The sequence below is a fragment of the Acomys russatus genome, chromosome 28 (assembly GCF_903995435.1).
Source record: "Acomys russatus chromosome 28, mAcoRus1.1, whole genome shotgun sequence".
Classification (NCBI taxonomy): Eukaryota; Metazoa; Chordata; class Mammalia; order Rodentia; family Muridae; genus Acomys; species Acomys russatus.
Window position 1 is genome coordinate 17,662,905 of NC_067164.1, and position 60,948 is coordinate 17,723,852.

A 60,948-nucleotide genomic window follows, 5' to 3' on the forward strand; every position below is an offset into this window, starting at 1 on the left:
TTTAAAAATAATACTTCTGACATGAAATATATGCGTTTTTTCCCTCACACCAACCAACTCTCTCATCCTCTTTGTATGGCACCTGGGAGACCTTACAATATGATTCAGTTTTGAGAACTATTACTAGGAGTTAGCACTGAACTCACAGTTTGAAAGGTTCATCCTGTACTTCCTTTACTTGAGACACTGGGAACAAGTATTGGGCCCCAGGATATTCACACTAGTGTCCAGCCTGGATTCAAATTTGAAGTTTTGGTAGGTGTGGGAGGAAATGCCAGCACTCTGGAGGCTGAAGAAGGAAAGTCATAAATGTGTGGCCAGGCTGGGAGCTAGGGAAATCCTGTCTCAAAAAAAGAAAGACAGAAAAGGAAGGAAAGAGAGAAGAGAAGAGAAGAGAAGAGAAGAGAAGAGAAGAGAAGAGAAGAGAAGAGAAGAGAAGAGAAGAGAAGAAGCCAGGCACAGTAGCACACGCCACCTGTAATCGCAGCACTCAGGAGGCAGAGGCAGGTGGATCTGTGAGTTCGAGGCCAGCCTGGTCTACAAAGTGAGTCCAGGCCAACCAAGGCTGCACAGAGAAACCCTGTCTTGAAAACAGAAAGGAAGGAAGGAGAGAGGGAGGTCGGGAAGAAGGGGAGAGAAGGAGGGAAGAAGGAAGGAGGGAAAGAAGGAAAGAAGAATAAAAACTGGGAGTTCCTACACCCACTTCCCTGCTGTCTCACCCTCTACCACCACCACCACCTGCGGGTCCCACAGCCCCAGAAGGTTCAGTACTCTGTAGCACAGCTCCCAGAGAAAAACAGTGCTTACTTACATCTGTTTATTTGTTGTAAAGGCCACAGGAAAGTGTAGTGGATATAAACATGTTTTTGTTTTGTTCTCAAATGTGGGATAAGTATTGGATGTAAACATGTTTTTGTTTTGATCCCAAGTATAGGATGGGGAACAGACTTGTGAGAGAGCAGGTGATGTTTATCCACTTAGAAGTCTAGCCACTTCATGGGGGGAGATTGGTTTCTGCCAGATGAAAACATCCTAGTACAGACTCTGAGAGCCCAAAACAGGAGGCTGGGCTTTTCGGGTCATGGTATTGTTTGGCTGTTTGTTGCTCCACTTCGAGATGCTCCTAGAGAGAACCATTCCAGCAAAGGCTTCGAGGCTCCGGGCTTTGGCTGCTGTTCCAGGTTCCAACAGCAACTTTGGTGGATTTGCTCATCTGCTAAAATCCTGCTGAGTACGCCACAGGAATCGCTCCCAGGGACTGAATCCAACAAGGTCCTCTTCCCCTGTTCCCATAAACCTCCTTTCTCTCCTATCTAGGGTAGGTGGTTGGAAGGGAGGTATAAGCATTTAAAGAACCACAAATAAAGTAGGTTTGGAAAAGGCGAATCCTACAGGAGAGAGCACCCTATGGGAGATGCACTACACAGACTGTGGAGAGACAAGGTAGCAGCGCGTCTGTGCACCCTCCAGCGCGTCACAAGCCCTCCGGACAGCTTGACATTCACCATCCAGCATGCCTTCCAAGCCTGCCACTTGGAGGCCTTTATGGAAACGTCATGATTTAACTACACTTGATCAGATCATCAGCACTGGTTATTAATTTGATATCCAACCCATCTTCTCTCACAATTATATATAACCTTCAGTAAGCAGAAGAGATAAGTAGGTATGGATAGATACATAGTAAATAGAAAATAAATAATAGATACATATATAGATGACAAATATATAGAATAAATGATTTATACATATGACAGATGATAGATACATACAAATAGATGATAGATAGATAGATAGATAGATAGATAGATAGATAGAGATGATCGAAGATAGATATGTAGCACTCTTTTTTTTAAACTCTACTTTATTTAGGGTGTTTAGGCCTCAACCTCCCTCCAACACCCCAACTCTATATAGAAGAAAGGTTAGTGAAGAGAGGGGGCCCCTTTACTTCTCCTGGCTGTTTAGGGTCAATTGGGTGCCTTCAGGCTATGCCTGTCTAAGTCGACAGCAGACATAGGCAACAATCTCCTCCAAGTCCCTGTGCCCTGAAGTGTTCCTCTCTATCTGTCTGCTCCAGTCTGTGACACCATAAGTATCTGGTCTCTTCAAATTGCTACATGCCACAAGCCAACACCTCACGCCACACACACAAACACTCCGCCCCCCCCCACCTCCCCTCGTTTATATCCTCAGAGGCATAGACTACATTCCTCTCCATGCTGTGCAAGGAAGGCGCTTACCAGCTGGCGAAAGCCACGCCCCTCAGGAGACAATTAACAGGTGTAGACAAGCTAAAGCCCAAACTGAAATCCCACACTTGGGATTAAAACACACACACATTTCCATAAGACAACTGAGTTTACATAGAAACCAACATTTCCATTACATACATATATACATACATAGATAATAAATAGATAGATGATAGATAATAAGTTGAACTTTTACACAGAATATGCCTTTCCACTCCCAATATACATATTGACAACAGACCAGCTCTGTCTGGGTTATCCAAGCTGTGCCTAACCTTACATTATCTCATTTTATAAAGCAACAGTTTTGACTTGAATTATTCCATTTTGAGTGTAAGTGACAAGAAAGAATGACTTGTTACCTACCCCCTGTCAGCACCCCAGGAGACACAAACTCATGATTTATGTATAACTACAATTAGTGACACCTGTGAATACATCAAATCATTAAAAAAAACACATCAGACATAGAGCGTATCAATCACGAAGATACAACCCCTTCACCGGGGAGATGTGGCAAACACACTGACCTGTCACCTTGTGTGGGAACATTGCCAGTGAGGGACCTCTGTCTCTATCCTGAGCGTCAGACCAACCACAAGTCCTCCTGCCCTGATACTTAGCCAGCTTCAAACTGCCACCTGCACTGCAGTTAGCAACTTTGTGCATGGGCAATGCTGCGTCCTGTGTAGTCTTTCTCATCTGTCCTGGTGCCACAATTCTATAATACATATACACATGTATACAACGTGTGGTCTGAGAGTTACCATTAGTACTCAGAGTTCAAACAAAACCCATGCCACTGGCCAAGTGCGTCAGGCAGGAATGGGAGTACTTGATGAGTAGCTACCAAGTAAACAGATTTACCTTGTTCATTTACTGTGCTGTCCAATAGATTCCAACACTGTGGAAGTACGCAAGCATGTCCATCTATGTTTCTGACATAGCCTGCATACAACACGTGTGACAGAAACCCTTACTGTAACCACTATCTTGGCATGCACATGTAATCATGGCAGCATTGTTTGGAATAGCAAAAAATCTTGACATTTAGGATAGGATGATGTCTTCAGATTGCAGAAGAGTTTGTAGCCGTGAAAATAAATGACTTGTGGTTACTATGGCATGGATGGATCTGTCAAATGGCAAGTAATAAAAATCCATTCTAGCAGCTTATGTATACTCTTTTTAAAGTTTAAAAACAGATAATATTGTATTCTTCTGCTATATATGTACACAAATATGTATATATGTTTACATATATACAGCACCCATATTTACCATATATATATATATACATATCATAAAATATATACATGTATTTGACAAAATTATTTTTAAAGCAAGACAATGACAGACATGGAATTTAGGCAAAAATTTTCCCAAGTGGAGTAGCAGGTAATAAGGGGAGCGCACAGGTAAATACAATTATCGCTGTCTTAGTTCTTAAGCTGAGTCGTGGGCTAAAACTTAAAAGAAAAGCTATGGCAGATGAGTTGGAGAAAAAGATAAACTTGCTAGAAATGAATCGGAAATTAAATCTATCTAATTTGATATTCAGGTTTCTAAAGGAGTGTGTAAGTTGTTAAAATATCATGTGGCAGCCAGGCATGGTGGCCCACATCTTAAATCTCAGTGCTCCGGAGGCAGAGGCAGGCGGATCTCTGTGAGTTCGAGGCCAGCCTGGTCTACAAAGTGAGTCCAGGACAGCCAAGGCTACACAGAGAAACCCTGTCTTGGAAAAAAAATCATGTGGCATGAACAAATGATCATGAGCCAATATGCATTTAATAATGTGGGCCGTAAAGCATAGGAGCAACTGACAGAAGAATGGAAGGAAATTTTCTAACTCATATTTTTGTCCTTGTCTATTCATGGTGCACCAAACACCATGAGTCTTGTGAGCAATGAAACTTTAGCTTTCAGTTCTGGAGCCCAGGAAATCCGAGATCAAGGTGGTGGCACGTGTGGGGTCTGGTGAGGCTCCTCAGCTCCTCACTAGCTGCACTTGTCTCAGTATGACCTCATTTCTTAGAAGGGCCTCTGTTATAAGAACACTAATCCCGCCGGGCATGGTGGTGCACGCCTTTAATCCCAGCACTTGGGAGGCAGAAACAGGGGGATCGCTGTTGAATTCAAGGCCAGCCTGATCTACAAAGCGAGTCCAGGAACAGCCAAGGCTACACAGAGAACCCCTGTCTTGAAAAACTAAAAAACAAAACAAAACAAAACAAACAAACAAAAAAACCACTAATGCCATTGGCGGTCCCCTCACCCCCCACACACCATGACTTAATCATCCTGCAAAATCCCCACATCTTATTACTGCCCTGTTGGGAATTAGATTTCAACATACAAATTGGGAAGAGGGAGACATATCATACCAACTGATAGACTGAGGAAGATGGGGGAGGAAACAGGATAATCTCACCTCCAACTAATAGGTGCATAAACTCAAACCAATAACACATACACAAGAAAGTCCATACTGTAGCCCCCTAAGGGAAGAGAAAGGAAAAGAGGAGGGAGGGAGGGATAGGGAGGAGAGTGGAGGGAGTGAGAGAGAGTCAGAGAGGGAGGGAGGGATCCTTAACACCATATGGTATTGCCAATTCTCCAAGGTACTGTAAAGTCAGAAACCAAGACTCACACTGTTGATTAAACATAGAGCTGGAAATTACACAACTCACCCCAAACTCTGAGTCCGGGCCTTTCTCACAGATGTGTTTTACCATCTAGCCTTGGAAAACAAGAGGTGCTCACAGCTCTGGAGAAGAGACTTGCCGATATAAGAAGCAAAACACATGACACTTGAAACTGTCAGAACAGCACAGCTTCTCTGTGGGGTCGACTGGCCTGACAGGATTCATGTAGGAAAGATTTGTAAGACACCTAGACTCCAGAGAAGGTTTTTACATCCTGGGGTATTTATAAGCTAAGAAGCTTCTAGTTCTGAATGGCCTCCATTAATGTGTGACCCGGGTAATGTTCTAAATGCACCTTAAAGATACAAATGCTGGTCATCTTTCTTTGCTATATCAGAAAAAAAAAAATGTTGGCACTTAACAGGACTGACAAAAATCAAGTCAAATCACATTGGACTAAAAGTCTTATTTAAATAAATGAATAACACCTGGGTTAAGTAGACAATCACGACAAAAACAATAGTCTCCTTGGAACTGAACAACAAATATCCCCGGTATGTTAAAATTAGTGAGATTCACTTGAATAGCACTGAGAAGGAAATGTCCATATTTAAATATATTGAAGAAAAAAAGGAAGAAAAAAAGAAAAAGAAAAAGAAACTATTGCTCCTCATCATCACCTTCTCATTCTTTGTTCCTCCTTCCCTTCCAAAGCAAGTCAGCCCTTACTGTACTGGATAAACTGCACCGGCTGGCCATCGTCACCACAGGAGGGGTGTGTTCTGACCATTCAGGGCTGATGCAGAGTCTCCATGCAGGAGAGGAGCCCAGCTTGACCAGGCAGAAGGAAGGGGGAGCCAGCCCCACCATCATGGAGTAGAGAATCAGGCAGGAGCTGGGGAGGAAGGCAGCCTAGCAAGGAGGTCAGAGTGAAGGTACCAGGAGGGTGACCATCACTGGGAGGGCTTGGCCACCAGGGATGAGAAATCAGCTTTACATAGGGAACTACACAAAGAGCATCCTGAAAAAGTCTTAACTTTCTACAAATTCATAAAAATAGCTTAAATGTTTATGGACTCATTTGTTTGTGTATTTATACATTTATTTATTTTGTGGTGCCAGGAAGCAAACTCAGGGCCCTGCGCATGTTCAGACTTCTCATTTACAAATACTGTCTTTCTTGCCATTTATTCTGATTATCTTTTCCGTTGCATGATAAGATTTTATAATTCTCTTCATATAATTCCTGTGCTTTTCTTTCATAACATATTTCTAAGTATTGTGTGGCTATAAATGCTCTGTATCTTAACTCATTATTTATCACTCATCTTTAAAAGTTATTTTTAGGTATGAACTTACAGTACTTACAGCCTTGAATTTATGGTAGATCCCCTGCCTCGGCATCCTGAGTCCTAGGATTTATATATGTATCAGCTCCCTAACAAATCCTCTCCTTAATTTTTATGTTTCTATTTACTAGTGGCTTGTGCTTCCTAAATATAAAATCATATCATTAGCCTTGTGTTGCTTTCTTGCTTTTCCACCACTGGTGCTAATTATCCCTGCTTTAAGATTTATTTTCCTTTAAATTATGTGTGTGTGGTACGCACACTTGAGCGCAGGTGCTCACAGAGGCAGAGGTGTCAGGGTCTCTTGCAGCTAGAACTATGGCTGGTTGTGAGCTCCGGGACATGAGTGCTGAGAACTTAGTTCAGGTCCTCAAGCAGAGCAGGAAACGCTCTTAACCACTAAGCTGTCTCTCCATCCCCCATTTACTGCTTTTATGATCTCTGGCCTGAAATTTCCAATAAATGGTAAATTAAAAGGATGATACATCTTTGATTGGGTCTCCATTTTAATAGAAAAAAATATTTCACAGTTTGATTTTTAGGGTAACATTTGCCGTCATATGTTGGTGAAGGGTTTGGGTGTGCTTTAATTCTGTAATGGAATGTGAAATTGCACATTGTATGTGCTAACAACAATGTAGGGTTGCAGGGAAGTGTCAGCCATCAGGCCCTGAATGAATGAATTTCCCCTTCAGTTGGACAATACAGACTCTCCTGTCAGCTAAGCAATGAGAGCTTATATATTTCCTGTCATGGGAGCTAGGGATATCTTAGGAACACTTTGTATTACAGAGGAATTCACTTGTTATAAAAGAAAACTTTGCCTGGGTGGGTAGTTTGCTCTTCAAACTATTTAGAACTTTTAGATACTTATAGTCATTGTACAGATAAGAGTTGTAGTCATTGTACCTGTGGGTACCATGAAACAGGTAACCTACATTGCACACAACTTAGGATGGTTAGAAGTCCATCAGGGCGCTGGCATTTGACCTAGTAAGGATCCACTTCCTGGTTCACAGACAACCTAAAATTTTGCTGTCTTCTCAGCTCTTTGGGATCTCTTTGGGGTTCTTCTACAAGGGTACTTACACTGTTCACAAGGACATAGTCACCCTCAAAGCCACTACTCCCTAATACCATCACCTTGGCCATTAAGAGTCCAATATGGATTTAGTAGAATATACATATTCAATCTGTCACAATAAAAAAATGAAAATTATGGTCAAGAAAAACAAAAAATTCTGTCCCATTCATATTTTATTTATGTTTGAATTGGGAACCAGTGTTAACTTTCATCAGATACTCTTCTATACCTATTAAAATTATATGATCTGCTAATGTGATCGAGTATATTTATGGATTTCTGTGTCTAAAACATGATTCAATCCAATGTGATTTTACTTGATTTTGCCAGTCATGTTAAGTGATATTTTTTCTGATATAACAAAGAAATACAACCAGGTTTATATCTTTAAGATGGTGGGGAGTGCTCCTTCTCTGAGGAGTGGGGAAAGGGGAACAGGGGAAACAGAGAGGGAGGATGGGACCAGGAGGAGAGAAGGGAGGGAGCTGTGACTGAGATATAAAGTGAATAATTAATTTTAAAGAGAATTTAGTAATACTTCATTTTTTTCTCCTATATTGACAAATAAGGCTTGCCTAAATACTGTGTCTTCCTCAATATCTGGGTAACAACAGAGGTGACATTGCAGGCATGGATAAATCAAGTCCAGGACATCCTAGAATCTATAGGGTGTTCTATCGATCCCAGGGAGTCCCCTGCTTAGTAATGTCTCCCTCTTCCTTGCATCTTCTTTGTTACCTACTGGAGGAAGCTGTTGGCTGTTTTCACTGTGCCGACACTGCTGCAAATGCCATCACACCTGTACCATGATGCTAGGAAGCATTTCTGTGAGTCGCCAGCCCAGAAGTGGAACTGCCGCACACAGGTGTGTTCTTTCCAAGGATGTCACTCTTGGGTCCTCTGGGGACCCTACCCTTCCTCCCCCATGACTCTCATTGTGATGTGTTCTGTCTATTTTGCTTTGTTTATGATAGAGTTTCACTATTTAGCCCAAGCTAGCCTGGAACCCCTGAGCATTCTGCTTTATCCTGCTGAGTGCTGTGATTACAAGCCTGTGTCAATAGCATTGTGAGACCTTTCTTTAAAGATTTATTTTTATTTTATGGCTATGAGGTTTTTGCCTGTGTGTATTTATGTGTACCACATGTTCACGGTGCTCACAGGGGTCAGAAGAGGCCATTACATCCCCTAGAACTGGAGGTACAGGTGGTTGTGCATGGCCATGTGGGAGGTAGGACCTCTGCAAGAGCAGCCAGTACCTGTGAGCCATCTCTCCAGCCACAGAGAGATAAATATGATTCTAAACCCATTCATTATACCTTTCAGCTTTACTATCCTTTTAGTATTATTGTTGGGTTTTTTTTCTTAAAATGAGTTTTGAGTTCTTCTGGCAACCTGTCTTCCTCCATGCTAATAAAAGTACTTAAAGTTATACATCTTTCTTTGGGCATGAATAGCTTTTGCAAAGTACATTGGTTTGGGGGCATGAAATATTCTTTTATTGCTTCCTAGGGATCATCCCGGCATATAGCATGTATTATAAAGTAGGGCGTTCCTACCATTCTATTCTTAATAAATTTTAATCCTGCCCAATTTCTGTTGTCTATAGCCTAAGGTTTTCTTTGAGAGAGGACATCAAGTTTTCTAAATTATCCAAATTTAAATGAAAAAGAATACTTTTCTATTCAAAGTGTGTACATTTCTATAAATGCCAATTACGCCAACAGTATTTAAAGTTGCCTTCAGCTCTCCTGGCGCTCTCTTAATTTGCTTGCTAAAGCTCTTTAGTTGAAGCAGACACTGAAGCCTCCTGCTGCTATGTATCTTGATCGAGTTTCCCTTAGTTGGAGGAGGAATTACACTTCTCAACAGTGGCTGGAGATGAATAATCAGGACCTGATGAGAAGTCAATTATGCAGATATCTGGCAAAGAACATGCATGTTGAGGGACTACGTTCTTTCTAGAATGTTCTAGAAACCAGAAAGGGGCCAAGGAAGATATGGGAATAAGAGAAATGGCCTATCTGAGAAATCACATATCTGAGAAATGTGACCGAAGCATATAGGGCCAGATAGTGAGACGGTGAGAATTTTGGCATTAACTCTTAGCCGTGACCCATCTGCCCAGTCAGAATCCCTGAGTCCTCTTGGGGAGGTGTCTTAGAGCCCGTCCCTTTTGACTTGAGACAAGGAAATAAATGTCCTTGGCACTCCCTGTCGGGTGAAGTTCGGACTTAAAATACAGCTCTCTCCTCAAAATGTCTCCTCTCTGAACCCTTTCAATCCTAAATGTAAATGAGTTTGCAAACCACTGAACCTCTAATCCTGATCGACCTGCACAGGGTTTAGCACCTATACTGCCTCATCCCAAACTTCCATTATTAAAAAAACAAAAATACCTGTAATGGTTAACTTTGATTGCCATACTTAAACTTGGAGATGCCTCCAAGATTCCACCAACCACATGTGTATGCTTGTGGGGCCATTTCAAATGACAACTAGCATGTAGAAACCTGAGGGGGAAAGAGCCACCCTAAAAATGGTCAAGTACATGGACAGTTCTTACTGGTTCATAGCCGCGGCACCCAGAAGGAATGAATACAGAAGAGGAAGTATGTTGCACAGCCTGTATCTTGGATACCATAAGGTGGGCAGCGGTCTTGTGCCATGCCCTTCCACTGGGATGTTTCTGCCTTGCCAATGAAGCCAGCTGTCTAAGGGCAGAAATCTGTTTGTCAAAATAAATCTTTCCTCCTTTTAAATTGTTCCTTTGGGGTGTGTGTTACAGAAGTGGAGAAGCAGCATAAAGACCTATTAAAAAAAACGAAGTCTCAGACGTGAAAAACGGAACCAAATACAAGCTTCCTTGCAGTGCATCAATCCATGTTTGTGTAGATTTAATGATGCCTTCGAATTAATAAGTGCTTGCTATGAACCTTGTAATCGATTAGTATTAACTATCATGCCCGATAATTGGTATAAATTTGGAGGAGAAACAGAATACAAGGTTGTTATAGTTGCCACTTTATTCATGAGGACAAGTCTTTCCTGGCAAGTCCCAGTTGGTGTCAAAGGCATATTTTGAACCTTGCATCCTCCAAATTAGGTTTCCCCCATTACTATTTTTTAAATAAGAATACATTACCACTAGGTAAGATGACAAGTCATCATGGCTCTGTTTATAGATGGGCAGCTTTGTTATAAATGTAATTAATTACCTTCCCAATTTCTCGTAGGGTAAAGTGTTGCTGGTCTGATAAAACTAAAAAGAGTGACCCTGGGTGGAAGTAAGGAGAGAAAAGAGGGAGGGAGAAAAGGAGGAAGAGAGAAAGAGAGGGAGGAAGAAAGGCAGGGAGGAAGGGACCAAGGAAAGGATAGAAGAAGGGAGGACAGACAAAGGAGGAAGGCTGGCTAAGGTAAGGAAGGTGAAACTTTTTTTTTTTTTTTCCTGGAGAGAGGCTTACAGTCAGCCACCAACCACATCATGGCTGTTCTCTCTTCTGTCCTCATGTCTAATGACTCTCACCAAGGCTCTGATGGTCTCCCATGACTCTCAGGAGCATTACAGAACTCTCAGCAACATCTATTACTTTGACTCTGTGTCTTCTGTTACACGGAGTGTTTCCCAGTGCCTGCAGCGAGACACAGAGCCCTCCAAACCTCAGCGGCTCCATCTCACGTGGAGACGCAGCTCTCCCAGATCAGCCCACTTCCCGCGCATCACTGCTGTGCACTGGTCATGAATGGTGAAACAAAGCGAATTTTTGTCTACTACCTACTGGCAGGGTGACCCTCTGCTTCGCCACTACAGTCACTCTAGTCTCTCACCCTGGACCATAGCACCCTCTTCCTTTGTAGATTGCTTCTCTGCAGTCTACCTTCCAGACAATCGAGAGCAGAAATGAGATGAACTCCCTTGCTTTAAATTTTCCAATGTTTCCCACTTGAACAAAAAAAATATCCTCACCTCTTAACACAACATCCAAAGACCACGTGAACTGAACACCCTATAAACTCTGCAAAGCACATCTTGACTACTGGTACCCAGGCCCAGGCTCCCACATTCTTCTGCCTCTCCTTTTGGCCCTCACGGTGCCAAATTTGTCTCAGGCCCTACATTTGCTGGTGAGCTGGAATCCTCTGCCTCATCGGGTCTACCCACTTCTCTCACTTTCCAGCCCTCACTCCAGTGCAGTGTCTCAGAAAGGCCCTGTGCACCCAGCGCAGCAGGAGCAGCCAGCTCACCACAGACACTTCCTCACAAGATGTTAGCATCCTCAGTAATACTTTCTGTTACCTCATGCCCGGCTTGATGGCCATTCTTTTCCCCTAGAATATAAGCTGTTTGTGGGTAAGGCTCCCTCCCATCAGTGTGTCCTTGTCTGCTGTCTTCTGAGTGCTGCCCACAGGAAGCATCCAATGAGTATGTAACCGTCATTACCTTCTGGACGAGATCTGACGTTCTCATGCAATCAAGTGCAGGGGCATCTGGTGTTGGCAGTGCCTTTGGGTTCATCTCCTGCCTCTTAACCTCTCCCAGGATGCAACTGGGAAGCCATGTGAGATGATGCTGGCCAGACAGGCCTCAAAAGAATCAAAACCTAAATAAAAAAACAAACAAACAAAACAAACAAAAAAAAAACAGTGGCTTATACCAAACACAATCCAAGCACCAAGGAGGAAGCTAAGAGAAAAGGGAACAAAGCAGAGGGCAGGAAGGAAGAAATGGCCTCAGAGGTGCCCGGCATGTGTCAGGTGGGTAATGAGCATCAAAACCAAGAGTGTATTTCTCATGGTGGGGAATTCTACTTAGAGAAGAAAATGAGACTTTTTACTGCACGTGTGAAACTACAATGCAAGGAAGGTATCATGTGTTATAAGAAAAAAAAGTATTATGAAAACCTGAAGTTTTTGAATAGCTGGCCTCCAAGTCTGCCTGGCTTCCTTCTCCTCACTGCTTTTTTTTTTTTTTTTTTTTTTTAAACTCCCCCGAACCTAAACCTTAAGTATAACATTCTTTAGATAACAGGAAGCCAATAAGTGCCTATTGGGAACATGTGTGGATGATCTCAGAGTGAGAGATGGGTAGTGAAAGGCCAGGTAATAATGAAATCAGAAATGTCTCATTGGAGGTGGTCAGAGGAGCCAGCTTTGCCAGAGCAGGATCAGAATCAACAACCAGGCCCTCACAACAGAGTAAAAGACCTGGAAAATCAGTCCTGCCAGAAGGGCACAGCAGCATATACATGCCTTCGTGCACAGAGGGAGACCTTGCCTGGCTCACTGCTGCCTGCTTTCAGGGCAGGGATCATTGTCAAGCCCCGGAGCAGAAAACAATGTGATGACCAGGCAAGAAGCACAGTTCCTTCTTCTGACCTCCATCTCAACCACAGGCAGAGCTGGCTGCTGGGGTGGGCTGTTGGGGGGGGGGGAGGCGAAAATGAAGAGGGGCCAGAGGGAAAGTCTGTTCAGATGGTGCTAAATGCCTGGGTACCACAGCCTCATCAGGGCCGCCTGCCTAGCCAGTTCTTGCTCTGCTGCAGTGTCTAAGCAACACTTGCCTCTGGGCACATCAACAGGTTGCAGGGTAGATGAGCAGCAAGTACAGCGCAACAGCGGATTCTCAGCTTAAAGGAAAGAAGACAAGATGCAAATCCGTGAAAACACGGTGAGTCTTTATAACATCTCTATAACTGAACACTCTGCATTTTATGAATGAGGAAACCGAAGCATAAAGAAATAAATGGCCGGGCGTGGTGGCACATGCCTTTAATCCCAGCACTCAGGAGGCAGAGGCAGGTGGATCGCTGTGAGTTCAAGGCCAGCCTGGTCTAAAAAGTGAGTTCAGGACAGCCAAGGATACACAGAGAAACCCTGTCTCAAAAAATCAAAAAAAAAAAAAAAAAAAAAAAAAAGAAAAAAAGAAAAAGAAAAAAAAGAAAAGAAAGAAAGAAAAATTAAATAGCATGCTAGGGCCACACTGTAAAGCCAGGATTCAAAATATGAGACCTGTCACTAGAGCCGAGGCTATTAACCATTCCAGTTCACAGTGGGGAACTGCTGGTTACGGCCTAGGGTCAATCTCTGAATGAGTTTTTAATGCACTGTTAATGTCCGCTATAGAAAACTAGATAAAATAGTATAACAGACCATCTTATGCCCAGATCTCAGCTTCACAGTCGGTCTTATTTTTTACAGAATCCAGATCTGAAAAAAAAAAAAAGAAAATTATGTTCACCCAAACCCTCAGGCATCATGTCATTTTGGAATCATTTAAGATTTCTTTTTCTTATATAGTGCTTGCCTGTTTGTGTTTATATGCACTGCGTGCACACCTAGTTGCCACAGAGGCCAGAGAGAGTATCAAAGTCGGAACTAGAGTTACAGATGGCTGTGAACTGCCATGTGCATGCTGACAACCAAACCCAGACCCTCTGCAAGAACAACCAGTGAGATTAACTGCTGAGCATCCGCTCTAGGCCCTGGAATCATTTAACTGTAAGACAGCAAACATTTAAAAATAAATAATAATAACAACAGCTTTACTGAGATATGACATGCCATAAGATTCACCCATTTTGAGTATACAAGTTCGATGGAATATTTGTGTATTAGTCACATAACCATCATCACACTCGGTTTTAGAACATTAACTACTAACAGGCATTATTGCCCTCCATAACCAGCCCCCGGGCCCTTCGCAACCACTATTTTACTTTTGTTTCTATGGTTTGCTTGCACTGAACACCTCGACTAAACGTCATCATACAATGGGCGGCCCTGTGTGCGCCCGGCTTCTTTCATTTGGCACGCTTTCACGATGCATTCGTTTGAAGCACACAACCGGTAGCTCGTTTCTTTCTGTTGTTGAATTTTTTTTTTTATGTGTCTGGGTGTTTTGTCGTAGGTCCGTACACCACATACACACTTGGTTCCCTCGGGGGACTGAATCTCCTGGGGCTGAAGTTTACCAAGGGCTTTGAGCTGCTACACGGGTGCTGGGAGTCAAACCTGGGTCCTCTGGAGGAGCAGTCGGTGCACTTAACGACCGAGCCATCTCTCTGGCCCCGTCAGAACCTCTCTCTCTCTCTCTTTTTTCTTTTTTATTTTTTTTAAATTACAGCTGAGTAGTATTCCGCCTTGTTCATTATGTTTCCCACGTGGACTCTAAAATGGAAGCTCCATGGGAGAAAACCCATCACACCTGCTTCCCGCTGTAGCCCTGGTGCCAGAAGAGGCATCTGGTAATTGAGTGATCAGTTCTCACACTGGAGATTCCCTGCTCGACTTCGTGAACCGTGAACCGGGTTGAAGCGGCTGAAACCCAGGCCCCGCCTTGTGGACGTCACTCCCCGCTTCTGCGTCCGTACTTAGAATTGAAAAGCATGAGTAAGTATGAGATGCTTAAACCACACCCACAGAGAGACTGGAATATGCTTGCTCTATCATATGAAAATGAAGGAAACAACATGGGTTACATTACACTCACAAACCTGGTGGGCTTTGTTGGTGGTGTTCTTGTTGTTCTTAATACTTAGAAAAGAGATTGTAGTGAAAAGAATCAAAATGCTCTCAGGGTCGTTTTTGAGTGGTCCAAGTGAAGGGCATCCCCACATATTCTAATTTTCTTTAACAAACATGTGTAACTCTTTTTTTTTTTCTTTTTTTTTTTTTTGGGGGGGGGGTGCAGGGGAGGCAGAAAGTTGGGTTTTGGGTTTGGGGTTTTGGGTTTTCGAGACAGGGTTTCTCTGTGTAGTCTTGGCTGTCCTGGACTCGCTTTGTAGACCAGGCTGGCCTCGAACTCACAGAGATCCACTTGTCCCTGCCTCCCGAGTGCTGGGATTACAGGCGTGCTCTACAATGCCTGGCTTTTATGTAACTCTTAGTGGGGGGGTGGAGGGGAGGGGAATTCCAGTGTTCCATCAGAAGATAGGCCTATCTGCCATATTTTACAACCGCCTTGATGATAGGCACACTTGGTTACCTGGCTCCAACCAGTTCACAATACCTGTAAGGCGAGCAGTGTATATTCAGCTTGGTCCCTCAGCTTAGATTCCCCACAGCACCGGATTCACATCAGACCAGCATTCTGTGCGGGAATTCCTGTCAGTTCAGTACTAATCCAACCCCATCCTCCTTTCCAACTCCAAAATGCATATCGGTGAGCTGACAGTAGCGGTTTTGTCAGTTGCATATTCCTGTTTGTTTTAGTTTGGGCTTTTGTTGTCTGTTTGGTTGGGTGTTTTGTTTTGTTGTTTCGTCATTGTTGTTGTTTTGCTTTGTTTTGTTTGCATGTTTGTTTTTTGAGAAAGACTCTCACAGTAAAGCCCGGGGCTATCTTCAAATTCGAAATGGTCTTTCCAAGGGCTGGGGTCCCAGACACTGCAGCAATTTGAATAAGAATGACCCCAGAGCCTTGTGTGCTTGAGTATTTGGGTCCCAGTTGGTGGACCATTTAAGAATCAAAAGGAGTTGTGAGTGGTGGTGGTGAAGGCTTCAAAAGCCCACGCCATCTCAGACCTTCTCTGCTTGCGCTCAACTACGCCCCCCACCCCCACCCCGTGCTCTCCACTATCGTGTCCCTGGACTAGCCCTCTGAAACCATGAGCAAGCCTCCAAGTAAATGCCCCCTTTTATAAGTTGTCACAACACAGCAATAGAAAAGTAACCACAAGTGTGCATGTGACACCACACTTGGCTTAGCCACATACTCTTCAAATTAGTCTACCTTCACAAACCTGACCCAAGAAATACAGAGAAACAAGAAACACAGCGGTAACAGCCAGGCCTAATTAAACTTTAAAGCCACTCAGTGACTGTGCATTCCTGGTGTTGGTTCATGTCACTATTACATAATAGACTGTAAAAGGCCCTCAATGCCGGTCTCCCAGCCAGAAGACTCTTAGTTTTAAATCCCAGATTTAAAAAAAAGAAAAGGAAAGTAATCTTGTATAGATTTCTGCCGTGAGAAACATTATGGCACCCTCTGCTGTCAGGAAGCAATATCTGAGGTCCCCTTGGGGCTTCTTTATTTTTTATTTTTTTTTTCCCTTACAGTTCCTCCAGCGCCCCTACCAGAGGCTGGCAGTCATCTTCCCAAATATAAAAGTATAATCCAGATGGAGAAGAAAAGGCTTCGAGCCGAGAAGGGTACAACTGCAAAAGCAAACACTGGAAGTCCAGTTGGTGTGTGTAGTAAGAAAGGAAAAGGGAGCTGCACTGAGAATCTCGGGCCAGCAGGTCCTACAACATGCTGTCTACGCCCCCCACGTGAACTAACACTGCACAAACAGCCCATGGAACACAGAAGGGTGAGGTGTGATGTCCAAGGTTGCACAGCAGAGCCAGAGCCACTTTAGTGGCAGGGGGCAAACATCCCAGACACACTGATATCTATTGCCATTTTTTTTTTTTTTTTTACCCTCATCCAAAAGAAAACTGGCTGCTGGGAAATTTCTTCCTTCATCCTAAGGAAAGAAATTAAAAAAATAATTTCAGTCCCTTGGCCACAGTTTAGTGTGTCTGAAGCTGGGAAGTTGGGTTTTGTTGTTGTTGTTGTTGTTTGTTTGTTTTGTTTTGTTTTCTCTTCTAAATTTAAGGACAAATTTATTCATAAGGGTACGTTTATTGGGAAATCAAAATTTATTACAGTTATCCCCAAAACAGTGCCCCTCTTCACAACTTCACTGAAGCTGGCACTGATTTACAGGGCTGAACACTCAGAACATCCCACACTCAGAGACTAGTGCACCTGATGAATAACACCTGTGACAGAAGGCTAGCCCTGGGTACGCAGGGTAAGGCACTTTCTTTGTAAGGGACACAACAGCCAGTCCCTCCTCCTCCTCAGCGGGAAGGCCTTGATCAGGGCAAATGAGAGCTGAAAAAGTCTAGGCTGCAGGCTCTATACAGGAGGATGAAACTCCTTGTTATGGTAGAAGCAGCAATGCTGGCTCCAAGTCCCTTGACAGAGTCAGGAACAAAGCCCCATCCACTCAGTGCTATTTACCTGCCCGAGTTCCCTTTGCTCAGATTCCAAGTGATGACAGTAGTGCTAAGCCCTGCTGCAATAAGAGGCTTCGAGAAACCTGTACAAGCACAGGCAAGGACACCACAGAGCTATGAACAGGCAGCAGAGGCCGTAATGTCTATGAGAACCTCTACACCAGACAGTCCCTAGCGCCTCATGTGACTTCACTAGACACTCCCATGAGGCCTGGATGTCAGGACAGTTCTAGTTTATCCTAAGGAGAGGCTGACTATTCATTTCATCCTCCCTAACATACCTTCAGCCCACAGGTCTGAGCCCTAACTGCCAGGTCCAAAGGACTGTGTCAGGGTCTTTGAAATACTGTATTGTCCTCTGCTCTTGCTGCAGCTAACTGAAATGAAAATTCTGTCCCCATTTAGTAGAATAAATCTGTCACCCTCCTTGGTTCCTCCATTCATCCCAGTCTATCAGAGGAAAACATTACTTGATTGGTGAGATTGGAAAAGATCATTGCATGTACATTGACTGGGGCATTTTAAGCACCACTGCGACCCACTGGCAGCTGCAATGCTTAGGATTTGCGGCTTCCCTTCCCAGGAGACAGGCCCTGTGGATGGAGGCCTGATCGATGAGGCCTGGGGAAATTCAATTTAGAGTAAAGAAGCACACATAACCAGATACTTGGCATGTACCAGGTTCAAAAGACATTTTGTGAAACTGAATAAATCAAGGACTCTGTTGGGCAGATTCCAGCAGGATTTAGTTGATCCTTCTATTTCTACCTTGAGAAAATTGTGGTAATATAAAATTTCAATCATTAGGTTCTAGAAATAAACATTTCTAGGGGATAATTTTTAAAGAGATATTGTCCATGTATATACATGCACACATTACACACATACACGTCTAGTTGCATTCTTATATACAGTAAAGACTTGGGAACAAATTATTGTTGGAGGCTAGTCTTGTGTATTTTGATGCTAATTACTGCTTGCTGTCTTTGCTACCCACCTGTACCTTGCCTAAGCGCCTACCCTATTTGACTATCACACCTGGGCAAATGGGATAGGCGTGGCTAAGGTTCCCGGGCTGCGGGACAGAGGGAGAATCTTGGGTGGAAGAGAGACCCAAGGAGAGGGAGGAAGAAGACTGCGCCATCATGGGTTAGGTGGAGAAGCACATGGCCAGTGTGGATGGAGACTTGGCCCAGATGATGATAATTAGCAAGTATTTGGGATTATGGATGGGAGGTAGCTTGATAGAAATTATTAGAAGATGGCATGGGATTGGGGCAGGTATCCCCGCCCCCCCCAGGTGGGATAATAAGTATCTGTGTCTTAATTACTAGTGGGTTGGAAAATACTGCTGTAATAATAATTATAGGCCTGATAATAAACATTATTAGGCCATACTAGTAAATTAACCACAACAAATTATTCTTACATCTCACTGTAAATTCAAGATTCTTCTATTTATAAAGCAAGTACGGAAGCTAAGAAAAAAAAAAATACTCAAGTAAATAAAACCAGAAGTGAAAGAGAAACAAACCCACTAGTTTTATAAAGATACAACATATAGTAAGAGACCACTATGGACGATTACACAGCTATAGCTCGGATAGCCTAGAAGAAATGGAGAAATTAAGAACCTACAACTTCTCAAGACTCAATCAGAAAGAAATAGAAACCAGAAGAGACCAAAACCAAGGAGATTAAACCAATAATGTAAAAGCTCCCACCACAGACCTCTGGACTGGGTCAGCAGGTAAAAGTACCTACAGCACTTGCAGAAGGCCCCAGCTGGTTCCTAACACCCACATCACAGAGCTCATAACTACCTGCAACCCCAGCTCTGAGGCTGGAACCAGTGCCTCTGGCCCCTCAGGCCCATGCACACACCAACACACAGATATACATATAACGCACATGACTAAAGCATTAAAAACAAAACAAAAACCAAAAAAACCCAACACACTCCCATCAAAGAAAAATGGCTTCCCAGCAGAATTCTACCAAATACTTAAGAACTAACGGTGATCCTTTTGCAAGTCTTCTAAAGAGGGAGAGGAGGAGATGGTGGCATGGTGCTTCTCAACCCATTTTACAAGGTCATCATTATGCTAATACCAATGCCAGGCAAGACCCAAAACAAGATAACAGGCCAGTGTCATTGATGAGCACAGATAACAAAAATTCTCAATAAAAGACTGGCAAAACAAATTTAACAGTGCACTATGGCCAAGTAAGATTTATCCTGGAGCACAAGGCTCAATATATAAAAATGTGATATACCATCTTAAGAAAAATAAGAAAAACCACTTTTTAAAAAAAAAGCCATTTTCAATAAATTCAGAAGATATATTTGACAAAATCTAACACACTTCCATGATTTAAATTAAAAAAAACAAATTATGTATAGAAGTAAAGTCCTACAACTTAGTAAAACATCCCCAGCTAATATCACACAGTAAAAAGGTCAACGTGCTTCCTCTAAGGTCAGTAACTTTAATAATTAAAAGTTAAGATATAAGATGCCAGGCAACAGATATTATATTACATGAGTCTTATTAAACGAGCCTGAGGAGAGAAGAAAAGGGGGAGGGGTACCCCAGAGAAAGAGAGACAGAGACAGAGGAAAAGAGAGAAGGAGGGAGAGAGGTGAGAGAGAAGGGAGATAAGAGAGAGTGGTAGGTGCATTTGTCCTTTTATATAGCCCTGGGTAAGGCCACGCCCCCTGTAGCAGGTAAGCAATGACATCACAGGTAGGCAGACTGAAGCAGAATCCTAACAGTAACAGGGATGCTGTGTCTCACCACGGTTTCCCAACAGAATACTGGAGACCTTAGCCACAGCAATAGACGAATAAGAAGTAATAAGATTTCTGTTCTAATTGGGGTTACTATTGTTGTGCTGAAGCTAAGGCAACTTGGGGAAGAAAAGGGTAAATATTTGGCTTACATTTCCCCATCACTAGAGGAAGTCAGGACAGGAACTCAGGCAAGGCAGGAACCTGGGAGCAAGAGCTGACACAGAGACCATAAAGAAGTGCCGCTTACTGGCTTGCTCAGCCTGCTTTCTTATAGAACCCGGGACTACCAGGACAGGAGTGGCATTACCCCCAACAGTCACTTAAAAGAAACTCCTCTACAGGCTTGCCTGCCCCTGAGTCTTATGAAAATATTTTACAATTGAGGCTCCCTGCTCTCTGGTGAATCTAGCTTGTGTAAAGCTGACATAAAACTAGCCAACTGCCCCCCTGTCAACTTGACACACAAACACATCACTGCTAAGCCTTTCTTTTCTTGTTCATCAACAAGATCACACATTAATAAAAACACAATATAAAATCATTTGAAAAATTTTAAAAGTCCCACAGCCTTATGAATTCAAACACCTTAAGAGTTGCCTCTTTAAGCTGGGCATGGTGGTGCATGCCTTTAATCTCAGCACTAGAGAGGCAGAGGCAGACAATATCACTGTGAGTTTGAAGCCAGCCTGGTCTACAAAGTGAGGCCAGGACAGCCAAGGCTACAGAAAAACCATGTCTCAAAACAAAAACAAAAACAAAGTCTTTTAAAATCCAAATTCTCTGTAAAACCCCAAAATTTTCTTTGTAAAATTTTAAGGACTGGAGAGATGGCTCAACGGTTAAGAGCACTTCTGTTCTTCCAGAGGTCCTGAGTTCAATTCCCAGCAACCACATGGTGGCTCACAGCCATATATAATGAGATCTGATGCCCTCTTCTGGTGTGTATATGTAATAAATAAATAAAATATTTTTTAAAAAAGTTTAAAGTGTCTCAACTGTGGACTCCTATAAAATAAAAAAATCAATTAAATATTGTCTTACTTCAAGAGGTAAGAACCAAGGCAGTCCATGTCTGAAGCTCCAACAGTGTAAAGAGCTCAATGCCCAATACTGAAGAGAGTGGAATTCACTCACTGTCTTCTGGGCTAAAGTGCTTGGGTCACTTCTCTGGCTCCTCCCTCTACAGCACACACAGCCTGTCTTCTCAGCTCAGGCCAGCTCCACTTCACTGCTGCCACTGACCTTAGTGGGCATGCCATAGCACTGGCATCTCCAAAATAGAGGGGTCTCTTGTCGCAACTGGGCTGCACTTTTACCAATATGCTCTCCTTGGCTCCCTTCAAGGACTCCAACCCTGCCACTCAGGCCAAGCCTCGGCTGCTCTCCATGACCCCTTCATGCCTTTGATGCCAGCACCACCACCCGGATGACTCTTACACCACCAGGCTCCACTGGCAGCACAAGGTGCAACCCTGGCAGCCTCCAGACACAGCTGACATGTGCCGACTCTGAGGAAACACTTCCCAGAAGACTTCACCTAAGTGATTCTGCTCTCTGCTTAATCAGTGCTGATTTCTCAGCTCCAGCTGACCAGCAAGCACCAATTGTACTAACTGTCCCATTAAGCAAAGGTTTTATTTAGTTCAATGGTTCTAGCATCTTGTTACTCACAGCTGAATCTTTAGCCTAGCTAGCCAGAACCATAGATTGTCCAATTAAAACAGCAAATGGCCCTGACAGTCATTAAGAGACTCTCAAACTTCCCTCTGAAACTTCACGAGCCAGGTCTCCATCTTCTGCGCCATTCTCAACACTCTTCCAAGCTCACCTCAGCTTTGAACAGTTAATGACTTTTCTCACCCAAAGTTCCAAAGTCCTTCCACAATCCTCCCAAAAAATACATGGTCAGATCTGTCACAGCAGTACCCAACTATCTTGGTCCTAATTTCTGTCCTAATCGCTGTGATAATATAACATAACCAAAGCAACCTGGGGAAGAAAGGGTTTATTGCCTTACCCTCCCACATTACTGTTCATCACTGAAGGGAGTCAGGGCAGGAACCTGGAGGCAGGAACCTGCAGGCAGGAGCTGATGCGGAGGCCAAGAAGGGATGCAGCTCACTGGCTTGCTCAGGCTGCTTTCCTATAGAACCCAGGACCACCAGCCCAGAGGCGGCACCATTCAAAATGGGCTGGGCCCTCCCCATCAATCACTAATTGAGAAAGTCCCTTAGGGAGGCATTTCTCAGCTGAGGTTCCCCACTATCTGATGATTCAAGTTTGTGTCAAGTTGACATAAAAGTAACTGGCACAATGTCCAAGCATTAGATCAGAAGAGAAACTATCTGTCTTCAGATGGCATCTTAAATATAAAAAGATCCCAGAAGATTCCATCAAAGATTTCATACATGTACTTGGCTCATATTAATTCCCACCACTTTCCTCCAGCTCCCACCAAGAAAGCCTAATTTTACTTTTATTTTTATTTTTGGAGACAGGGCTCGTTCTATGTTGCCAAGGATGCAACTCAGATCTCCTAAGTGCTAGGATTAAAAGCATGCACCACCACCACCACCCCTTTTTTTTAATGTGTATACTTGGGTATGAATATGTTAGAAACCCTGAAATTTTGATCTGGGTCCTCAGAACCCAAAACAGGTCCTTTGAAAGAAAAGCAAGTGCTCTTAACCACTGATCTTCCTCCAGGTGATCCCACCTTTTTTTTTTTTTTTTTTTTTTTAATAACCTACTTAGTCCAATTAGGAGCAGGGTTTCAGTACTCACTTAGCCATCCTTGCAGGATTTTTGACTGGCCTCATCTTGAGCAGGCAACCACAGCTGCTCTAAGTTCATGTGTACAACAACCTTGTCATGTAAAAACAAAAACAACCAGCATTTTCCAGCACTCCTCTTCATAGCTCTTAAACTCTTTCTATCACACCCCCCCCCAACTATGTTGATCCTTAAGCCCTGGAGATCAGGGGTTGGTACAGACGGCCCATCTATGGCTGGACACATTCTTTAACTTTGGTCCTAACTTGAGGCATATTTAATTCTATTAGAAAAGTGCACTCTCTCTCTCTCTCTCCCTCTCTCTCTCTCTCTCTCTCTCTCTCTCTCTCTCTCTCTCTCTCTCACACTCACACACACACACACACACACACACACAGTGTAAAAAGAATGATTCCAGAACAGCCAGGGCTACAAAGAGAAACCCTGTCTTGAAAAACCAAAATAAAAGTGTAAAATGAGAGCCCTTGCTAGTACCATCTCCTACTTCCGAGGATTTAGAAAATAATCCATTTGTTTACACTAAAAGCACACACAGCTCACACATTACAACAGAATATGTTGATCAAATACGAGGAACAGCAGAATGTAACACAACAGAGGCAGAACTTTGGAATTTAACGTTCGCTGTCATCTATAAAGCATCCAGACCCACTACTGCCTTAAATATGCTTGACAAACATCTGCTGGAGGAACTACTCTGTGGAGAAGTGACTTTGGCAGATTGAAAGAAATTACTTGCAACACTAAGAGTTGCCTTAAAGCCTTGGAAGAGCTTCATTATTTTATATGCCACTCTTCCAATCATTCATCTATAAAAACACCTCAAAAGAAAGAAGAGAATGTCTTTCACATTATAAAATGGCTTATATTGTCACAACAGAGGCAAAAATAGATAACCTTGGCGGCGAGGGGGGGGGGGAATTCTGTAAAAGAATCTTTCAGTATATTTTTTTTACAGTTTATTACATACAACTTTATTTATAGGCTCCAAAGGACTGTCTTGGAAAATTCAAAAGCATATGTAATCAGATTTTAACAATAAGAACTTAAAAATTACATCACAGTCCTTAAAATCAAAGGCTAATTAAAATTAAATGCAGTTCTATCAAGAACTAGAAATAAATTCGGTGTGCACAGTGTCACTTAAAGTTCCATGAAAACATAAAATATTTCTATGAATGTGGCTATGTCTGGGGAAACATCATCGGCTTCAAAGCTTGACAGTAAAGGAATTTCCAATCAACACACACAGAGGCTTCACCCAGGAAGAGTTAGGGTCATTTCATCCAGAGACCGTGAGTCCGTAGACACACAGGAAATGCTCTGCTGTGGATACAGCGTATGTGGATACACATAGTTAGGACACACTCGGACAGCAGGCTGCTCACTCCTGATCCACTGGAACTCTGTGGCCTCCAGCTTGAGAAGTATTGTAGGAGTCACAAATCTTACATTTCATGCCTAAGATATGGAACTGGACTGTGGATCTGCCGTTACAGTCATTGCAGAGAATCTGAAAAATGAAGAGTAAGGATTTTAAGCCTTGTGACCACAGTGGCATGATCTGCATTAACACTCATTTGACAGTCATATAAAAGATGTCTAAGCCTATCTGAAGTGAAAATGTCTTTTCTCCAATGAGTATTTTAAGGGTTAAGGCAGCTTTGAATTCAGAAAACGAAAATACAAATCTGAGCACAGAAGACTCATTTAAAAATAGTCCCTAAAAGTGAACATAATACAAGCAAGACAATTAGCATGGACATACTCAGATCTAATACTTTTCATTAAGGCAAACACTTAATATCTAAAGAACTGACACCCATCATGACTTATTTTTACTGGCACTCAGGATTTATCTTAACTAATAAAATATAAACTTGCACACACAGGAATGTTTCTGTGTGACTTTTAGATTCACTATGTATGCCTCAGGAGTGAACTCAGGAACTAAAGAGAGCTTTCTAAATGAGTAAAGCCAGAGCCTCTTGTTTATCTCTAAGATGACAGGGACGCAATCTCTTCTGGTGTGAAGATCTCAAGATCACAATTCTTCAGCTGCAAACAGACCAACATATAACTATGCAGCAGCCTTAGCATGTGCACATCATAAGCAATTTCATTTATCTTAACATAATTTGGAAAGCTACTCTTGAAAATGCTACTTAAAGACAGAGATTAGAGGTTGTCTAAGAAGTGACCACTAGTAGGTACAGTGTTGTTGAGGCTTTTCTGCTGTTGTTTTGGGGGTTTTAGGGGGTGGGGTTCATGTGTGCTTTTGTGTGCATCTATGTGTCTGCGTGGTATGTGTGCAAATGTAGGTACACATAGAGACCTGAGGTCAGTGTTGGAGGTCTTTCCTTCATTGTTCTCCACCTTCATTTTATGAGACACAGTCCCTCACTGAACACAAAACTCAATGATGCAATGGGCTGGCCGGCTGGCCAATGACTTTCAGGTACCTACCTACCTCCACTTCCTTAAGGACAAGGTTATATGACATGCATGACCATGGCCAGCTTTTCCTGTGTGTCCAGGACATTGAAACTCAAGTCACTGTTCGTGGGGCAGACGTTTGGGTACCAAATGAACCATCTGCTCAGCTCTGGGCATAGGGTTTCTTTGTAAGTGACAAAAATATTTGTGGTGCTATTCGTACAATTCTATAAATGTACTGATAGTCCCTGAATTGTGTATTTTTAAGGAATGAACTCCACTGAATGTGAGGTGGGCCTTCATAAATCTATTATTCCAAAGAAAGCATCTACACGAACACAGTAAACCTCAGCCTAAAGGAAACATCACAATTATCAGGTAGGATCTAAGGGATTTTCCACTGTCCTTAGTAACAAGTCAGCTAATGACATTAATTTTGGAACATTCCACAGTGAATAAACCAGAAGAGTTTTTGTTTTTGTTTTATGGTGCAGGACCTTGTTCATACTAACTACTACTGCGGTACATATCCAACATTAAAATAGTTACTTGGCTTTGTTTCATCCTTGTGTATTTGTAGATATTTATAATATTTATATGTCCAAATGTTATCATAACATCATCTAACTCTGATGTAAACTTAATGCTATACTGAAAAAGAAGCTACAAAGCAATATCTGTCATTTCTCTGTAGGGCCAAAGAATAAGCTAAATGAGACCAAATAAAAGTCTACAACAAAATACAAAAGGCAGTAAACATTAAAACTCAAAAGTTGGTTTTTAAAAAAACAATAAATATGTTCTCTTGAAACAAAATTTTGAAAATTTAAGTGAAGCACAGGCAAAATAAACACCAGTGATCCACTTGACTTTAGCTAACAATTCGCCAAAAATTCATAACGAAGCCTTTGCCTGCCATCTAGTGATGAGAGAAACTACACAGAGGGATTCCTAGGGCTTTTCCATCCCTGGTCTAATATCAGCCTAAAATTTTTAAATCGTTTGTCCTTTGCTTTAATTGATTACAAGGGCACTATGTCAAAGCAGGAATTTTTAGAATTTAAGCAAAGAGGCAAAAGTAAGAACGAATATCAGCAAGAAATCTGCAAAGTTCTAAGCATGGATTCTACTCACATCCACAGTCACATTCTGGTACTCCGATGGCATAGGAGTCTGTGCTACCTCGTTATCCAGCTGCCTCCAGTACCGCGTCATATCTAAGGCAGAGTGCATACACAACGGACATCTGTAGCCTCTGCAACAAACAGCAGGTGGGATCTACGTCAGCTCGGGTACACACAGAAAACACAGCTCACTGGCACATGAACCTCCAAACAATTTTTCAGGAACTTGAAAATCTATGCACTTAAAAAGATAAATAGTGGGCTGGAGAGATGGCTCAGAGGATAAGAGCACTGGATGTTCTTCCAAAGGTCCTAAGTTCAAATCCCAGCAACCACATGGTGGCTCACAACCACCTATAATGAGATCTGGTGTACAGGTGTGCAGGCAGAACATTATATACATAATAAATAAATAAATAAATCTTATACATAATAAATAAATATTTTTTAAAAGATAAATAGTAAATTCTATATCGTAGAATACTTTTAAATCCTAAGTTTTTATCCTTAACTCTCTAAAATAGAAAAGAACTAGTCAACATTCTTTGTAGAACTGTGTCTTTACTTTAAAATACCAATTAAACTACTCATTAGCTAAATAATTTTAATTTCTTAGGACGCTGATACAAAGAAATTGTATTCCTAAAAAATTGTTCCAACCATATTACTACTTCCTTTCTAAAGTTTTTCAAAAGTTGCTCCCTGTCTTGGTATTACATTTTTTGTTCATTAGTTGATAGAACCAAAACACACTTCTACTCTTTTTCCTATTTCTCATCTTATTTCAGTTCCAGTTTTAAAGAAAATTTACTGATTTTCTGTGCAGTTCATTGCTGGGCCAATATACTTAACTAATAAAATTTGAACACTATTCCTCAGTACTCTTTCCCCACTATATATGGCTAGAAAATAAAAGGTTTTGCCTGACTCAAGCTGTGGGGAAACAGGCATGATACAGACATGCAAACAGAGTCCTAAGACTCCCAGCTAAACACCAGTTATCTACTCTGCTCTCCTCCATATATGTATCTCCCGTGCCCAAGACAGTGTGCCCGGACAGTGTTTGCCCACTTCCCCACAGCCCTCCTCACAAAAAACAAACATCTTAAAACTGTAAATTTTAAAATCATCAAAAACTCACTCTTTCAACATTTCTTCATAACACGTTCTGAAAGAAAATAGAAGACATCGTTTCAGTAAGAGAATAGCTGCCTCCATTATTTGCAGACACCTGTGAGCAGGAAGGAAGGAATCTTACCTATGTAAGAGATGCCCGCATGGCAAGACATGAGCAACAACGCGGGAGGTGTGGATGTCCTAAAAGGAGAGAAAGCCATTAGTGCTTGCAAAAAGGCACTAGTAAGTACTGGTCCTTCAAACTCAAAACAGGAGATTTCCAAAGTGAAGAATATTCCACACTCACCTCCAAGCATATTGGACAATTCTGCCTGGAAACATTTTCAATACACTGTTCAAAGAAGAATTTTAAATTAACAAAAGTATCAAAAGATAAAAATGTCAACTATAACAGCATTAATAATATACCTATATCCTCTAAAGACAACAGTTTAGCAGGGCGTGGTGGCCCACCTGTAATCCCAGCACTCGGGAGGCAGAGGCAGGCGGATCTCTGTAAGTTCCAGGCCAGCCTGGTCTACAAAGTGAGTCCAGGACAGCCAAGATAACACAGAAAAACCTTGTCTCGAAAAAAACTAAAATAATAATAATAATTTTTAAAAAAATAAATAAATAATGCAGAGAATGGCAGCCCTGCCATTTATGAATCTTTTAGATTTAGACAAAACCACATACTTTAGAATCTATGTCATTAGGATGTTTCTGACAAGTCAATTCACTGAGTGAATGAAGTGCAAATGATATGAAGATGCAATGAGCTGGATGTGTGTACACACCATGTGCACTTCTGTACAAAAATGTGTTCTATACATGCTCTGGAAGCCAACAGAGCCAGAGAAGTACAATCCTTGAGGCTACTAACTCCAGGCTATCTTTGTTAGCTTGTCTTTTGTAATTCTTAATTTAATGACTTTTATTTATCTTTAGGCAAGGTCCCGCTACGGAATTCAGGTGAGTCATGAACTTGTGATATGTCTGCCTCAGCCCGCCAAGTGCTAAGACTACAAGCATGTGCCTTGACCTCAGTCAGCTTACCTTGCTATCACCCCAAAGTTTGTTTTATTGTTGTTGTGGGGTTTTTTTGTTTTTTGTTTTTCAAGACAGGGTTGTTGGTTTTGGGTTTTGTTGTTGGTGGGTTGGTTTTTGTTTTTTGTTTTTTTGATTTTTCAAGACAGCGTTTCTCTGGGTAGCCTTGGCTGCCCTAGACTCACTTTGTAGACCAGGCTGGCCTCAAACTCATAGTGATCCACCTGCCTCTGTCTCCCAGAGTGCTGGGATTAAAGGCGTGCACCACTACCACCTGGTACCCCAAAGTTTTTAAAATCAGACCATCTTTAACAAAGTCATATTCTGCTCATCAAGTTCCTCTAAGCTAGGACTGGGTATCTCGGGAGCTATCTTTACTCAGCCTCACTCTAATGAATTCTCTGTTATCATTTCCCAGTGTTCATTACTCATTTTAATTTTCCTCACTAAGGTACTATTTTAGGTCAAGTCCTATGTAATACTGTATTTCTACCACACTCTTTTACATTTATCTTCTAGAGAACATAGTGATTATTAATTTATTTCAAATATTCTTTGAGTCTATAAATATTCTCTCTCCGTTCCCCTACATCTGTCTGTCTTTCTCATCTTCAGACAGAAGGCTATACTGGAATGCCCTCTACTTTTTCACTTTGCTGACCCTGCATTCTTTAAATTCTTACAGTACACAGAATCAGTACTATGCCTATAGTACTTCATTAGATTGTTTTTAAATAGAGAGAGGGTCTGGAATTACAATAAAATTCCTATATCCATATTTATAAGTCTTAATTATAAAAGAAAATATGAAGTATACTTTCTCATTATTCTTAGAACACTATGTAACACTATATAACAGCATTATTCCTTTCAAATTTAATCTTAGAAGCAGTATCAATGATAAGAATCAATGAACCAACTGAGAAGCTATACTGGCTGGTTTTGTGTCAATCTGACACAAGCTAGCGTCATCAGAGAGGAAGGAGCCTCAGTTAAGGAAATGCCTCCATGAGATCCAGCTGTAAGGCATTTTCTCAATTAGTGGTCAGTGCCGGAGGAACCAGCCCACTGTGGGTGGAGCCATCCCTGGGCTGGTGGCCCTGGGTTCTATAGAACAACAGGCTGAACAAGCCTTGAGAAGCAAGCCAGTAAGCAGCACCCTCCATGGCTCCTGCTGCAGCTCCAGGACCCTGCCCTGTTTGAGTTCCTGTCCTGACTTCCTTTGATAATGAACTGCAATATAGAAATTGAAGCCAAATAAACCCTTTTCTCACCAACTTGCTTTTTGGTCATGGTGTTTCATCACAGCCACAGAAACCCTGACAAGAAGCTGTCCACATTATACTAGTAATTGCGTTAGGCATTCTTACATTACAGAAAACAAACTGTGCATCAAATGATCTGAGGCATACATTTTAGATTATCTACTTAATTTTGCTTTTCAGAAAAGTAAAAAATATAGTTGTGGTTGGTAATACATGAAAATTAGCATGTTTCCAAAACATATTAGAATTTAAGCTGGTTTTCAAAAATGCTAATATTTTTTAATTATGCAAACTGAATCATGTACCTTATGTTTTCCTTGGAGATTCGTGGCTAGGCATAAGTTACATTTCAAGCAGTGGAAAAAATCTTCCTTTGGACCAATCCTAACAAAACATAACATGAAGGCCAAAAGATTATTTTTTATCACACAATAATTTGTTCACTATATAATACCCAAATTTAGTCCCACTGCAAAAATATTCAAAGTGCACTGAGGAATATGGAGAAACTGCCATCTCTGCAGTGTCAAATGTAAACTCCACAAGCATAGTGGCACTCTAAGACTTTTCTTCTGTAAAGAAGATATAGCTGCATAGGACAGACACACAATCTGAGCTTTTTTTCTTACACAGCTCTACAGATGCCACTGCAACTAACTTACACTTGGAAATATATCCAAGGATTATTTCTGTCCACAGAAAACCTCTTCATTCTTCTTAATAGCCACAAAGTAGTCACATGGTATGGATGGATCGTTTTCAAAATTATTTCCTCACTGATATAATTTATAATCTTTACTTGCTACAATAATATAATTTTTTAAATGTCCAGGTAGCATTCAGCTCATATTTAGATTATTTTTTTCAAGATCCTAAGAGTGACACTATTGAGTCAGAAGACCCTGGTCATCAACTGTGATACTGGCAACCTGATGCCCACGAAGACTGCTAGCTCACATTCCCACAGACAGCGAGTATGATCCATGTTCCTCCCAAACTGGACAGCGTGGGCGCATGTGTAACAGACAAAATATGCTTTTTAACTTTCATCTCTCAAATTACAAAGGACTACTCTTTAATGCTAAGAATTGTTACTTCTCTAGTCTGTTGTCTATCTGTTCATAAAGCTCCACCTTAATTTCTATGTATTAAAAAGCCATCGGGAGCTTGAAAAATGGGTCAGTGGTTAAAAGCACACGCTGCTCTTGCAGAGAGAGGACCCACATTCAGCTTCCAACACCCATGGTGGGCAGCTCACAACTATCTCTAACTCCAGCTCCAGGGTATCTGACCCCTAGCCTCTATGATCACCTACATTAACACGCGCGCGCGTGCACGCACACAGACAAAATTTAAAATAAAAACAAAAAGTAAACTTAAAGGCCATCTATATGTTCCTTTATAGTTATGCTTTCTGCACTGTTTGAAAAACTCCTGTAACCTCATAGTCATAAACATATTCTCCTTTGTATGTTCTAATACTTAAAACAACTCATTTTTATATTTTATTCAGGTTGAAGTTCATTATAAAATTTATAATATAAACGGCAAAGATGTAATTGCTTGCTAGGGCCCATATTTCTATTCTTTGCTTCTTTTACACTAAAACATTTATTTAACAAGGCAGTTATTCAGACCTATCTTGAAAAAAGACAATTTTCCAGCGACTATGGAGGTTGTGAAAAGAAAGATAAATTTTCTGTTCTGAGAGGAAAGAGTCGAGGTGACACAGCGAGTAAAGGCACTGCCACCAGGCCCTGTAACTTGAGTTCAGTCTCTGAACCTTGAACAGTGGAAGGCAAGAACAGCCGCTTCCAGCTCTGACTTCCACATGAACACCATGGCACACAAATTAAATTTAATTAATAAAAATTATTTTTAATAAAGGAAAAACAATGTGCTTTCTCTTCCTCCTCACAGATCTACCTATTTTCCCCTGCCCAGAACATGAGCCCACAGAATCAAATGAAAGAAAACACCTTATAGTTGGGATGTGGGAGTGCTCAGCTATACAACTACCTAATTTAGGCTTTTCCATGAGAAATAAAACTCAACCTTTCATGAGCCACTATTGTGTTTGTCACAAAATACTAAAACCACATTATAATGAATATGTTTCAGAATCACATTTTTGCTTTTCAAATAGATACCAATTATCTTAATACTCTTTCGTAATTTAGAATATCACTTTTGCTCCTGACTCATATTCATAAATATCAAATCTTGACATGACAACGGGGGACTAATATATTAAAATAACATTTTTAAAAGGTTACAATGAGAGGATGATTTCAACTGTGCGGCAAATGCACTGACAGACTTTATGTTCCCTTTTGGTGTTCCTATTACTCCTTTAAAAAGTGGCTGGAGTAGTGACACACAACTGTAACCACAGCCCACAGGTGCCTCAAATACAAGAGTGACAAGTCTGAAGCTTTATCAGAACTCTCTCAAAATAAAAGTCATTATTTGATGTCCCACATGATTTCTGACTAGAGGCAGCATCCATCCCTCTCACCTAACAGGCTTACTTATCCTATCTTCTAATACCCGGCTCTATAAATCCTCTAGGGGGATGAACCACAGGCACTCCTTAAAGCAACTACCAGGGGCTGGAGCGATGGCTGCTCTCCAGGGGACCTGGGTCCCATTCTCAAAGTCTACACGGCAGCTCACAACCATCAGAGACACCCTCACGTAGGGTACAGGCAAAACACTCATACACATAAAATAAATAAAATTTTAAATAATTACTGAGCCAGACACATAAGTACACCCATTTAATTCCAGTACTCAGGAGGCAGAGGCAGAATACAGGTCAGCCTGGTCCACACAGTAAGTTCTAGGCCAGGAGGCCATATAGTAAGACCCTACCAAATAACAACAAAAACAAAATTAAAACAACAACAAAACAACAACAAGCAACTACTGAATAGATACTTCAAAGAGTTTTTAAAACAACAGCAAGTATTAACCTACTAAATACTTGTAGGTAATCATAATCATTCATCTCAAATATGACTCACATCATTTTGATACTCAGTAACACAGAATATGAAGCATTTTTCATTTAAGAATTTCTTGGCCAGGTGGGTTGGCAGATACCTTTAATCCCAACACTCAAAGCATAGATGAGTGGATCTCTGTAAATTCAGGGCCAGGCTGGTCTACAAAGTGAGTTTCAGGATACCCAGGACTACACAGAGAAACCCTGTGTACTACTAAAAACCAAACAAAGCAAAACAAAACCTTTCTAAATATTCAGTAGCTCAGACTTTTTACAACTTTGTTCTCATATGATAAGGACTATGATAACCTAGAAACACAACATTCTTAAAGATTTACAAGGCAAAATTAGCAAGTTACAAGTCCTGAGAAAGAGTGAAGATTAAACTCAGCACTTACAGAGTCTTCAGCCAATACTGATACTGTCCCCTAATCCAATTTCTTTTTAATAAATTCTGTTCTAAATCAGGGAGTGGTACAGGCCTTTAATCCCAGCACTCAAGAGGCAGAAGCAGGTGGGTATCTGTAAGTTCGAGGCCAGCCTGGTCTACGGAGCTCGTTCCAGGACAGCCAGAGCTACACAGAGAAAGCCTGCCTCAAAAATAAATAAATATATAAGTAAACAAACACCATTCTAAAGATTAAAATTTTATAATATTATTCTATGACACTTTCCTTTTGGAGAGATCTTCCAAACACCAAGAAAAACGTCCTTAATAGAATAAACTCACTCAAGTTTGTAATTATCATATGATCCATGGAACCTTTTTACAAATCTGGTACATTTACAGTGTGTGTGTGCGCGCGCATGCACACTCCCACATGCTCTCATATGCATATTCATATGCATGTATCTGTGGGTGGGGCGGTGGGCGTGTGCATAGCACTGCAAGCATGTGGATATCACAGAACTGTCAGAAGTCGTTCTCTTTTTCCCTTTTGTGCTGCTCAAGGCATTGCATCGTCTACTACAAAGGTATTGAGTCTGAAGACGCCCTCGTAGTTTTTTTTCAGGTTTTCTTGATAACAGTTGAGAAAGCCGAATTTTTCATTTTTCATTCAAAATGGCAAAAAGTAAAATAAAGACAAATGCAGAGGCACATAACCCCAGTCTGGGCTTTTTCTACCTACTTCTAATAACATTTTCGACAGACTGTTCTTATGATAGGGAACTGTTTGCACATTGTAGAATTTCTAATAGCACTCTTGGCTTCTACCCAGTAAATGTTATAGTATTACCCTGTCCCTGGCTATGACAACCGAAAATACTCTCTCAAGGCAAAATCATCCCTTCTAAGGAAGAAAGGAAGGGAGAAAAAAAAGAAAGAATACATTAAGTCTCAGCAACATAACCACCCACACATGAACTCAACAAGGAAGACACCAATGAACATGGCAAACTGCACAGGGCAGCTGTGCACTTTGCTGGAGGAAGTATGTCCCTGAAGGGAAGCTTTGAGACTCAGCTGATTGCTAATTCTCACCTTAACCCTAACAAAGCACAACAGGGGCTGAGTGAAGCGGGAAGCAGGAGAGATGGTCCTCCCCAGGGAAGAGCACACCCACTGGTTGCCTAATACCAAACCGTCAGCTCTGAAAGCATACATACAATTAACATTGTATGGACTCAACAGATTATATTTAGGAATATATATGTACATACAAGTATATATGTGTGTGTGTGTGTATACATACATATATGCATGCAATAACAATTAGTGGAAAAAGAGGTCACGAATTTGAAGGAGAGTAGGGAGGAGTATATGAGAGGGTTTGAAGGGAGGAAAGAGAAGGGAGAAACGTAGATTACAATCTCAAAAATAAACAAAAAACAGAAAGAACCACTGCACTGAACTCCTAATGATGAGCCTACAGGCAATATATCAGATAATAATGTTTCGATGACCATATATTCAATGAATGGTCTCATTTAAAACAAAACTAGACAGTGGTGGTGCACACCTTTAAACCAAGCACTTAGGAGGCAGAGGGAGGCGGATCTCTGAGTTTGAGACCAGCGTGGACCATGTAGTGAGCAGTGAGACACTATTTCAAAACTAAACAAGTTAATTTTTTAAACTATTTGTGCTTGTTTGAATGAAATTGTCCCCCACAGGCTCCAGGATTGGCTGGCATACTTGGTTTCCTGTTAGTGGTGATGCCTGAGGAGGTTTAAGAGGTGTGGCCTTGCTGGAGGAAGTGTGTCACTGAGGGCCAGCTTTGAGACTCAGGTGTCTACCAGTTCTCACTCTGGCTCCTGCTGACAGTTCAAGACTTGAGCACTTGGCCACCTGCTGCCAAACAGACTAATCTTTGGGAACCACAGCTCTTCTAAGCTGCCTTGGTCATAGTGTTTTGTTTTTTTTTTTTAAGAGATTTATTTATTTATTTATTGTGTATACAGTGCTCTGCCTGCATGTACAACTGAAGGCCAGAAGAGGGTATCGGATCTCATTATAGATGGTTGTGAGCCACCATGTAGTTGCTGGGAATTGAACTCAGGACCTCTGGAAGATCAGTCATTGCTCTTAACCTCTGAGCTATCTCTCTAACCCCTAGTCATACTGTTTTATCACAGCAACAGAAAAGTAACTAATATACTGTTATTGCCCAAATGTACTGGAAATAACTCAAAGAGGACATTTTATATACAGTACCTACAAATCCCACAGTTCTCACAATGATACTGCTTCTTATCTTTGTCAAACAGATGGCATATACTGCAGTAATATTCTCCAAACACCGTGCTACAGTCTTCACAAGTCTGTTGGGACTGAAAAGGACACATTAATTAAAAACTCGAGTAACTTTATCAAAACTACTTAAATATCCAGAATCTATGTTAAAGTATGTTTAGCTTATTTTTATGTTCTTAAACATCTAAGTCAACAATGTTACTTACTCAGAGAGTTAAGTCTCATTTCCAACTTTTGATTAAACTTTTTCAATCTATCTTAAAACTTTAAAAAGACATATGGCAGATGTCATTAAAATCTTACATGTTGGATTTTTTCACAGTTGATGCACTGCACTTCCTTTACTTTGAAACGATCTAGCTGATGATCTTCACTGTTGTCATGACACAGCCGGCAAGTATAAAGCTTGTCACAACAAGGTGCCTAATACCCAGGGGAGCAGAGGGGAGATAAGGAGAAAAGACAAGTTAATTACAAAGAAAGAAAATTCCTACCTCCTTCTCTGGACCAAGGTCAAAGATTACAACCAAAAGATATGTGGCTAGCATTCATTTCTTGGCACATTTAATGCTAATAATATTCCCCTTCAATATCTGTTTGAATGACTCTAATACAACTTTAAAACACAAAAATTATGATAGAAATCTCTAGACAGAAAAATCAAGCCCATAACATCCAAATCTCATTCTCAGCCTAAACAGAAGATAAGTAATGCCTTCTCAGACATTACCAGAAAAAAACAATCATTTATATACCTTAGCATCTAAATACAAAACTAATATTTACTAATTATGATGCACACACCAATATTGCATAGGATGCAATAAATAAATTTTAAAAAAAGAGACAGTTTTGTTTTGTTTTATTTTTTTGGTTAGGGCTCTCTATGTAGCCCTGGCTGTCCTGGAACTACGTAGAACAGTCTGGCCTTGAGATTGGATTACTCCTGCCTCCCAAGTACAAGGATTAAAAGCATGCATCACCACACCCGGCCTCACTGACTTTTGAGAATGTTAAAAATTGCCAGTTGTCCACTGAAATCTGTTCCCTCCTTTCTGAACAGACTGCCCAACTACTGTATAGTTGATCATATACCTTAAAATATATCAAAATAATACAAGAGAAAACAAAAATCTTGACTCTAAAACAACCAAGTTGGAACAGAGGCTCTTTACCCACCTAGATCATACTTTGGAATTGTTATGTGGAAAGAAATATACAGAAATGTATTCTTTATCATTTAAACATCATTACTGTTAGGTCATTTCATTTTACATACTTAACTTTTACCCTGTTATATCAAGAAACGCCCAGACTTGGGATGTAGATTAGTGGAACAATTACTTGCCTAGCATGTGCAAGGTGCTCATTTCCCATCATTCAAAAAATAAAAAAGAAAGAAAGAAAGAAAACAGTAAGGTGTACTGGCTGGTTTTGTGTGTCAACTTGACACAAGCTAGAATCATCAGGGAATGTGCAGCCTCAGCTAAGAAAATACCTTCATGAGATCCAGCTACAAGGCACTTTCTCAATTAGTGATCAATGGGCCCAGCCCATTGTGGGTGGTATCACCCCTGGGCTGCTGGTCCTGGGGTCTATAAGATGGCAGGCTGAGCAAGCTATGGGAAGTAAGCCAGTAAGCAACATCCCTCCATGGTCTCTGCATCAGCTCCTGCCTCCAGGTTCATGCCCTGCTTGAGTTCCTGTCCTGACTTCCTCCAACGATGGACTATGATCTGAAAGTGTAAGCCAAATAAACCCGTTTCTCCCCAAGTTACTACTTGGCCATGGTGTTTCATTGGCTCAATAAAACCCCTAATTAGAACATAAGTAAATTAAAAAGAAGAAGAAGAAGAAGAAGAAGAAGAAGAAGAAGAAGAAGAAGAAGAAGAAGAAGAAGAAGAAGAAGAAGAAGAAGAAGCAGCAGCAGCAGCAGCAGCAGCAGCAGCAGCAGCAGCAGCAGCAGCAGCAGCCAGGTGTGGTGGCACACATCTTTTAATTCCAGCACTCAGGAGGCAGAGGCAGGTGGATCACTGTGGGTTGAAGGCCAGCCTGGTCTACAAAGCGAGTTCAGGACAACCAAGGCTACACAGAGAAACCTTGTCTCAAAAAACAAACAAAAAGGAAATTCCTAGGCCAGTATAAGGAAGCTCCCATGTTTGAAAAATATGTCTAATTGAGAAGCAGACAAAGTGATGAATAAGAGAAAGATTTGACAGAACAGGATAGCCAATTCTCACAAGAACAGGGAGTAAAGAAGAGGTGACTTTAGAGAGAGCAACAGAGAGGAGAGGGAGAAGGCAGTTGAAGAGAGAACAAGCTAGACACAGGTGAAGATAGAATGAGCAAGAGACTAAGGAACCAGAAGATTAGAACAGATGGCTAGTTAGTCTGAGGCCAAGCAGAGCAATTCAGTCAGAAGCTGAGAAAAGCCAGTTTGAATCAGTCATCCTGGAGAGGAGTTTGAGCCAGAACAGCTGAGTTGAACCAGCTAGCCAGAATTCAGAAAGAGCTAGAAAGGGTGTGCTTATTAAGCAGTAAGTCTCTGAGGCTGAAAAAACTCTAGGCCTGGATTAGAGGCTGGAAGCTTCCAGGGCTAGGCCTAGGTTAGCACAAGGAGGCAGTAAGTCTCAGAGACAATTCAACAGGAGAATAAAAGTTACTTTTACAGCCTAATACTGTTTCTTTGCAGACCTGCACATTCCTAATGGCTTCCTATGCTATCACTGAACCATAACACAGTTCATCCTTTAAGTGCTGTAACTGTTACTGGCTACATTTTTCTCCAACATGACGCCTACCTAAATTTTAGTGGAGGACATCCACGGCAACCCTTTCACACCTACATGTTCTTATTTTAAGTGGCCTTGTATCCAGCCCTTCTCTACCAAAGTCTCATACTTAAGACACAGCAGCTCACAAACACTTTGGTCTCAGGACTCTGTTACACGCTAAGGCTCTTAAGGAAATCCAAGAACTTGGTTTATGCGGACTATAGCTACCAATATCTCGTACCAAAATTACTAATGTTTTTAAAACATTGTCAATCTTTTCTCTTCCATGAGTCTTCACTCCTTCCCCACTTTTGAGAAAATGTCTGCCTTGAGTAAACTCAAGCTTGAATGACCAATTTTTTTCAAGTGAAAAATTGTTCATAAACAAAGCAACTAATTTACTTCATAAGCCAACCTAAAAACTTTTCCTCAAGTAAGCCAAAGTACTTGCTAAAAGTTTTGCACTTGTCAAAAAGTTATTAAAAATATTTATGAGCTAAGATTTGATAGATATTGATATTAATCTTTTAGTGCTTCATCAGTGATGTTTTTAAATGACACTGGCTCTAACTATAGCTATGCTATAGTGTAGCATGACTGCTTGATTCATACACAGGGTAGTTGTAATCATTACTTTCCACCATCTGTATAAATGTCAACACACTGTATACAGACTATCTATTCCACAAAGTGGTTTTCAAGGGATTCCTGGAGGTCCAGTTATCACACTCTGGAACTGCTGCTCCAGAGAAAGGACTCTATCTCAACTCCAAGCATAAAATTCTCTTAATCGCTAAGTCTCTCTTACTTTCAACTAACTCCAAGTGTTCCTTGCACACAGCGTAACTCCCTCATCCCTTTCTCCAAATACTAAACAAGCAAAATCCTAACACTAGTTAAATCCCACTCCTACCCACTGACGTGTATCAGAAGCTGGAGTAAAACACCACCATACTGTTTGGTCTCCTTTTTTGTTTGTTTGTTTGTTTGTTTTTAATTTCAGGGCTTTAGTATGCAATAGAGAAGGACACACTTTTACATGCCCACCCCCTAGCTTTTAAACTTAATTACTCTGAGATTCCTGGAAGCTGTCCCCCCCCCCCTTTATGATCTCCATGTGAACTTTCGACGACAGTAAAATAATCAGGAAAACTCTTAAGTTTTTTCCCCTTAAACACAGATACCATTATCAATAGAATTAATTTTTAAACCAATAGAAAAAATATACTAGAATTTATCACTAAACTAGCTTTTTTTTTTTTTCTGGAGGCAGAGGCTGGTGGATCTCTGAGGTCCAGGCCAGCCTCGTCTACAGAGTGAGTTCCAAGACAACCAGAGCTACACAAAGAAACCCTGACTCAAAAAGGTAAAGGAAGAGAGGAAGGGAGGAAGGGAGGGAGGAAGAAGGGAGAAAGGGAGGGACATAAAAAGCAGCATTTCTCCATGGCCTCAGCTTCAGTTCCTACCTCCAGGTACCAGCCCTGCATGAGACTCTGCCTTGGCCTCCCCTAATGATGAAGGATAAATAATAAACCCTTTGCTCCCCAAGTGCTTTTTGGTTATAGGGTCTATTACAGCAACAGAAAAGCAAACTATTACCCTCTCTGACTTGTCTTCTTTTACAAATAATGTACAGTTTGCACCCGCTTGCAGCTAAGATCTGCTTCATTTGTGTGAGGCATCTTACCCCTCTGACTCCTCAGGAACAGTAGGAGCCCTAGAGCTCTTGCTTTTCCTGCCACATTACCAAAGGACCTGTGAGATCATCTCCCAGTAAACAGAAACATACTGTAACACATATTTCAGTCTCCTTTGCAATAAAAATCCAAAAACTCTCTATGCTATGTTATTTCTAGTATCCACACCAAGGAATCTTTCTCCTGGATCCTTCCATTGACACTTCTCTTGTCAAGATCAACGGCGACCTTTCCCTTGCCAAAGCAAAGCCAACTGCCACTCTTTATCCTACTTCAACAGCTGCACCTGATCTGGCAGGTGATGTGCTCCTTGAAACCCCTAAGTAGGCCTCTCCTACTTAAGGAAGAGGGAGAGGGAAAAGAAAAACAATGTTTGACACTCAGGGGAAAATATCCTAAGTGCAGGAGTAGGGGGGGGGAAGGCCAAGATGCTAAATTCAGCCTCATACCGCACTCTGAAACTGTAAAAATACTTCAGTAGAAATGTAATCAAAAGAATAGTATTGAACTCCTTACACAACATTAACCAGTTTGAAACAAATTCATCAAATGAAATGCAAAAATGTTCACCAAACCATGGCCCACAGAAAAGGGTTCATCTTACAGACCTAAGCCTATCATTTCATCCTAATTTTCCAGGTCAGTGAGCAGCAGGAGGGCTGACTGGTAAAGAAAAAAAAAAAAAGACTGAGTGGTAGTTAATATTTCCTAACCCTCCTAACCACTGCATGTGCACTGTACGCAATCATCATATTGTTTATAAAGGAGGCTTTTCCCCCTATTGGCGGGGAAGATTGAACCTAGGGACTCCGTGATGAAGACAGTACTCCAGCAATGACCTGTGTATTAACCCACCCTCTTTTTTTTTCTTATTGGCAACAGCAGCTTCAGGCTGGTATTCCTTCTGCCTCAGCGTCACAAATAACTGGCAGCACTTGTCTGCTGGAACTACAAGCCTTTGCCACTAAGACCAGCCATGAAAAAGAGGACGTCTAAAATTGCCATTTTTTAAATGTACAAACCATTTAAAAAGCAGCTTGCTCAAAATTACAGAGCAAGTTAAGGGCAGAACTAAAGTATAGGAGAAAGCTATAGAATTCCAGCCGTCAACGTTTCTTCTCAGTGGGAGAGACTTCTGATGACTGAAGCCAAGGCCCTCAGCATTTTCAGCACTTCACTGGCGTTCTAGTGCTGAGTTACACACACATCCCCCGCCCCCCAGCTCAAATCTCAGGCTTTCTCAACAAAATATTCACACTGCTTCTTGAAAACAAAAAACAAAACAAAAAAAAAAAACAAAAAAAAAAAAAAACAAAAACAAAAACAAAAAAAAATCAGGAATCAGTGTGAGAGCCACTTTTAAACACTACAGATAACTAGCATGTTTCTCAAGCTGCAAAAAATAATAGCATAGATATATTGAGCACTTCTCCGATAGCCAAATTAATGGCAATTACACAACTGTCTCATTTCACACATTTTTCTCCTTGACAGGTCTGGGCATACTCCCTGACTATACTCACTATACGAACAGAAATTATATTCTGATTTTCCCTTCCTTATCTTTTCTTCACCATGCATGGCCCTGGAGAAATGCTTAGAACAGGCCTTACAACTGTCTCGTCCTCCTGTCAACCTCAAAGGATGAATAAACCCGCTGGTGACGTGACTTTGTGCAAGGTCCGGACCTTTGCAAACAAGAACTCTTGCTTGCAAAGTACGAAAGCGTAGAGCAAGCACAGAGCTCATACTCGTCTCACCAAAAACGTTCCCTGCAAGGGGAACCCAATTCCAGATGGAAGATAACCTGACAAGCAGCTCACTCGAAAACGTATGCCCAAGATTAACCGGTTGCCTCGCCCAACCTGCCCCAGCCTGCCCCGGCGGCAGCTTATCAGGAAATGCCCTTTCAAGTCGTCACCTTGAGGAGACAGCCTCTGTCATAATGCTCGCAGCCCCGCCGCCCTCGCTCCAGGCTGGGGACGCCATTTTCCTGCGCCTCCGCCGCCGCCGCCATCTCCTCCACCTCCCCCACCTCCCCCTTCGCGGTCCACAGAACCTTCCCCCAGCTTGGAAAACCACGCCTTAGCGCAGCAGCGCCGGTCTGAGAGCCCGCCTCCTCCTCAGAGCAAGCTGCCACTACAATCGAGATGGCGGCCGTTCACGTGACCCAGGACAACCGGATTTCCGGTTCCTGGTCGAAGGGGCGGAAGTGAAGTGAATCGCTGAGTCCGTCATCGACGTTAGTCGCTGTCTTCGCTGCTAACGGTAGTAACTCTTAGGTTGGCTCCTCTATCCGCCCCTCCCCGCATCGCTGCCAGCCCAGATCCCGGGGCGAAGGAGACGGAAGCGACCCGCGACTCTGAGTCCGGCCTGCTGCGGGGCTGGCGCCCGTGAGGAGAGGCCCCGTCCTAGGCCTGGCCCCGCCCTCGGCCTCTAAAAGGGGGTGGAGCTCGGCGGCCGCGGGGCGGCTCCTCGTGCCGGCGGCTGCCAAGGTTCGGTTCCCATTTCCCCGTGCCTCCTTCAAAAACTGTGCTGGTCACCAACTAAGTCGTGAGAAGGAGTGGGCGTGCCATGGCATGCCCCAGTGGAACTCACAGATGGGTACGGGGAACGGTCGCTGTAGTGGATGAGATCACAGTCTGGAGGGACGCTTGAAGGATAATTGTGTGTGGTGACCCTGGGGAGGGGACGCTGCGGCTGAAAGTTAAATAGCAAACAGTATGCCCTCAGGAGGTAGTGTGGACTGACCTGTAGCAGGGAAAATGGTCCGTAGGAACCTGAGAGAAACCCAGCGTGGTGGCGCTCGCCTTTAATCCCAGCATTTGGGAGGCAGAGGCAGGCGGATCGCTGTGAGTTCGAGGCCAGCCTGGTCTACAAAGTGAGTCGAGGACAGCCAGGGCTACACAGAGAAATACTGTCTCAAAAAGCCAAAAACAAAGACCCTCATATATTGAGGTGCGGGGAGGATGCCTTTGGCTTAGCCCTAAAGTTACTACCCATTTTAATTCTCTTACAGTTTTGCTATGAGTTGCAAAAGCCATGGTGAAATGTCGCTCAGCCATTGGATGTGCTTCCCGCTGCTTGCCAAATTCCAAGTTAAAGGGACTGATCTTTCATGTGTTAAGACTTTGCTGTACTCAAGCCAAGTTCTTTTAACTTTTACTAAAAAGGAACTGTTCTACCTAGGTCTGCAGTTTCAAGCTTTAGTTCCTAGGGCCTTTTTCAACTGCCTTGTTAAAATTAAACTGACAGTAGTTCCTTTATGCCTTTATAATGTGACATTTTAAGAGCCAAGGAATCAAAGACACAATAACACCACCAACTGCCAGGCTCACTTCTGCTGATGTTTGCATTTTTAACTGAATTAAGTTCACTTTTTTTTTTTTTAACGTGTAGTTTTCAGTCTACATGAGGGATCTTTATTCAGATCGTCCTTCTGTTTAGAAATAGATGAGGCAAAAGATGTTCGCTATAAATTACAAGTTCAGACCAAGGATTATTTAGCTGCATGGCAGATACAGCTTGGGGATCCTAATTTAGTGTTTTGGCCATCCCTGTGACACCCGTGGGGTGGCGTCTAATATGATCTAATAAACATGCTAAGGATTTGGCAACTTTTGTGTGAAGCACTTGTCTTTTCTAGGAATGATCTAGTTACTTTACTAGGTATGGAAATAAAAAGTGTGTATGTCCACCTTATCATATCACTTACACACACAGTATTTGAAGTAGCTCTGAAATTTTGAGAAATGTAATAGCCAGAATCTGGAAACAACCTAGATGTCCCTGAACTGAAAAATGAATAAAGAAACTGGAATACTTCTCAGCTATTAAAAACAAGGAAATCGGGGCTGGAGAGATGGCTCAGCGGTTAAGAGCACTGTCTGCTCTTCCAGAGGTCCTGAGTTCAATTCCATCTATCATGAGATCTGGTTCCTTCTTCTGGTGTGTAGGTGTACATGCATGCAGAACACTGTAAATGTAATAAATAAATCTTTAAAAAACAAAAAACAAAAAAACAAAAAAAAACAAGGAAATCTGGAAATTTACAGGCAAATGGACGGCACTAGAGACAATCATCCTGAGTCATGGTATGTACTCATAAGTGGATATTAACCCAACATAGATATCCTCTGAGCGACTCCACCCAGCAGGGGATCGGGACTCCTCCTGACAGAACACTGACAGTTGTAGGGAAGAGTGGGGGATGGTAGGTCTGGGAGAGAGCAAGAGCTCCACAGGGAGCGCATCCATCGAGGCCTGTGGATCTCACCAGCCAAGGACAACGCATGCGGACAACCGAGACCTCTGTTCAGGTGTAGCCGTTGGACAGCTGATTCTCCACAAGGGGGTGGGGGAGGGGAGGCTCCTGCTGAACCTCAGACATGCCCTCTGCTGCCCACTGCCTCTTGGCAAGATGGCGTTATGGGCACACAGAGGAAGGGGATGCAGGCTATCCTGAAGAGACCTGATAGGCTGTGGCCAGACAGTGGGCTAGGAGGGCCCCCCATCAAAAGGGCTAGAGGAGGGGGATAGGGCAGAAGAGGGAGGGTGGGAGCAGGAAGATAAGAACCAGGAGACTAGAATCAGGATGCAATGGGAATAAATTTAAAAAAGAGAGAAACTTTGAGAAATAAGATTATTGACCCTAAATCTCTTACAACAGTTCTACCTACAGAATTCTAGGCTCTACAGCGTTATAGACCTGCTATACCAAGCAGTTTTCAGGTAATGACAAACAAGTGAAAGTACAAAAGGTCCCATCCATTAAGGATAAATTCTGGGAATCACTTCAGAAAGGGAAAAGTCAGAGGTATTCTTTTAACATCTGTAGTTAGAGAAAACCCTTTAATTGCAGATCTTGCTACAAGGTACTAAATGTTCATTGAAACATCCATTCAATGTGATAAAATTTTAAATAAAGGCCATGTATTTCTGAAGAATGGCAAAAAAAGGTCTAGATATTAAATCTGAGTTATGAGGCCAGCAGGGTGTCTTAGCAGGTAAAGGCTGTTGTCACAAACCTAATGACTTTAGGTCAATAACCAGGACCCACATGATGGAAAGAGAGACAAATTCCCACAAATTGCCCTCTGATCTATACTATACATGCTATGGAATATGTGTGTGTATCTACAGACACATATGCAAATAAAAATGTCATTTAAAAAATTAATTTGTTACATAAGCAGGGATTATGATTTCTGGAATATTTCAATCTGAATATATATCAATATTTAAAATTTTTTTTCTAGATTCCCCACAGATGAAAACATCAAAAGAAAATGGGTATTAGCAATGAAAAGACTAGATGTGAATACTGCAGGCAATTGGGAGCCTAAAGAAGGAGATATGCTCTGCCCGGGGCACTTCAAAAGGCAGGATTTAAAAAAAAAAAAAAAAAAAAAAAAAAGATTTATTTACTATTTATACAGTATTCTGCCTGCATGTGAGCCAGCAGGCCAGAAGAGGGCATCAGATCTCATTATAGATGGCTGTGAGCCCCATGTACGTGCTGGGAACTGAACTCAAACCCTTTGAAAGAACAGCCAGTGCTCTTAACCTCTAAGCCACCTCCCCAGCTCTAAAATGCAGATTTTGACAGAAGCACTCCAAATACTAAACTCAAGCGAGGACTCATCTCTTCTACCTTTGAGTCCCTGTGGCACTTACAGGTTGGTACGTGAGCTACTGTGTACTGTGAACACTTACTTCCTGCAGCAATTCTAAAGTCTCCTTTGTACTTGTGGACACGTGTGTTGCTTTCTCCATCTGAAGTGCATTCTGTGAGCTTCATAAATTGTAGCCTCAGCATTCATGATGCATAGCAGGAAAATTTTGCCAGTAAACACCCATAAATATTGATATATTACTAAAATTTAGGTGAGTGGACTGGTGTTTAAATTAAAAAAAAAAGTCTTAACTCAGGCTGGTGTCTTAAAAACAGAGGAGATTGAACTGAAGTTCAGATTAGTAATTCTTAAGACCGCTGGACTCACACCTTTGATCCTAGCACTTAGGAGGCAGAGGCAGGTGGATCTCTGTGAGTTCGAGACCAGCCAGGTCAACAGAGTGAGTTCTAGGACAGCCAGGACTATACAGAGAAACCCTGTCTCAAAACAAAACAAAACAAAACAAAACAAAAAACCCAACAACAACAAAAAAACACTTAAGAGCAAACTGCAAACAGAACCAAAATATGGTTAGAGTAAAATGAGAGATGAGGTTACAAAAAAAAAAAAAAAGAAAGAAAGAAAAGAAAAGAAAAAGAAAGGTTGAGTAGTAAGCCTACAGTACACAGAAAGAATTGTGTTCGTTGTCCATATAGTGTTGTGAGTTGGCTGCTTTGTCTTTGTGTCTCTCTTGGCTTTACTATAGCTGAGAATGCATTTTCTTCAAGAACAGTGGACCATGATTATTGCTTGTAAGTTACTTACTCAGGTCTTCTGTCACCGTTTTCTCACCTGGTAGGGAATATCCCCTTGCATTTTTTGTTTTTGTTTTTAAGGAAATTTTATGTTTATAGCTGAACCTTATAGTTGCTTGAAGGATGCTCTTTTACAGTAAACAGAATGAAATTTACTGGCTTCTAGAACAGTCTCCAAGAAAAGAAGTATGGTATTTCACTACACAAAGCTATGAAGGAATCAGTAAGAATGGATACCATATCTCAATGATTTTTATTAACTGTTCCTAACAGCAGAAAAAAGAAAAAGTTAATTGTAGAAAAACTTCATTCTCAAAACCCTTTCAAAGTCACTAGCCACGGTCACCAGCTTGTTGGTGCCTCATGCATTGAAGAATTCCAACCCCAGGCATTTTTATAAGTAAAATTATTTACTGAGCTAACTGCTGAGTTACTTTTTTTAAGGTAAATATGCCCTTTCCACTAGGATCAAATGTGTCAGAATCATAGTAAAAAAGTAAAATGTAGGCTTGTGAGGAGGAGGGTTGGTGGTGGTGGTGGTGATGGTTTTAAGATTTGGTTTGGTTTGGTTTGGTTGTTTTCGAGACAGGGTTTCTCTGTGTAGCCTTGGCTGTCATAGACTCGCTTTGTAGACCAGGCTGGCCTTGAACTCACAGAGATTCACCTGCCTCTGCCTCCAAGTACTGGGATTAAAGATGTGCACTACCACGCCCAGCTTATTTGTTTATTTTGTGTATATAAGTACTCTGTCTTCATGCACACCAGAAGAGGGCATCAGATCCTATTACACATGGTTGTGAGCCACCATGCAGTTGCTGGGAATTTAACTCAGGGTCACTGGAAGAACAGCCAGTGCTCTTAACCACTGAGCCATCTCTCCAGCCCCCAGAAGGATTCTTTAATATATAATGTTTCGAAATAATTTTCCTTCCCATGATCATTGTAATTTAAATGTTTGCAAAAGCAATATAAAAGTGGGTAATCTTTTGGTTATATACTTAGTTTGAAGAATATTTTTGTAAGGATTGTTCTACCAATAAAATAATTCTTTAAGATTACATTTTTAACATGGAAAAATGTAGTTTAAAAATAGCTATATCAGCTGGAGAGATGGCTCAGAGGGTAAGAGTACAGGCTGCTCCTCCAGAGGTCCTGAGTTCAATTCCCAGCAACCACATGGTGGCTCATAACCATCTGTAATGTGATCTGGTGCCCTCTTCTGGCAGACAGGTATACATGCAAGCAGAACATTCCATATATAATAAATCTTTTTTTAAAAAATAGCTGATCTTTAGGTTTTCTTGAAAACAGTCACACACAATACAGAGAATTCAAGGTTCTATTTACTTATTCACATATTAATTGTTCATATAAGTGCCAGGCATTGAATGAAATGATTTACTTCAACATTGTTGTAGTGTTTTATTGTTGTTGCTTTGTGTTTTGAACTCACTCTGTAGACCAGGCTGGTCTCAGAGATCCACATACCTATGCCTCCTGAGTGCTGGGATTAAAGGCACGTGCCACCACCGCCGCCGCCGCCACCACCACCAATCTGTAATAATTTTTAAAATCAGGTACTATTAGTCTGTTCACTTTGTTATTTTTTCAAAGTTGTTTTGGCTATTACAGATTTTTTTTTTTTTTTGCATTGTCATGTGAATTTAAAATCACTTTGTAAAATTCTACCAAAAACCATGCTGAACTTTCACTGGTTGCTGTTGTCTGTAGACATCCATGGAGAGAAATGAGGTCTCGGGAACAGTAAGAAGTCTCTGACCTTGAATGTTTCTGCTTGTGCAGTCTTTAACTTCTTGCCATTGTCTAATAGCAGTCAGCACATGAGTGTTTTGCTTTGCCAGATTTGTTTCTTAGTATTCCATGTGTTTGCTCACTGTTATAAATGCTATTGCTTTGTTTGCTTCTAGAAGATGGAAATTTCATTTACTTTATCTTGATCCTATATCTAACAAACTTGCTGAACTCAAATATTAATTACAGCAGGGTTTTTTTTTTTTTAAGCCATCAGATTTTCTGTGCAAATCATCATGTCGTCCATGATTAAGGACAGTTTTAAATCTTCCTGTCTACAGTCAATGTCTGCCGTTGCCTTCCTTCCAAGTGAACTGCCTTGAGCTCCCAGGGCTATCATGAGGCCAGTAGCCAGGCTTTATTCCATCTACTAAGGCAGTTTTTCTTTTTTAGGCTAATATGTCAATTGATCTCTCAAGTGCTTAGCTAATGTTTTATTCCAGGAATGTCCCTTACTTTGTAATGTATCATCACAATGCATTCTTACGTATTTTGTACACAACTTATAAATTTTTTTGTTTAGCCATCCCTTGGGTGTTCAAGAGGGATGCTTAGCCTGTAGCTCTCCCCCTCCCCTCCTTCTCTAATGTTTCAGTTTCTGAATTCAGTATCAGAATAATACTGACCTTTTCAAAAGTGAGGAAATATTGCCGACTTTTCCAGGTTTCTGGAAAAAGGTTTTTGTGTAATTAAAATTTTCTTTTATAAATATTAGATAGACTCCTCTCATGAAGCTCTGAACTTCAGGGGATTGATTGATTGATTGATTGATTGACTGATTGATTGTTGAAGAAAAATATAATAGCTTCTGTCTTCCAAGGAACTTGTCCATTTCATCACAGTTACACCACTTATTAGCGTGAGGTGTTTAATAATGTCTCCTTATTGGTCCTTTTGTAGACTCTGTAGACACAATTGTTCTCATCTCTCACTCTTGACCATTTGTTTCTGTTCTTTTATAGGAGTCTGCCTAAAGGTTTAACAAGTTTCTTAATCTTGTCATAGAACTCAACTTTTTTATATATTTTATTAATTTATTCATATTACATCTCAATGGTTATCCCAGCCCTTGTATCCTCCCATTCCTCCCTCCCTCCCATTTTCCCCTTACTCCCCTCCCCTAGAACTCAACTTTTGTTTTCTTTCTTTCTTTCTTTTTTCTTTTTTTTTTTTTTTTTCTGAGACAGAGTTTCTCTGCGTAGCCTTGCCTGTCCTGGACTAACTTTTGTAAATCAGGCTGCTCTCGAACTCACAGTGATCTGCCTGCCTCTGCCTCCCGAGTGCTGGGATTAAAGGCATGCACCACCACGCCCAGTGTTTATTTTCTTTTACTTCCCTAATTTCTGCTCCTTTGCTACTATATTTTTCTACTTATTTCAGTAAAATGTTCTTGCCTTTTTCTAGTTAAGGTGAAAGCTGATATCACTGTTAAGACTTGTATCTTTCTAGTCTAGGCTTTCAGTGGTATTAATTTCTCACTAAGTATTGCATTCTGCAATAAGTTGTGAGTTCTTTGTTTTTCATATGTTTAGTTTCTGTTTAAGTTTGCTCTTCAACCCATGGATTATTTAGAAGTGTATTGTTTGGGGTAGGGAGATGGCCCCAGTGGTTATAAATGTGATAATTCCATCTTCACAAGGCAGACACAGGACCCCCAGAGCAAGCTGGCTAGCAGTGTCAGCCATGTTGGCATGCTCTGAGTTGACTGAAAGGTCTTTCCTCAGTGAACAAGGAGGCCAGCAATAGAGGTTGGTTCTAGACATGAACCTCAGGCCTCCACGTGCACACACACCGAAAGGTAGAGGGGAAAAAATGGCCTTCATGGTTTCCCTGATCTTTTGCATATCTCCATACCTCTAAATGCCAAGCTTTGCATGGGTTCCTCATCCTTGCCATGGCCTACAACCCCTTCCAAGGCCACAAGCTGGAGCAGTCACAGGACTCACCTCTATTTCGCATCCATATGTGAAGCTGCCTCTCTTGTCTAGTATCCATTCTCCTCAAGTCTGTTTCATGTCTTTGGACCACACATTGGTTCATATGGAATCAATCCAGTCTTTTAATCATCCTGGCTAGAAGCAAAAGTCTTCTTTAGTAATTTTAATATTAAGTAAGTCTTTAAAATTATAGTATCTTTCTATATCGGTATTATTTTCCCTGTTTTCAGATGAAAAAGTACATTGTCAATATGCTTAATTATGGTCAAAATAAATATTTAATTGGAACTAAATTAATCATTTTTAAACTGCAAGCCTGGAGTCCTCTCTCGATCCCTGCACTCAGCATGCTCTAATGCTCCTTTCCTGTTACCTCTTATAAAGTAAAAGGTTCCTCAAGAGGAAATAAAGAATTAGTATCTCAGGAGCTGGGTGTGTAGCTAATAGAACCCTTTCCTAAGATTCTCGAAGCCCCAGATTTGACCCCCAGCAGTGCCACACACACAAAAAAGTGGTAGGGGTGCATGGGTTACTTACGTGGAGATTGGAGAATCCAACCTCTGAGTAATCTTCAGCTATATGGCAAGTTTGAGGCCAGCCTTAGATACATGAGACCCTGTGTCAAAGAAAAAAAAAAGCTCAAATTCATTTGATAGATATAAACTGTTTATTGGTGCCATACTTAAGAAATGTAAGCTGTACAGGTCTTGCCAGTGCAGTGCTCATAGCAGGCTGGACCATCCAGATGAGAAGTGTTTCCCATCAGCAATGTCCCATGCTCCTCAGTATGCGGAGCCTCAGAAAGGAGAGGCTGAGGGCCATCACCTGCTTCCTCTCCCACCATCCTCCTGTGCTCATTAACCCTCTCGTGACCTCTCCTCTAAGTGTCATAAGTTAAGAAAGAGCTGAAACTCAATGCTAAGCTTTCATTTCTATTGTTACGGTGGATGTATTTTAGGAACCTGGCTACAGTGGTATGGACAGTCCTAAGAAACTTAAGCATAAGGTAGGTCACATGATCATCAAGCTAGAGTGTGCAGAAGGTTTTGGACCAAGAAAAACACCTTCAAAAATCATTGAGGAAAACAATCGAGGAATTAAAGGAGGAATCTCTGATCAGCCAAGAGGCAGCCAATGGATTGGATACTTTCTGTTGCAAGTGCTGTCATGAAAACACAGGATGAGACAGTAGTTTGGGAAGTAATTTATTATTTGTTCCATCTGCAGTTGACATTGATAATGTCTCCCCAAAGATTCTCACACCTTCACTAAATCCCACCTTCAGCGACATCACTGGGAGCATTATACAAGCCAAGAACTTGTTGGAGGCACCCAGTAGTGTGTGTGGTTATGCTTTTGTGTGACTTGAGACAATTACGTTTTCACAGAACTACACGAGTGCTGGGTCACTACTGGAAGGTGGTGAGATCTCAAAAAAAAAGTAAGGAAACCTGTCAAATTGGCCGCATGAAGTTATAGCAATGAAAAAGAATGTCAGAATTTTAACTGACTACATTTGCTTGTGTATGCTTTATGGTAAACTGTGGTTTTAAATTTAAATATTTTTGCTATAAAGCAAAATTTGTTTACACCACTTGCTTATTTTGCATCCACCCCAATGTGCTTTAGTTATTAGTCATACTGCCGATTATTTTATAATAAGGCACGCGAGACCCTGAGAATTAGTTTTCCGGTACAGCGCATCATTCCCCCTCACAAGGACTAGTCTGACACAAGCCAGATGGCTGTAATGAATGAGAGCACCTAAGTGTGACTTCAGGTGAGCAGAGCGCTTGTTCTCTGACTTCCTCCTGCCTGGGGGTTTCATTCAGCTCTTCCAAACCTTAGCGCTGGCAGCAGCTCAAGACTTGCAAAGCTGGTTTGTGGGTTTTAGAAGGTAATATTGCTGACGCTCTTAAAAATTGGAAAGCTATTTAAAATATGCAGACTTTGCAGCGGAAATAGAAACAGAGAACAGAGAAGTGAGACTGTCCAGTGGCAGTAGTAACTTAGAGAAGTGCATATGCCGAAGAGACGCTGTAATGGGACTTCTTCCCAAATGTTAAAAAAAAAAAAAAAAAGTCTTAGCTACTTAATGATTGAGCCAAATGTTGGAAAATTTGCTTCTCTCCTGATTTCTTACTAAACAGTGAAATTAAGAATCATAAATACTGTACATAAGAATAAAAAGCATCGGCTGGAGTCACACCCCATCTTTAGCACAAGTCTGTGAGTGAACCGTATTGGGAGATCTGTGCATGCTCATTGGGATGTGTGTGGCAACTGTTTCGTCGTATTAACAAAGTATGTGTCCATGTTGTTCCCTGTAACTTTGTTTCATGTGAGCATCAGAAAGATATGATCAGTTGAAGATGTTTTTCATTTAAGCTATTGTATTTTCATACAGTCAGTTGAAGGTTTTTGAATTTAAGCTATTGTGTTTTCATGTAGGACTGCAAATCTTCCCTCTAAAAGAGATTTTTCCCACATTTGGAAGATAATTATTGTGCTAAAGGAGTGAAGTTACTGAGATTCTTTTATTACGCTCAAATGTTTTTGGGGTTTTTTTGCCCCCCCTCCCCCACCACCCCCCCACCCCACCCCCACCCCACCCCCCCCCCCCCCCCCCCCACCCCCCCCCCGTCTAATGTTTAAGGCACAATGAGTACTCTAAGAGAGTAATCTGTTAATCTGTGGCATCTTAAACCTCAGTCTCTCTGTGAGCATGCGCATTAACGTTGGCGAATGGGCGATGGTGAAAAGGAAGGCTGCGGCAGTGCCGCCTACTCCCCCTCCCCTGGCTCCACACAGTAGAGCAAGGCTGGAAGAGTCAGAAGGAAGGCTCCAGAGTCTGCCCTAATATGACTGCATAGTTACTTTTGCTGCTTGCGTCACGGTGAACTCAGCCTTTGCCTTCTCTGACACTGGGTCTAGTATCTGAGAAATTGTTAACTGGGAGAAATGTCAGTAAGGAGCCAGATGTTCCCGTTTGTTTGCTCTTTACTCTTCTCAAGTAATAGTTACCAACAAGAACCGGATTTAAAATATAGGATCCCTACCACCTGCCACTTAGAGCAAATGCCTAAGCACAGTCCTTCCCTCCGTCCTCAGCTCAGAGCTGGCAGCCTAGGTTTTCCAGAGAAGAACTGCAGTATAGCAGTGCACGCCCTTTAATCCCAGCAGTTGGGTGGCAGAGGCAGGCGGATCTCAGTGAGTTCGAGCCCAGCCTGGTCTACAAAGCCAGTCCAGAACAGCCAAGGCTACACAGAGAAACCCTGTCTCAAAAAAAACAAAAACAAAGATGATGATGATGACGACGACGATGACAACGATGACGGAAAGCTAAATCCGTGGCCTATCCAGAAATCCTCAGGCAGCCCAAGCTGACCTAAGGTCTCTAGTTTCTAAGCATGGACTGGCCTCTAGACCCTGGAACACACTTGATTTTCAACAAAAAAAAGTTACAAAGGACTTGATGCAGCATTTTCTTCTTCATATCAAGTTTAAATTTCTGAAAATAGACTTTGTTGCTAATGGTAGCTGTAATTACACGTCTTTTTTTTTTTTAATCTATTCAGACTACATCCAGATTGTTATCCCTTCAATTGTATCTTCCTGTTCCCCCTCCCTCCCTCTTTCACCCTATTTCCTTCCCCCCTAGGTCTGTGACAGAAGGGGACCTCCTCCCCCACCATATGATCACAGCCTATCAGGTCTCATCTACATCACCTGCATCCCCTTCCTCTGAGTGCCACTAGGCCTCCCCATCGAGGGGAAGTGGTCAAATACAGGGCACCAGAGTTCATGTCAGAGTCTTTCATTTGAGAAAAGACGAAAATATATCAAATATATAGTTAGTTTTAATTTTTAAAAATAAAATTCCTACAGAAATTATTGAGGAATGAAAGCAATAACTTATTTGAAAAACAAAAATAAAAATTTTGTCTAGCAATGTGTTGTTTTTTTATATATATATATATATATCTTGATTCAATAAAATGGTCAGAGAAAAACTAGAAGCACATACATCAGCCAGTATGGACTGCCTTGGCTTGCTTTCGGGTGTCTCTTACAAGTGACAGCTCTTCACGTTCCCCAGTACGTGCTAGAAGTGCAAAGCACAGCAGCCGTTGTGCTTCCCCACAGCACAGCATGCAAACATGCTAACTTACCTCCTCCCACCTGGCATGCCCCAGGTCCCTGTGTCTCCCGAAGGCTAGTTTTCTGCCCCACCTTTATAGCCCTTTTACTTCCTGGATGCCGTGAAGAGAGTCTGCTAGGTCCTTTGTTGTAAAAGATGTCTTTTTAAGTATGCATTTGTGGGAGAAGGTACGCACGTGAGCGCAGGTGTCAGTAGAACCCAGAAGAGGGTACTGGATCCCCTAGAACTGAAGCAGAAACAGTTGTGAGCTGCCTGATACAGGTTCTGGCAGCCAGCCTTGGGTCCTGTGCAAGAACAACAGGTGCTCTTATCCACTGAGACATATCTCAGCCTTTCTTAAAATGATTGATTGATTGATTATGTATACAGTGCTCTGCCTGCTTGACAGAAGAGGACAATAGATCTCACTATAGATGGCTGTGAGCCACCATGTGGTTGCCGGGAATTGAACTCAGGACCTTCCGAAGAACAGCCAGTGCTCCTAACCTCTGAGCCATCTCTCCAGCCCTCTCAGCCTTCTTTTAAAGAATTTCTTGAGGCATATCTCACTATGTAGCCCATCCTGGCCTAGAACATGTGACCCTCCTGCCTCAGCCTTCTGAGTTCTAGGATTACAGGCATGTACTAGCATGTTTTAAGTTCTTATTTATCTCGTTGGATTAACCTCATCCATATTTTCAATTATATAGTTGTGTTTAGAATGTCTGTGTCATGTATATCTCTTAATGATAACACAAGCAACAGTATTAATAGCCTTGGGGTGAGACTGTATATTACTGTTCTTTCCATATGAACATTTCTGGTCCTTAATGGTGATGAAAAAACATGTGCCCACCTCTAGCTGCATAGCACATAGCTGTGTCCTACCTCTAGCAAAGACAGAAAGTTCAACACTCCGGCTCGTCACAGGCCTCCTCTGATTCAGCTCACCTTCATCTGCTGTTACCTTGCAAAACAGAACAAAGTTTCCGGGGACCACAGTGATGAATTAAATGGAGACACAATGAGGGCCAAAGTGATTTGTAATGAATACCTCCTTTTCTTCCCCAAATCTGAAATGCGGGGCTGTGTTAGGCAAAGTGTGCCTGTGTGAATAGCCTCAGGAAAGCCTTGGATATGCCAATCCAATTCCTTGCTGTACGGGACTTCCTACATTGTTGTCACAGTCTAATTCCACAGGAATTGTGTGTCATGTATGTTCCTGATTCCTCTCAATTTCATGTCATATGCACTTTCTCCTTGCTGAGTTTGTTTTTTGTTCCATTTCCTGTAATAGCTACAAGGACAACTCTGGAGTCTGGAGTGATGCAGTCACCGCCCGAGGCCTCTAGAAGTTAGGAGAGAAAGGGCAAGTCAACCCTAGAGCTCCACAGGGGGTGCAGCCCCGTCATCCTAGATTTCCAAATAAATTTCTGTCACGTTTGTAACCACTGAGATTGTAGTACATGGTGAAAACAGAAGCGGAAGCTAACGCCTAGACAGAAGCAAGTGTCGGGGCCTGTGGGAAAACAACTACAAAACAAATTAAACTTAACAGGAAACAGAATCCAAAGCAAACGAGTACAGTGATTTAATGAGCTGTGCATGGGTGGAGTACTCCAGTCACAAAGATAAGATGACAAGAGATCCTGGTACACTGATGGAAAAAAAAAAGTCATACTCCTGAGGGAAGGGGTGTTGGCCATGAGCCATGGTGCCCTCAAATGCGGTGATAGCTGCAGGTTCTCAGAAACACAAATGTGATGAGCAGTAGGGACCTCTGTGTTTTGTGGCTGAACATGGCAAAAGGAAAGAAGTAAATATGAATGTGGTGGGGATGGGTCGGGAGGTCTCCCTGTGGCCATGGGTTCTGTGGCCCTGTCTGGAGCCTGGCAGAAGGCCTGATTCCTGCCTGGGCGGGCGGGGGGGGGGGGGGGGGAGTGTTCTTCCCTAAGAAAGTAAAAGACATTAAAGGAAAAAAATGAGACCTGAGCCTGAGAGAGGAGTGAGCCTGGGTTGTGCTCGAGGAAGAGCGGTAGATGCCACTTTTGGGCCTTCTTAAAGGTCTCACAGTCAGGCTGCACATGGCTTCCTCAGACTTCATTTCCTACTTCTAACTGCTGTCGGCAAACGGTCGAGAGAAGGTCCTCGATCCTGCCACCCGCATTCTCACATCATCCACGATGTATAAAGCAGCCATGCTTCTCCTCAGAGAAGTGTGCCTGATGGGCAGCAAAGCTGTAGGGGGGGGGGGGGGGGGGGGGGGGGAGAAGAAAGTGCTGCATGAGAAGCGAGAAACCTGGGAGCAGATGACACACAGCTATAACCTGAGAAACACTTGGCTGATGGTGGTGGTGGCACTAGCGGCAATGTGGAAGAGGAAATGCCGGGAAGCCCGTTCACAGCATCTATATGCACAGCGTAGGCTAGGTACCGAACACACAGCCCAGACAAGACCCACTCCCAGGCCTCAAGGAGGTTACTGCCCAGTGAGAGACTCTGAAACCCACGATTCATTGATATCAGGAATGCTATACCTAAGAGGACGGGCTCGTACATTCATAATGCTTTGCTGGGTACATTAAGTTCAATAGAGTCACACTATAAAACACTAAGTCTGAGTACTGAGGTTTCATTCGTTTGACATATTCTCAGAAACATGAAGAAGTTTATCCACTAACATTTACTGTAATAACATCATATATGCCATTTTTAACAGGCCATATGCTATTGTAAAGGGTACAAAGATGAAAAGATCAAATCCATAATCTACAGGGACACAGAGGTATCCAGCACGGCAGATAGCTGGCAAGGGCTGTGACAAAGATGATGATACTAGAACTAATGGAGCCCCAGAATTCCAAAAGAAAAGAGAAAAAAAAAAAAAGAATGAGTGTGCCAATATGGGCAATTTAAAAGTTCTGACCTGGACCTGACTCTATTAACATTCTCATCAGAGTAGGAGCCCAAACCATTCGTAGGAGCACCAGACAAACATAGATTCCAATTGCAGGCAGGCCTTCCACTTTATTACATACGGGTTCTGGTGCTGAACTTTTCCGAGCCTTTACAATGCAGACAATCAGAACTAAAGCCCAGACCATGACCTTTCCATGTAATGTTTTCTCTTTTAAATTTCATCTCTGAAACATTGGAAAGGGGCCAGAACAGAAAGAAAAAAAAAAAAAAAAACCAACAACAACAAGAGGAGGAAAGTTTGCAGGGGCCGATAGCAGTCTTGAGAAACATGACCAGGGAGGTTGTACCTTAAAAATGCTTTCCTCTCTCTTGTGGCAATTAAAAGTGAACAAGGAACATGGTCCCACTTAAAGAGAATTTTTATTTTACTTTTACGGAGAATCCTTTTCTCCATCTTTCACCCCAACTATAACATAACATTTAATCCAGGTTGGATATACTTATTTCACTCATCCAGTCTTACAGAACATAAACAATGTTACTCAAGATGCGGTTCGCAGACCGGTGTTCAAGTGACCTCGCACCAGAAGGTAGGTCAATTATGTCATGAAGCACAGTTTGATTCAGTCAATGATAGATTTTTCTCGTGAATGGAGCAGTGTATTAGTTGACATTCTGGAAGAAGTGTCTTATCTCATTCTGGAATAGTCACAGCTTATAGTCTGGCTCCTTGGAGCACTCAGAGTATTGAGTCGCTTGCTAAACAGTCTCTGAGGAGGCAGAGCTGTGGTTTGTGGTCAGTTGACAGCAGAGGAATTCCCGACAGATCTGTATAGGATAATCAGCTCCCACAGATCCTTGTGGCCAGCCATATGCATTTGAAAGGTGATATCACATCTGACTCTGCACTTTGAGGCCTTGTGCTTTATAAGGCAGGGTGCTTTTATTAAATAAAGAATGAAGTCTATAGGCTGTGCGCGATGCCGACCACAAAAATCAGTAATGGGTGCCTTGCAGAGACAGGCAGAGAAAAGAAGGACACTCAACACACAATTCAATAAAAATGAAGCCTACTTGTGACTAGTTCAGAAGTAGATTTTATAATGCTGTGAGGTGCTGCCGGGCTACGCAGCTGGAGGGGTGCCGGAGGAGGCTGTCCCCGAAATGCGGCTGCCAGACCTTGAACTCTCCGGTCCAGAACCACTAAGTGAACCTCTTTCTTTTATGAAATTACCCAGTTCCGTGCGTCTCTGTTACAGTAACAGAAAACAGATAAGCGTTCTACAGACTAGAATCCAAATCATTTTATCTGTAAAAATTGGGGGTTACTTGCTACCATTCCCTTCATCATGTCCCCGGGGTATGGAACCCAAGTCCTGAATTACTATTTCCAGTGACACCCAGAAATTTCAAGGAACTTTCCCAAAGCCATAGCAACTTACCTATGGAGAGTCTCGAAACCAGGGTGTAGGTGTGGTCACACAGTTTTACTCAGCGTGTCTATAACTAGTCACCTAACAGGCACATCCCTGTCAAGAACAGTCAAACACAGCTTTCCAGCCCTCTCAATGTCCCAGACAACCCAAAACACAACTGTAAAGTCTCCATCACTGAGACATGTTGCTGCTGTAGCTCTCAGAGAGCCAATGACCATTTTTCAAAAACCTCATGTTTCTGCCAATCCTGTGCTTTGTGTCAGGCATCCATCCATGTTTGGGGGGTGGCGGGGGGGGGGACTTGTTTGAGGAAGATTTAGCTTTCAGTAGTAATGACAGCTAACATTTACAAGATCTCTAGTTCACTCAACTCATTCACCACACGATAACTGCACAGAGAAAAGGAGCGTGCCCCAGGCCTCACAGCTGGAAGAACAAAATCAATAAGGAAAAGGCTCAGGCTTGTCAGCTCTGATCTGTGATGCCAGCCCAGTGTTGAGTCGGGGAGTGAATATTCACAGTGTCCGACAGGCCAGACGTCAGCCATTCCATTCAGAAGCTCTGGTGGGGTCACTGTGAGGAGGGAACGTGATGTCATCTGGTATGTGTGAGGAGGAGGGAAGCCCACAGTTACTCATTACCACAATCTGGATCCGTGTGGTGCTATCACCAGGCCGAGGGTGGCTGAGCCCTGGGTGACATCACCTCCACCACCACCTTACGGGCAGGACAAGCAGAAATGCATGTGTTTCTCCTACACGGGTGTCTGTCTCATGCCATAGCTTCTCTGAGATCTCAGAAGGGACGCATGGGGAAGGATAAAATGGCCTCCATCAATAAATACAGAAATACAAGCTTTTGTCGCTTTTCGCTCTGCTTTTTAACATAGACAATTCTCTCTCTGACTTGCTACTACAGATTCAGTTTCTCAATCAGCTGCGGCAAAACCACACACAGCATACCGAGTACAGCACAAAGTACATCTGGGTCTAGAGGTTCAAGTATCAGGATCTAGTATCTGTCCATTTGTCAATCAATCAGCATCTTTCTTTCTAGGGCCATGACTCCTGTCAGCTTCAAGTCCAAAGGCAAAATGTACACTTCCTTTCCAGTCACGCACACAAAGATACCAGACGTTCTTCATTTTGTGGTGCAAAAAATGGCGCCCAGAGTCTCATACATGTTGGGCAAGTGCTCTACCACTGAGCTACACGCGAACTTTTTTTCTGTGTTTTTAAATTTTGAGACAGGCTCTCACTAAGTTGCCCAGACTACCCTTGAAAATACCCCATAGCTTACGCCAGCCCTAAATTTGGGACTCTCCTGGCTCAGCCTACAGAGTAGCTGGTCTTACATACTCCTGTCCTGCCAACAGGTCCAGCTTAGAACAAGAGTTAAGCTCTCTACTTCTACCACAACTAAGGCTTAGCATTTTACCCTGAGCAGCCAGTTAGCCTGTCCATCGTGTCATGTCAGGAGCCACACATAGGCAATTTGATCAATAAACAAAAGTAACCAAAAGTGTTTACTTGCTGATATGTGCAGAACTGAAGATTTCTTGTAATTAAATAATTGAGGCATCCACCGTCTGTTCACAGGACCTGGAGCCTTGCGTGGAGGAGAAGGCGTCTAACAAGTGTGTTAGCACCCTTTACCCTCCTCTGTAAACCATACACTCCTAAATTGGCTCACAGCACAATGAACTTTTCAGATAAAGTCACGTCTTTTGCTTCAACACCTTATCTCCCGACCTAGTTAGCTTGTAGTGCCAAGTAACACGCCAGTAACAACTCTGGTGCATGACGTCCTAACAGGCCTTATAAGGGAGTCAGAGCTGAACCGAAAGCCAGCGCCAACCACAAAGCCTTTATATCCCCTCAAAGATCATCAGCTCCAGCCATAGCAAGGCCTCCTCAGCTTGACTCACAGGCACCCACCGCCCTGGCACAGCCGTCCTGATCCATGGCGCGACTCAGGGCAGCTCCTGCCATTACTCACCAGGCAGGAGCAGCACTGTCAGCCTGATCTTGGGGCAGGGTGCAGCTCTAAAGTCAGCCTATAGAGTGGGCTTCTCTGCATAACAGTGCAGGGTGAGGTGGATCTGTCCTCAGGAAGATGCAAGTCCTCAAAGGCCCCCCCAAACCACAGGAGGACAGAACATCTCCCACACGACCCCCATCAACAACC

General features: G+C 42.1%; 2 protein-coding genes across 2 annotated transcripts; one reads left to right on the forward strand and one right to left on the reverse strand.

Moving 5' to 3' along the window:
* Positions 1-23,839: 23,839 nt before the first annotated feature.
* On the reverse strand, positions 23,840-42,324 carry Rchy1 (ring finger and CHY zinc finger domain containing 1). Its single transcript, XM_051170171.1, has 10 exons — positions 42,267-42,324; positions 42,008-42,225; positions 35,919-36,038; positions 35,577-35,692; positions 30,219-30,297; positions 27,909-27,953; positions 27,744-27,802; positions 27,627-27,653; positions 26,496-26,616; positions 23,840-24,438 (listed from the first exon to the last, which is right to left on the reverse strand). The coding sequence occupies exons 1-10, from the start codon at positions 42,322-42,324 to the stop codon at positions 24,310-24,312; spliced, it is 972 nt and encodes a 323-aa protein (XP_051026128.1). The 3' UTR covers positions 23,840-24,309.
* Positions 42,325-42,629: 305 nt separating this feature from the next.
* Positions 42,630-51,449, forward strand: Thap6 (THAP domain containing 6). The gene is given in 7 exon segments (XM_051170173.1): positions 42,630-43,208; positions 45,345-45,468; positions 45,681-45,764; positions 46,790-46,834; positions 46,836-46,916; positions 51,224-51,297; positions 51,299-51,449. Coding segments are annotated over 7 exon segments (639 nt in total). The 5' UTR covers positions 42,630-43,128.
* Positions 51,450-60,948: the final 9,499 nt, after the last annotated feature.

Excerpts from the sequence above, each read along its gene's own strand:
- Rchy1 (XM_051170171.1), bottom strand. The coding sequence starts at position 42,324 with ATGACGGACTCAGCGATTCACTTCACTTCCGCCCCTTCGACCAGGAAC. Across the intron at positions 30,298-35,576 it reads GAGAACTGTGGGATTTGTAG|GATTGGTCCAAAGGAAGATT; the intron begins GTACTGTATATA and ends ATGTTTTGTTAG. Across the intron at positions 27,654-27,743 it reads TGCGGGCATCTCTTACATAG|AACGTGTTATGAAGAAATGT; the intron begins GTAAGATTCCTT and ends ATTTTCTTTCAG.